This window comes from Rhinatrema bivittatum, chromosome 13, assembly GCF_901001135.1.
Source record: "Rhinatrema bivittatum chromosome 13, aRhiBiv1.1, whole genome shotgun sequence".
NCBI lineage: Eukaryota > Metazoa > Chordata > Amphibia > Gymnophiona > Rhinatrematidae > Rhinatrema > Rhinatrema bivittatum.
This window is the reverse complement of record NC_042627.1, coordinates 23,242,415-23,303,362: the sequence shown is the minus strand read 5'-3', so window position 1 is coordinate 23,303,362 and position 60,948 is coordinate 23,242,415. Positions and strand designations below refer to the sequence as shown.

At 40.6% G+C, this 60,948-nt stretch overlaps 1 protein-coding gene across 2 annotated transcripts; it reads right to left on the bottom strand.

The window, feature by feature from the left end:
• Positions 1-6,774: 6,774 nt before the first annotated feature.
• On the bottom strand, positions 6,775-57,740 carry LOC115075395 (dual oxidase maturation factor 1-like). 2 transcript variants are annotated; one of them, XM_029575741.1, is made up of 8 exons: positions 57,587-57,740; positions 41,667-41,799; positions 19,185-19,357; positions 17,450-17,507; positions 15,801-15,935; positions 14,658-14,871; positions 12,639-12,853; positions 6,775-9,129 (listed from the first exon to the last, which is right to left on the bottom strand). In XM_029575741.1, the coding sequence occupies exons 3-8, from the start codon at positions 19,329-19,331 to the stop codon at positions 8,945-8,947; spliced, it is 954 nt and encodes a 317-aa protein (XP_029431601.1). In that variant the 5' UTR covers positions 19,332-19,357; positions 41,667-41,799; positions 57,587-57,740; the 3' UTR covers positions 6,775-8,944. The 2 variants fall into 2 exon arrangements, with proteins under 2 accessions (XP_029431601.1, XP_029431602.1); XM_029575742.1 differs by lacking the exon at positions 41,667-41,799.
• Positions 57,741-60,948: the final 3,208 nt, after the last annotated feature.

The window sequence follows — 60,948 nt, the reverse complement described above, 5'->3', positions numbered from 1 at the left end:
GTGCTCTCGTTACCTGCAAGGACGGTAATTTTCAAACTGGCACGCGGGCAGACATTGGTGCACGTAAGTCGGCCTGCGCCCAGGGACGTGGCCATTTTATAGCATAAGCATGCATATGTGTGCATGTTATAAAATATCCTGGCCGCACACACATTTGTGCCAAATCTTAAGTGGGCGCACCTGTATGCACAAATGCTACTTGCACCGCGTAAATCGGGGGATTTTAAAAGGGATGTGCACTGACACTATTCCCAGTTTTACCAGTTCATCCAGTTAAGAGGTAGATCCTCCAAACCCCCCTAGTTTAATAGCCTTCACTCCCCTAGTTATCTCCGAACCTTAAAACCTGCAGATCTGTGTATATTTTTTTTAACTTACACATCATCCATAGCAGAAGTAAAGTTACGCGGTAGGGAGCTTTGGCGCGCACCAAACTGGATAAGTATTTATGCGCACGTCTCAAGTTCACGCCCCGACACACCCATGCCTCACCCAGACCACACCCTTGCCCTGCCCCTTTTTGAACATTTTCGAGACGTGCGCACTGTGGGGGACACACATGTATTCGGGCGGCTTTTTAAAATACGTTCAGCCGTACACGAGCCCTACTTATTCGCACATCCCCTAATTAACGTGTGTGCTGGGCTTTTAAAATTCACCTTTAAAAATACAAAAGTAATCTCTAAGCCAGGTATAACATGTAAAACAATCAAACTGAACAATAAAATTTAAAAACAAACTAAAAATCAGACAAATAAAAACCATGGACGCAGCACATGTAAATACATCTTATGCATAGTCAAGTTGGTACCTGAGGACCAGGTTGAGAACCACTTAGCTACAACACTTCTGGATTCCTCTCCCTTAACTGCCAGCAGAATTATGCCTTGTTCAGGTTCATCCCTATAGCTTTTCTCATTGAAATGTCAATGAATGGATGATGCTTGCTACCTATCTCTTTTAATAAAATGTGCCTCCTTTGATTTATCAAAGTATTAAAGTATCTTAAGCTTAATGCAGTTAACATGCATTAAACTCTCCTCTAATCTTCATTGACTAATACATTAGTTCACAGTAATGTTAATGCAGAATTAATGTGGATTAACATGATGAAAATATTAATGAGCTATGTTGCATGGAAATATTTGCAAAGCAGTTCACTAATATTAAAATGGGATTAAGTCAAAGATAAATTGCAGGAAAGTAACAACCCAGGAAGTATTTTTTCAAAATCAGCCTATGAGTTATCCCTGCAATATATGCTTCATTCCCTAAAGCAGGCCAAGCTGACTCTTGTGAGGCACATCATGTGACAGAATTAAGCCAAACAACTTGCAACATAAATTTCACATTTTTCCTAATTAAGCACACCCTAGACCCGGGGTGAGCAAACAAACCTATGGTTCCCCATCCATCCATGCAATTGGTCTGTGGTCCCCCCCAACACAAGTTTAATGGCATCTCTCAGATATATATATAAACACACACACATACAATAAATAGTATGCATGTATATTTTACATGCGAAATTAAGTAGGACTTGCTTGCGTTCAACCCAATTTATGCACAGAAGTTGGTATATTTTAAAACACCCAGTTCACCCAGACCTTCCACCCAGCCAATAGTACACAATAAACAAGTCTGATATCAATTATGCAAGATAATTAGCAGGAGTTAAATTATGCAAGTAAGCTGCCAATTGTACAAACATGTCTTATAATATAACAACTTAAGCATGTAACTGTTGACTCCACCTTGGAACAGCCCTAGACTGCACCTTTTTTCCATGAGTATATGTGTGCATGAAACTGAAAGTACGTGTACTTTCGATGTTTATAAAATAGCAATTATGAGAATACAAGCTACTTACATGCACATATGCTAATTTTATGTATGTAAGGGCTTTGAAAATTCACACCATAGTAAAGAAGCTCAATGTTTGTTAAACTGAAATCTGCCATTGTGACTACAAAGGTTCAGATATTTCTAATGCTATTACTACACACAAAAGAAAAAGAAATAGATATTAAAATATATCAATAAATAAATATTTAAAAATGTGTGATAAGATATTACAAAAAAATGCTCAAAACATAAGAAATAAAAAATAAACCACTAGGACTAAAATTGAAATGAATACATATTTAAAAATAATGCAAATATAAAAATGGCAATACAAAATAAATCAAGAAACCCCCAGCACCACTCCCAACTCCACAATATATCCAGTATAGATGTTATTGAAATTATTTTCTTGTAAATTCTTATTTATTATTGCAATAAGCTTTTACGCTACAATGTCTTAAACTAATTTTTGAAAAGAAAGATTTTTTTTCAGCACAAATTTTTAAAGGAGAAAGTGGAACCTTTCATAAATGTTCTGGTGACATTACTTCCTTGTAATGTATCAAGTGTTTTAATCATGAACAATCCACCTCCATCCTTAATATTTTTTAAATTTTATATGAAATGTGCGCTGTGATTATTAAAAAAAAAACCTCCTGTTTTTTAAGGAATTTTTTAAAGTGTTTCAATTGTTCTCAGAGCGTAAGACAGGCAGTTTACATCCATATAACAGCCGAAACCAACTTATCTTGAAGGTGTCATTGTCCACCCGTTATTATCCACCCGACTAGGCCTTGTTTCTGACCTGAACGGGGTCTTTCCTCAGGGGATGTATATGTTTTACTATATAGTCAGAAATTACATATCTTTCAAGCTGTTTCTTCCAATTGCACCATATGGACTGCTTTACGCCGATCCATCAAGCAGATTCCTCTTTCATTCACCCTCGCTTGAATTCCAGCGTTCTTTTAACCTGCTGCCAGCGTCTTTCAAATGTGGTGTCTCCGCCGTATGTTCTTACCCAACACTCTTTGTAAAGAACATCTTTTCTAAATTTGTTTGAGCAATAATGCTTCTGCTATTCCTCCGTCTCAAAAGAGCAAGAACTTATGCTCACCAAACACTCGCTGATTTCTCTGACACACCTGTGGGAATTAAATGCCTCTCCCCTACATTCAAAACAAACTAATCATTCGTTACCTAGGTATCTCTACCGACGTGCATTAGATCAATGAATTCCAGTCCAACTCTTCGTTTAGACCTAGTGGTGCCTGTGTCTTCAATGTAAAAATCCAAAAGGATTCCCGACAATTTAATATATTCAGACGATTGCCTCCCCGTGGTGCCTCCTTCACATGATCTATAATTTTCCACTGTAAATCACTGAATGCATGATGTACCTGTAAACAATGAGATACTATGGGAGCCTTAATGGACTGTGTATTTATCCGAGATTTATGCTCATTTAACCTCGTTTTCCTACTCTGGGTTGTTCTGCCTATATAGACCAGTGAACACGGGCAGATAATGGCATATACCACATATTGTGAATCACAGTTTGTTTTAAACTTTCGGAATACTTTGTAATTTGTCACAGGATTCACCCAGTTGTCACCCTCAAAATAAATTTATTTATTTATTTGCTTTTATTTATTTGCTTTTATATACCGACATTCATTGGAGTACATCACATCGGTTCACATTACACATATCAACAAATAATTTAAAACAAAAATAAAATATATAAAATTTACGAGAATATATAAGAAGTGAGATATATATTCTTATATATTTTGTTTTAAATTATTTGTTGATATGTGTCACTTTTTATGTATTGCCTTTTTATATTTGTATTATTTTAAAATTTGTATTCATTTCAATTTTTGTCCCTGTGGTTTATTTTTTATTTTTGAAGATTTTGTCGAAACATGGCCATGTCGGATGTATTGGATCCATCACTGTTCTAATTTTACATTTCATTTTTATTGTAATTATACTTTTATTTCTATTAAATGTGTAATATTTTATCACATTTTAAATATTTCTTTATTATCTATTTATTTCTTTTTCTTGTGTGCCACTCTTATTTTCCTATTTATTTGTGTGGTTCATCTACCTCTCTATTTGTCTTTATTACTACAGCCAAAACCAGCTAAAAGAGAAACCTCATTGTTTAAAGGACAAAAGATATTTTATTAATAATAATAACAATAATTGTATTTTTTCACTTATCAACAGTAAATGAGTTTTAAACCATATTACCATTTCATAAAATGAAAATATTACAGATAAGCACAATTTAAAATAACAAAAACAAAAAACAAAGCCATACCCAAAACTTTTATTACTGGATTAATATATTTTAGAAAATGTCACTGTATCATTACAATATTGTTGAAATAACTTCAAGTATTAAAGTTAAAAATTACAGTAAAAATGAAATAAAAAAAAAAAAAAAAAAGAAGACTTCATTCTTTTTGGTTGTTTTTAAAATTATTTTTTTAGGTAATAAATTAAATCCTTCAACATACCAGTTCAGCACATTCAGAGCCTGTGTCAGGGGCTCATGTGGTTGTACCACCAGGCCCTGATGAATCGCAGCAGTATGTCACTGATAAAAGTGCCAAAATTATTGAGAAAATACAGACATTCAGGAGATTGTGTCACTGCTTCTCGTGCAGTTTGCAATATCCTTTTTCCATGCACACTACAAGAAAGTACAGTACATTTTCAAAGCCCAGCAGTGCTATGCCTAAGCGAGGTTCAGGGGACAAAGTTTCTGCCCACAGAAACTGGCACTAGTTTTCAACGAGTATTAAAGTTCTCCAGCTCCATCCAGTTGGATGGCTAAACAGCGCACTAGCTGGAGGATTTTTCATTTCACTATAGTGAAATGATTCACCAGGGGGAAAAAAAGGGGCGGAGCGATAGTGAGCAGGTGGCTGCATCGCAGCATGCATTTTCGTCCACCGCGGTTTTAGGCACGCTGCACACTATTGCCCCCATAGCGCCAATGAAATAACTATAGCTATTTCCCGCGATAATGTAGGCGATAATGTGCGATACATTATCGCCCGCAGTGCTACGGGCCCCTAAATTTCCTTAGCCCCTGCCCAAACCCCTCCCCTTTCCCTAATTTGCATTTTCAACTCACGATGCGGTGGTTATCGCTTGCGTTAGGCACCAAAATACTTGATGCAGAAATGTATGGAAGAATTAGATATTATAGACGCTGCACAGCTAACAAATATCAAAAATGACCATCATACTAGGCTTCCTCGTAAGGGCTTTCGCCTATTCAACTCGGCCTTATAAATAATCATAGGTCATATTGTTGGGCCTTATAAATAATCATAGGTCATATTGTTGGGTCATCAGCACTGCGATTATCGTTATGGCTTAAGACTGACAATTTTCATTCACATATCGAAGTGTTTAAGATAAGTTGAAATTTCACATGATGGATTTGCACAAAGCATAATATGATTTTGGGCTGAACACAGCCTATGACTTTGCGAGTTTTAATTGCATAAGAAAAATATTTAAAAAATTAGTTTCAACAATATGACCTATGATTATTTATAAGGCCGAGTTGAATAGGCAAAAGCCCTTACGAGGAAGCCTAGTATGATGGTCATTTTTGATATTTGTTAGCTGTGCAGCGTCTATAATATCCTGTTTAAGGTGAAGAGCACTGGGTTATTTTTACTACCGGTTTATTCCCAATACTTTTCGTCCATAATTTTAAGTCCTACTCTATTGAATCTGTGGAAGAATTAGATGCCAGACGCAGAAAAAGTATTGATAGTTTTTACAGCTATGTATGCCACCATGCAGCCCCCAATCCTCCATCAATATCTTTCAGCAAAATGATCCTTGTTGAAAGCTGTTGGAGGTTTTGGGGCTGTGTGGTAGTGCCCATAGCAAAAAGAACTATCAACTTCTACCCACTTTTTTTTTTTTAGAGTTTTAGTTAACGTTAAGGTGTGGGTTAACACTCCAATTCTTCAGAATCAATAAAATCTGATGTCTAACATATTAACAATTAGCTAAGAGTGCCCAATGGCAAGGTCATGCCCCTAAACAGCCCACTTTTTTGGACACTTACATTTAGTAAACTAACTCAGAGATGTTTCATTTTTATCTTTGAAAAAGTATTAGACATCACTGTCTTCCCTTTGCAATTTTAGGCCTAGATTTATCAAAATGCACTAAATATCACATGTGATAGGAAAAGGGGTGTGTTTTATGGTAATAGGATGTTTATTGCAAAGTGCGCTATCTTAGCACTTTGCAAAGGTATTACTGCATACTGTGATAACATTTTTGCACTAAGTACCACAATTGTTGTAATTCCTGAGAGAGAGAGAGAGAGAGAGAGAGAGAGACTGAGACTAGCTATAAAGCCCTCATACTAGGTAGGTATTTATACCTCTATAGGAGGCCCACCTAGCTACTCGAGGTGAGGTTTATGTATTAGTGTAGGGGTTTGGGGCCACTTTGACATGCAGAATGCGACATACGAACAGAACAGTGCTCTCTTGTGAAGCTTTCATGACCTTCAGAGTGAGGAAACTCACCCAACGATGAGATTTGTGCAATGTTCTCTCAACCTAGCTTGACGAGGAGGTGGGCCTCCTATAGAGGTATAAACACCTATCTAGTATGAGGGCCTTATAGCTAGTCTCTCTCTGTCTCTCTCTCTTCACCCTAGCAGCTTAAAATTCTGAAAACTTTATTTGCGAAAAGATCACAAAGTGTGTTAAAGCCATATCGCACAGCTTAACACAAATGAAAAAGGTATAGTTAAAATCCACATTAAAGCTGTGCGATATGGCTTCACAAAGCCAGCCCACTTGGCCAGAAATCCTGCCCCAAACTCCTCCCCTTTTCCTAATTTGCATCGCATTATGGTGTTTTTGCATGCATTAAAGGTGTTTTCGCATGCATTAAAGATGCTTTTCGCATGCAAAAACGCCATATAGCACTTTGATAAATGACCCACTTAGGCACCTTACTGCTACACAAACTTTGAAAATTTAAACTGACCATTCCCTGCAAAAGAAAGAGGAATTTGCATTTCTGTAAGACATTTCATTCAAACAAGTTCTCAACGTGCTTACAAAATCATTGAACTTCAAGGGCGCCATCTTCAGAGCAGATCTGTATGCACAATGGCTTTCACAGTGCATGGTGGCCTCCAAGAGGGAGCAGCAGAAATTCTATTAAATTTGTCCACAGCTGTGTGAGGATTATTATTTGCAGGGTTAGGAACAGCACCCAAAAAGTCCCAGAAGCTCTGCTGATTGCCGGAACGATTGCACCACCCCTTTGCCATTTGGAGGATGCAATTGGAAGAAACCTGTATGACTCAAAAAACAATGCAAACAGACTTCATGATTTCTGGTGCATGTTTCTAATGCATTATGTAACAGACTGATGATGTACATGGATGATGTACATGGAATAACGAATGCTTCACCATGTAAACAGTATAACTTGCCACAGGGAGCTCAGTCGACTAACTGACACTGACTTCCACTGTGCCTTTCCCACAGTTTTGTATTCAGTTCCATAATATGCTAGATTCCAATAGAGATTTTGTTTGCCAGTAAATGCATTCAAGTCCAGTATACTGTATTATTGGAAAGTCATAATACTATATTACTGTGGCTAAAAAAAAATATCTTTCTACATTCATGTAAAAATAACTGAAAAGACAGTAAACCTTAGAAAACCATGGCAGTGATTATCAACATTCTTACTCACTGATCTATGGTCATATTTCACTAGAAGATTCACCTATTTGGTATAATATTGCAAGAAAATAAGTTTATCCTACTTCTGAATATATTTTAGAGCTCTATGCTCACTTTCTACATACTGCTAGCAATTAAGAATAAATGCTGGGTGTTGCCTATTGCAGTGTTCCTGTGCTTGGGTTTGCAGATGATGAAAGGAAGCTGTTTATGACGGTTCGTACTGTAAAGCACTACACTTGCCAGAGAACCTAGGAATGGTGGGATAACTGTAACGCTCGTCATGTCATGCACAGGACCCTTCTTCTGAAAATGAAAACCTTCCCATTGATTTTATTCCAATTTTTAAATAACATACTACTGGAAAGCTGATGTCTAATAAAACCATCCATGTGCACATAGTATATGACGCTGGGAACTCACTGCTGCAGAACCAGAACGTTAAAACCTTAAAGATCCACCAAAGCCTCTCCACAGTTAGTACCTACACGAGCAAAGTCCTGCAAGTCTTGACCATTCATGGACTCTTTATTAGTTTCACGTCCATTGAGTAATAGGGCACTGAGCCTTTAAGTAGGCCCAAACGTTGCATTCTGTTCCTGCAGGTGAGCTTGTAAACAAAGAAAAACTCGTATCTTCTGCTGTGGCACCAAGGCGTCCATAAACTGCGGTCAACTAAGAGGGGGGTGGGGGGTGAGCGACACGGCAGTGGGAAAAGCGTGGCCTAGGCATGCTTGGGGAAAAGTAGCAAGGAGTTCTGGTGATTTCAACCAATGCTTTGGTGCACATATTCCTCATTTGTCAATGCCAGGTATTAAGTAGCATTGATGTGAGTAGCATTACAGGCCAAACACTGGACTTCGCCTGTAGGTAATGCCCATTGATGTTCAGCCAGTGCAATACTGTAATTGTATCATTTGCCTGTTGGTCTTGCTATAGCCTGTAATGACTCCCTAGTGGTACAACTAATTGCAGCAGAGAAAAGGAGGTCTCCTTCTGACTGATCAGTAGAGCTTCTCCGCTGCTGTTTCTAGTCCTGGCTAGAATATTTTTCTCCACAAGGCCAGGCATGGTTTGTATTCTTATTGTTAAGAGTCACATCAATGAACACAAGAAATTTAGCAAGTGGAGGCAGCCTGCCCATGTTCAGGCCACTCTGAAGACAGTTAGGACCCAACATACACCAGAGAAACACTGTGCAAAGAGCTAAGACTTGTAAAAATGATAACTTTTCACTGGGAAATAAAATCCAGAAGTTCTTCTGACACAGGTGAATCCTGTGCTAGTTTTATGTTGCACTGTGTTAGTAGGGCACCATCCAAGGGTCCTACTGAGAAAAATCAGGACATTCTGCGTAAAGCCATGCAGGGAGAATCAACATCCTCTGAGCTGCTGTTATCTGTTTTATAATTCTCACAGCTGTCGTACTCATCGTTCTCAGTCAAGTTAAACAACCATTTCATTGTCTTTGGTTTGATGCGATACATTAAAATCAGGAACACTCCGATCAAGACGCAAAGCAAGCCTGCAAAGATAAATAAGCATTTTAAATGACTGCAAACTGATGAAATCATTACACTTATACAGGCTGAGATGTGAAAGTCAATTAAGAACTCTTTTAAAAAAGAAAAAAAAACAGCACCTGCCACCATGCGCCTTACGCTTTTGAAAATTCATAAAGGCACACAGTAATATCCATCCCCGTATCTATTAAAAAGCCTATTCTTATTTCTTTTATTTTTCAGTTTTATACAGCAGATTTACATAGAGTGGATACTAGGAAAGCTTAAGCATGTAAAAAGGTAAGTTTGAATTGATGAGAATAAGTGAAAAAGTATCTTGAACACTAGGAGGTCAATATTCAAAGGCTCTGTCCAGCTAACATTTGGAGTTAGTCGGACAAACGTCCAAGCTTTGAATATCTTCCCCCCACCGAGTAGATAAGAGGCAGTATGGAGGACGTGCCAGGTGCGGGGCTAAACTTTAACCAGTGAGCCTACATATTGAGTGCTAACTAAAGTTAGACACGGAAGTCTGGCCAGAAAAATACTGTAGTTGTCCTGAAGTTTTCCAGATGAAGTTATGCATGTAACTTTAGCCAAATCTATTCAGTAACAGACTTAATCTGCTGAATATCCAGATTAAGTTGCTTGCATAATTTTATACAGATAATTTACCCATCGTGCCAGCTCTCTGAATATTGAACTCCAGGAAGAAAATTATTGCTGCTGTTACTGACATTCTTTAAGGAGCTTTCCTGCCATTTTGTTGAAAACATAGATCAGATCCATTTGGAAAGTGTCAAACAAATATCAGACACAACAGTGTACGGCTGACTCCCTCTTTGTGAGATCATTTAGGACAACAGAGCACATATGGACCCTTAGTGATTCTAGGAGTGTGAAGGTAGGAGGCTCTGTTAGTCTTGCTATTTAAAATTGTCACCACAGAGAGGTTTGATTATGATGAGTGATATTCATGGATGCCCTATCTCAATAGAATAGCAGAAAAGGTACACAGAAAGGCAACAAAACAGGCTAAGGGGATGGAAGAGCTCCGTTATGAAGAAAGGTTAAACAGCTTGGAGAAAAGCCAATTGAGATAGAGGTTTATAAAATCATAGATGGGTTGATACAGGTACATAGGAAACAGTTAGTTACCCTTTCAAATACTAGGACTAGGGGGCATTCTTTGAAACTAACAGGTGGTTGATGTAAAACTAATTGGAGAAAGTATTTCACTCAACACCCAATCAAACTGTGGAATCTGTTGCCGGAGGATGTGGTCAATGCAATAAGCATAGCTGGGTTTAAAAAGGATTTGGACAAGTTCCTGGAAGAAAAGTCCATAAACTGTTTCTAAGCAGTTTATGGACTGAGAAACCCACCACTTGTCACTAGGAGTGGGCAACAAAGAAATTGAATCTACTTTTTGGGATTAGCCACTGTTGGAGACTGGATGTTGGGCATGATGGAGCTTCTTATGTTTTTGATAACTGGCAGTCTAGCAGCAAAACCCTTTATCGTTATACGTCTCTTGAATATTATATTTGTATATGTGCTATATAATGAATGTACATATGTGTTGGGTTGAAAGGGTACCAGAAATACAGACTGGAGGTGTAATTCGGCTGGACTACAAGGTCTTCTTCAGGGTTCCTTTAACATTGGACAGACCCGGGGCCTAACTCCTCTTCCACTAGGAACTCTCGGGGGGAATTCCAGCCATGCTCATCATGGGTTGCCATTTGTTATTCTATATTTTATTTATTTAGGGTCTTGAAGCCTGCCTTTCCAAGAAACTCAAGGTGGTGGACATTAAAATAAATAAAAATGATGCCATCGGATTGAGGAGTTTCAGTTCAGGATCTACAATTCTGGCTTGCAGTCTAATCTTAAACACAGAACTTGCTTTAGCACGACAACATTGCTGTAAAGCCATTTTCAATGTATTTATTTTAGGCAGGAAGGTTAGATTTATATTTTATGCACCCTGGAGTATGTCTAGAAGATCTCCTACAATAAAGAATATTAGCTGTAGGATCATTTCTTTTCTCAGTCACAGCTTGTTTAATGCCACAGGAACATTTTTTGTTTATTCTCAGGTTATGCATCCAAGAAGAATGCGTGGTGTGTCTAGTCGGGGGAAAAAAAGCTTACTGCTCACTCAGCGGCAGAGCACTAGGGCTAGGGATGCTGCACGACAGCATTCACAGCCCCTGGGGGGGGGGAGGTAATCTCGGCCTCTTTTCAAGAGGGGCAGCTCGTGGTCAGATTTAGGACGCACACGACAGCGAGCTGCAGTCTGAAGCCTCTCGTCACTGCAACGGTTGGGCTCGATGAAGTCAGAGGGGCATAAATATGAGGGAAACCCTGGGTAGTTGCAAATGAAGGCTCAGGGCTCAATGCTTCCTTTAGAAGCCTGAAAAGGAGCAGGAGGAAACTGCTGGACCAAGACAAAAAAAGATTAAATGATAAAAAAAAGAAACCTCTGATCCAAGGATTTACATATTTTTATATCTCCCTTCATCCAGGGATGTTGCTCAAGAGATTAATACCAGCAGGATACACCCAATCAGCAAAAGCCAGTTTTCTCTTCATTTCATGACTGGTGTATGGAGCTTGGAAGATTGATTGACATGGAGCTCTTATTTGCCAAAGCTTGGAGCAATCTGAAATCAGCGCATAGATCATGGACCCCCATATTAAGATTTTTGGAAACTTATAAGACAGTGTAGTTTAAATACATTTGCAAGCACTCTCTGGGGTAATGGATCTTTGTTAATTTTACTCATGGAGGGGATGGGCAGGGAGGATATCCTTCTTTTGATATGGTACCAGAGACTTGTTTATTGTACACTGTGGGTACATGGTATACTTGATACTCTATAAAGCATGTGACAGTCCTACCCTAATAGTACTTGATCGGTAATTATGATTATTTATATTATTGATAATAATTGGTATTGCAGAGTTATGTTTATGGATAATGCTGGAAATGAATGCTTCATGCTTTGTGTTGAAAAATCAATAAAACAAAATAGCCAATATTGAAAATGGTGTTTAGCCAGATAATTCCTATGTATCTAGCAAAGTGGTGCCACTGAATATCTGGCTAGGGTCAGCGGAGCCACTTAGCCGGATGTCACTTATTCACCTAAGTATTTAGCCAGTATGTCATGGGCAGGGAATGGGCATAACGGGGAGGAGCTGAGTTAGCCTGATAAGGTATCCAGCTAACTCCAATATTCAGAGTTACCTAGATAATTTGCCTGGCTAACTCTGGTTGGGCCACTCTGCTGAATCTACCCAGCTATCTTAAAGCTAACCAGATACGTTTATCCAGCTAACTTGCCGAGCCGCATAGCGGCTGAATATGAACCTGTTAGTTTCACAAAAAAATAAAGAAACCTACTTGTGCAAATCTCCCTTCAGAATTTAAACTTTCAAATCTAAACATTTCTGGACTCCAGGATAAGGGCAGCCACTGCTGCAAGGAGATTCAAGCCGCAGAAGCCACCCGCCCTGTACTAACTTGTTCCTAGGCTCAGCCAGAATGATCCTCCAAAAACAGTGCTCAGGGTGAGCGATCCAAACTTGATGCTGCACATCGTAGCGTGTCTCACGGTGCCAAAGGATAGGAGTGAGAAGGCCATGAATGCAGCAGTAATCAGGATCATGTAGGCACCGTACTCCACAGTCTGCATGCAGAAGAGGACGTTGGAGATGAGCCAGGTGCAGAACGCGAGCCTGAAAGGCAAAGAAAGTCCAAAGTGAGTCTGAGGAAGAAGGGAAAGGAAGCATCAAATAAATGATTCCAGACTGGTGCAGGCCCAAAGGCTTAGCTTCTATTGGGCCCTAGCATCAAACCTTTAACAATATATTTCATTTTGTAAACATGAAATCTTTGGGTTGTAGATGTGTGACTGTCCTATGGTAACCAGTCCTCCCTTTCTCACTTCCTTCATGTCAGTTAAACTGAATAAGAAACTGTTTTGCCAGCTGATGACATCATCAGTGGGAATAATCCATTTTTTTCCCTAAGACTTCAAGAGTAAAACAGAGACAGGACCCTTGCTCTGACCCAGCATGGCACATGTTATGCTCTTAATGTTCTTAATTTACAAATATGTGCAAGTGTGTTGGGGGTCAATCATTTCTTCCTCTCAGGTGTTTTAAAGGAGGTTTAAGTAGACATTTGGGACCATGGCAATCGCTATGGTTATTACTACTAATTAACTGGGGTTTTTTCTTGTAATCTTTTTGGTTTACCTTTCCAAGCTTTCACAGCAAAGAGAAAGAGAAACCAAACCAGTGCCCATCTGAATATTCAAGTGTATAATTAATTGTCAGAGGACTGGGCTAGCGCTTCCATTAGGCAAACTAGGTGGTTGCCAAAATCTGGGGAGGGGGGGGGGCCAGGAATATCCCGCCAGCATGAGACCTAGAGAGGCTTTGTTCTAGAGCCAACACCGCTGCAGAAGAGAGCGCTGTGCGGGAGCCATTGGTCAGCCCCTGTCACATGGCCATCGGCACCATCTTGTGCTCCTACCATGTGACAGGGGCTGACCAATGGCACCGGTAGCCCCTGTGACATAGTAGGTCAAAGGCTATCAGCGCCATTTTGATCGAGGCAGGCCAGACAGCCCGATGGCACGGAGGGAGAAATCACTTGCGGTACCCCGCTGGACCACCAGGGATGTCAGTAAGTCTTGGGGAGGGATCGGGATGGTGGGGGGGGGGTGTTGTATTTAATGTATTAAAGTGAATTTTAATGCTTGGGGTGGGGTTTTTTTTAGCTTCGTTTCCCGCGTCGTTTTTTGGGCCGATTTCTTTTTTCCCTATTTAGTTTTTGTTCGTTTTTCCAAAAAACTAACTGAGGAAAAACAAACTTTACCCTGAAGCGTACGACTCAAAAAATGACCCGGTAGAAAAAAATGAAGCTCATCTTTACTTACGTGCAATAAGACTCAGTTTTATGCATGTGATGCTCTTCAAAAACAGCCCAAACATACACATAAAAAAGTATGCGTGGAACACAATTTTGTTTATTCTAAAGCAGGCATTCTGAGGGGGCGGGGGAACGTAATTTGGGTTTGGGTTCTGGATTTATGCACACTCTTTCAATTTTCAAAAAGTATGCATATAAATTCAAACATGTATGCTGTGCTCGGTTCAACACACACCCATGAATTGTCGAATTGGATTTATTTGCATAAATCCGTTTTGAAAATTCAAGCTAAGGTCTGCGGTAAAAATGACCTGCAGACTTTAGCCTGTTTGAAAATCCCCTTATTATATACTATGTGTCAGGGTCTGCCATCAGCGGACACTAATGCAAAGAGTAATGCTTACGATGCCCAGCGCTTGGTTGGATCATGATCATTTTAGTTTTGCAGGCATCTACATTTCAGTTTTATATTTAAATCTGATCTGTAAATTTCATTTAGCTTTATAATTGACCAAAATGGCTGCAGTTGAATGGTTCATTATTTATTTTCATATTACATCATCATCTCAGCTCAAGATAAACACAGTGAGTGATGTCTCTTACCACATCAGGGCTGACGTATAATATGCACAGACTCGGTACTGACTTTGTAAAGTGCAAGGACTCTTGCCAGTGAATTTTTCTGCCACATACAAAATTGGATTTGGAAGACCATTCTCCAGACTTTCATAATAATCATGATCTACGAGTTTTGTTAATTCCCAATGAAATTGCTCATTGTAATCGATTGTCTCGTTCTTCTGAACCACAGGGTTTCCTAAAAGGAAAACATGTTTTTCATTAAAAAGGACATTGCTAACCCTGATAGATCTACAGATCACATTAGACCTTTCAACACGCCGTGGCATTCAAATGGAAAGCCCTCATTCTAAGCCTTGTCAATACTTTCTCCCAGTATTTGCCCTCTTAGATTCAAGCTGCAACACTCTCATACAGAAAACAAATCAGAAAACAAGTTGCAGGTAATACAGAACCTTTTTGGCGATGGCTTATCTGTTCACAAAGTACATTATCACATAACAAAATGAATGTTAATGAGATACTCCAGGTCAAAAAAGTATTTTGCTTTTTTTCTACTTTGAGGTTGGAATGTGCCATTAATTGAAGTGGCGATTGCTTGGTTAGATCATCTCCCCTCAGATTTCCAGCACTGAAGAAGAGAACGTAAAGATGCAGTCAGCAGAATAGGTTGTGTCTGTTAGTGACAGCACCAAGGGTGCATGTGCCGGCTCGATGCTACACACTTATTTGGCTTGTTTGAAATGAAGGAATTGTGGACTTGGGGGCCAGATGTACTAAAGGATTCCCCCTCCCCCCCCATTTTGAGTCTGGAGAAGAAAGCTTTACCACTTAGTGTAGCAACTGATGCAAGTGGCTGAGAAAAGTATATAACGCCGCCATTTTAGCAATAACCCTTTTGCAGCCCATCCTTTCCCCGTCATCATTCTTGAAGCTGACAGCCGTAGGACCCTGTAATTATGGGCAGGATTTAAACCTTTTCCGTAGATCTTTCTACAGAGCACACGCATACTTTTGTCTTCCTACTCAGCAGCAAATATCCAACAGTTTGCAGACACAAGGAGGTGAAGAATCCCAATGGTGTAGCTCTTAAAGAGCTGGGTGCCCAAACCGTATGGGATACATACAGTATTCTACCTTTACAAATGCCAGTTTTGAAGGCTTTACCTTTCAATGTGATATTGATCCCTTTTAGCCCAACCCACAATCCAATGTCCACATTCACGATGGCATTGCTGAAGGCTTTGTAAGTGGTGTTGGCTGAGATATAGCCGACCTCCCAATCGCTGGTGAAGTTTACAGCTGACAATATTAAAAGAAAAGAAATATATTACAAACAGGAAGGTGAAGCCCTAACAAAGTGCCATTAACCCTAAAGCAGGAAAAGTAGATCAACTAATGCATCTATAGTCAAAGGAAAATGTTTTTTTTAATTTCTGATATATTCACTGCCTTCAATGCATATATGTTTGCTCAGTAGGTCAATTTATAGTTACCTATATGAAAAGCAGGAATATAATAACTAAAATGCAACAGCTATCTCATGGATATATGAATATAAAACTTAAAAGGACAAAATTAATGGGATTTATTGTCAACATTTTGCAAGACAGATTGTAATACTATTACAGGATCACTAAAACATAAGCAATTGCAGTGCACCCAAAAGGCCAGATGTAGTAAAGGTGCCCGCCCATTGTGTCTATGGGGAAAAGGCCCTTGTATGTTATGTAATCTTTCTTCTTGCCAGACTGGAATCTTAACGTCTTGTGAACATCTTCTCTTCTGGAAGGTAGAGGATACTATGGGATAGCAGATCAACACCAGTTTTAGGAACTTTAGCAAAGAGAGCACTCTGACAAGAAAAGGGATCCTTCTAAATTAGGAAACAAGAAATAAACGTGGTCTAAAATAATCTTTAAAAAAATATATGATAAACTGAAACTAAGAAAGCATTTTTCTAGTTTTACTTTCTTTCTTGTTTCTGGCAGATGGCATAACAGCGAGGAATTGGAAGAGACATTGCTCTTTGGGGAAAGAGATGGTGTGTGATTTTAAGATAAAGAACAATCTGAATAGCTGACCATTGTTTATCAACTTATATTGAATGCAATTCCACAGTTGCATAAATAAATATTCTGACCCTTCTAAACCTCTCAGGTTGTGAATGTTGTTCTGTCTACTTTCAACAACCAACGGCTCCTCTAAGCATCTGTCTGAGCATTTGCAAATGAAGATATTGTAATTCATGCTTACAAAGCAGGGGAAGGCTATAAATGTTTCCAGTTAGCAATTTAAACTGTCAGAAACACTTACAAAACAGAAACATATAATTTAACCAGGGTGTCTAAACGTTTGCATACAACTGTATGTAGAAATACAGCCTGCTCTGTATATGACAATACATGATACAGTGTGATGGTGGATAACTGAGGGACAGCAAACAGAAAATCGGCAGATAGGTGAAGTGAAATGACTTTACATTAATTATCCAGACTGGATTACTCAAATGTCCTGCATTTGTCAGGGCAATGCCACATATTCGGATAAATAAATTGCAACTTTTTGCTCTGTCCTGCATCAAAAGCTGATCCCGGTCCAATGGATTTCAGTGAGAATTTCCACGTCCCTCACTCTCAATACACACTTGCCAAAAGTTTGAGATATGGCTGCCACAAATGTCCACATGGCCCCTGAAAAATGGTAGCTATTGGGAAGCTTTATTCTCTATACAAATTATGACAGGGCCAAAATACAATGGGCATTTCAGGAAAACCAGTTAAGATGATCGAACTTAGGAAATGATACACACTCACCAAGAATCACTGCACCAATGAAGAGGCTTGTGAAAACCCTCAAAAGCCAAAATGGCCTCTGTAGGAAGAAAATGATACCATGTCAATTCATTGTTCAGTTTTTTTTTTAGTTGTTCTTTTTTTATACAACAAAGTTGAACATAACAGAAAGGCACACTGGAGTATTCCTAAACCTGTTCATGGAAGAGAGTCAGTCCTAATAGGATTTAGAGTCAGAATAGGGACTAGGACAGTTCACATAAAATAAAAATCAGCATACACTCCATTTTAGCTGGCTTTTTCACAGATACAAGTACACATGCTGTCATACACAGCACATACTTTTAGCCACACCGTTTGAAAAGAAGTTTTTATTTGGATGAACACACATCTATCCAGGTGAAAACTTTTGGAAATTGTCTCTGAATGATGATTTACAGACAGTCAAAGAAATATGAGGAAGTTTAGCCAGAGGGAGACAAGCATGAGGACCAATATCTGGGAGCAACCTGGACCCTTAAACAAATACTGTGGGATTCTCCTTCCACTTCTAACTCACCCCACTTCTTTTTCTCCCATTTCCTTCCCATCTCCTGCTCGCTCTGTCTCGCTCCTCACTTCTTTTCCTTTATGAATGGTTTATTATGTGCTATGCTGTATTTTACTTTTAATACTCTGATTGTTGAATGTTTGGTGAGCTTTCAATAAAAGAGCATTAAGCAAAAACACAAATTTCTGAAACCCTGAAGTTTAAAAAAAAAAAAAAAATGCCAAGAGTTCTCACTTTGATTGATTCAAAATAGCAACCTAGTAAATGACAGCAGATAAAGACCAAACTGGCCCATCCAGTCTACCCAGCAAGGTGTTTAGGGTCACAACTGCCGCTCTGTGCAGGTTACCCCAGTGCTTCATTTCCACCCTCTTGCCACTCTCTGTGTTTTAACCCATGTCCCTTTGAATTTTGTCACCATTTTTGTCTTCACTGCCTCCTTTGGGAGAGCATTCCAGACATCCACCATCCTTTCAATGAAAAATTATTTCCCATTATTGCTCCTGAGTCTAAGATCTCACAGCTAAATTTGAGCCAGACATGAGGAAAAAAAAAAAACCTGAGAAAAATATCTGAGGTGGAAACTTTTGTGGGTGTTTTCTATCCTTGTCTCAAAAGCTCTTGAACTGATTTTTTTTTTTCAGAAATTTAAGGGATGATTGCAAAATGTTCTTTGATACAATGTGCAAAAAAATATACATGTTAGGGAAATGTGTGAGACTCATGAAAGTTCTGTTATGATCAAACAGCTCCATATCCAGGAGGATCAGCTGCGACGGTCTGGGTTCTGACCCATTCCATGCAGGAAGATGTAGTTCGGGGTTTGAGCGCTTGCAACAGGGTAAAACTTGGATTGGACCAGCTGGTCCTCCCTGGACATTGAGCCATACAGTCATCCTCATTAATATCAATAGTCTAATTACAGTATCGCTGCCATACTACATTAATGATAAGGATTTCCACTGGGCTTCATGGGACAAAAAAACCAAACAAACCGGAAACCTTTTCACTTCATTTCGTTTCGGCATTTCATCACAGGCTAGGTTATTTTAGCCCGTGCAATAACAAGTTTAGCAAGTGCCAAAACTCAGCAACAACAACAACAACAACAACTGATTCAGATGGGAAACGGCACAAAATGAGACAAATGCTGTTGAAAAGCACATCCTTTCCCGGCCATGCCATACAGGAAAGAAGCACACCCACCGCCTTGCCTCGAATCCCAGGCAGGATGATGATGAAGGTGCAGGCAAGAGCCAGAAATATGATGATGACTTCAATGCTTTGCGTGTCAAAAATGAAGGGTGTCCTTTTCTGAGGGAAAAAGGGGAAAACGCCATCTTGCACAGTCATTTTGCAATGTGGAAGTGAGAAGTAACCTAAAAAAAAAACAAAACATAACAAAACAAAAAAAATAAAAATCACACACACACTTCAGAAACAGAAACCATGACATCAACCTTCTTACATCGTTAAGATGTTGTCCTTTTCAAGGGTGTAACAGTATCCCTTACGCTTCAGAAAAGAACTCACTGTCTAATTTAGATCGCATGAAATTTGGAGGGCATATTGACAGTATAATTTGTTAATTACTCCCTTACGGCATAGTTAGTATGAGGCAAGGACTACATGGCCAAAAGTTACTGCTGGTTAATATGCCTACAAATGTATACTGGAACAAGATTCAAGTGGGCACTGATTTGATTTGATTTTTTACTGAGGTACCTATGTGCTAGCCCAAATCTTTCAAAAGAGAGGCCCTTTCTGTCATTATAGAGGGAGAAAAGGAGATTTATTCTTATTGGGGGTCGATTCATCACTGCTATTTTCAGCCCGCACTTGGCAAACAGCACCAGGTATTCTGGTTTTCTTGATCAGCAAGTGTTGCAAAAGGATTCAATTAGAGGATGTTAGGGGCTGGAGCAGTGACAAAGTTAGTTTTTTTGCCACCCTAGACATTGTTGGTGCTGCCCCCTCCCCCCCCCCCCCCCCCCCCCCGAAGGTCAGGAAATAGGGAGTCAAAGCTCTAAGGTACAACCCCACAGTTTCCTGTGGCAGAAATCAGAACGTTCTGAAGCATAATGCAAATACTTCCATTTTTTGTGTTACAGTATAAAAATATCTTTTTAACCTTGCTTGCATCCCTGGAATTTATTTTGTTTTTATTGCATGAGGAAAAGGGATCTCAAGTAGCACAAGAAAGACATCTCGGAACTGGAAAACATAGAAACATGGAAATGATGGCAGAAAAGAACCAAATGGTCCATCCAGCCTGCCCAACAAGCTTATGGTAGCACCAGTGGCGCCGTACAAGTCTCCCCCATAATGGTAGCATCTGCCGCCCCGTACAAGTCACCTCCATATTTAGTTTCCCACACTGTCAAAGTCAGGGCCCCTGTTGGTTGCTGTGTGAGTCCAATTCCCCATTACCTTTTGCCATTGAAGCAGAGAGCAATGCTGGAGATGCATCACAAGTCTAAGGCTTATTGGTTAAGGGTAGTAACAGCCACATCAGCAAGTTAACCCCATGCTTATTTGTTTTCCCAGACCATAAAATTCCTTGTTGGTTGTTGTCCGAAACAAAATTCTCCTTTTCCTCTTTTCCCCCTGCTTTTAAAGCAGAGAGCAATGTTGGAGTTGCATGAACAGTGTGAAGGATTATTGATTAAGGGTAGTAACCGCCCCACCAGCAAGTTACCCCCATGCACTCTTTTTCTCATTTGCATCCACTAGCCTTTAGGGATCCACAGTGTTTATCCCATACCCCTTTGAATTCTTTGACTGTTTTTGTCTTCACCACCTCCTCCAGAAGGGCATCCATCCCCATCTCCTTCTCATTGAAGAAATATTTCCTGACGTTGGTTCTGAGTCAGAGGGTGAGAGGACAAGGGATGAGGAAAGGAGAGAGAGAGAGGCCTAGCGATTGGAGAGAGGAGAGTGAGAAGAAGAGAGGATGGGGGATGGGGAGAACTAGGAATCTGGGATACAGGGAGAAAGAGGATCAGAGGATGGAGGATCTGGGATTAAGGGATTCCAGAATCTGGGAGCAAAGAGAGGGGTATCTGGGAAGGAAGGGAGGTTCAAGGAGGGAGAGAGGACTTTAATTCCAGGGAGGGAGCAGAAGGAGGGAGGTGTCCCTGCTGTACTCCAGTTCTGTCTCCCCTTGCATCCCCTAACTTCTCATCCAATCAGGTACATACACACATATACCCAGAACTAATCCCTTCTTTCACACACACACACACACACACACCTCCCCTTCCCCTATTCCCCTCTCTCTCTCTCTCACACACACACACACACACACCTCCCCTTCCCCCCATTCCCCTCTCTCTCTCACACACACACACACCTCCCATTCCCCTCTCTCTCTCTCACACACACCTCCCATTCCCCCATTCCCCTCTCTCTCTCTCTCACACACACACACACACACACACACAACTCCCCTTCCCCCATTCCCCTCTCTCTCTCTCTCTCACACACACACACAACTCCCCTTCCCCCATTCCCCTCTCTCTCTCTCTCACACACACAACTCCCCTTCCCCCTTCCCCTCTCTCTCTCACACACACACAACTCCCCTTCCCCATTCCCCTCTCTCTCTCTCTCACACACACACCTCCCCTTCCCCCATTCCCCTCGCTCTCTCTCTCACACACACACACACCTCCCCTTCCCCCATTCCCCTCTCTCTCTCACACACACACACACACACACAACTCCCCTTCCCCCTTCTTTCTCTCTCTCACACACACACACACACACACCCCCTAGCCAATCCCCTCTCATCTCCCAGACCTTCTTCTCACTGCCCAGTAAACTCCCACTCAGCCTCTCCTAACCTCCCCAGATTAATCCCCCCTTTGCTATCTGCTCCCGGCCCCTCCTGACCCCTGCAGCTGGATAAGGAAGTAGAGAGCTGTTCTTTGCTGAGTGAGACTCAACACAGTAGGAAGGCAGCAATTCTTCAGCCAACCTGCTGCCCCCAGATTATTTTTTATCCTAGGCACACACCTAGTTTGCCTATTGAGAAATCCAGGCCTGGGCTGGGTAATTTGGAACACCAGGTGAAAAGAAAAGCGGGGCACTCAGGAGGCAACAGTGACACAATAGATGCTCCACTAATGCCCTCCACTCTCCGGCCCACCAGGGAGAGGTAAGTTATTCACACACTAACTTGGCATTTATTCACCTCTCAGAGGTCTCCACCCCAAATATATTTGTTCCAGCTCAGAGCAGGAGGAGCCTTTTGGGCCTCCCTTTTTTTGCCTCTTTTCCCATGCCAAATCTGTCTCATGCATATTTATGTGGCTATTCTGAAAACCCAATTGATTAGGTGTGCCTCCTGGACTGCATTATGAAATATATAGGAGCAGCAAAGTCATTCTTTATGGGTTTTTTAAAATCTAAATTCATACATAATTCAGTAATTTAATTCTGAAAAATTGAGGTCTACCCTTTTCTAGAGAACCTTTTCTGAAAAGAAGATGAATTTCACACTAAAATATGTTGATTGCTCTGCAATTAGCCTTCTATGCTCCACAGCCTCTTTCTGTTGGCCGGACACCCCCATTTGCAGTTATGAATAAATTCATGGGGTGCCTTGACAATTTTGGGTTAGCAGATGACTTTATGTAAAGTTGATATACCTTTGCCTTGTGCATCCGAAAATTATAAATATGCACTAGTTCAATAAATCAACCACAATTTTAATTCCAGAAATGGACTTAAACCCATCAAGCAATCTTATGATTTAATTCTAGACAAAGGCAATTTATAATCCCCTATGCACTACATGTACTTAGTTTTAGCTCTTAATTCCACCTTGAACAAAGAATTGTGGTAGCCATGTTAGTCCACTTGGAGATCTAGAGCTAAATGTTAAACAAGTTGCAGGCAATACCTTTTTATTAGAACAACTTAATATATCTGTGATGAACTTTTGAGAATTATCTTCTCTTCATCAGATTAGTAAAGAAGCAGCTCAGTCACAGTGGGTTTAAATAGTACAGAGTCTTCTAGGTTTTAGGCTGCCTGAATATCCTAGTATAGCTCAAATAAAGGGAAAGGAAGAGGCAGAGAGAGAAGGGTTGACAGAAGAGGTGAGACAGTAACATTTTACAGGCAAAAGGGCCTATATCCTTCCAAGAGAGGGCTATCACCCAAACATTATCTCCAAGAAAATTGCATGCTCCCTAAAAACATCCAGGGAAAAGCTACTGCAATACAAGGAACCGTGGAACAGGTACTACTTGTAGTGGGGATGTGCATTTATTTGGAAATGACATGAAAATAATGCAAGACCTGTTTCACCGTGTGTCATTTCAAAATTAAACCCCAACAAAATTTGTCAGATTTTTCTTTTTGAAATGCAGCCTCTACTCAGTCTCCCACCACCAACAGCCCTCCACCTTCCAGCTGCTGCTGAAATAAAAAAAAGATTAAAATTGCCATCTCAGGGCCTTCCCCTATCCCTCGATTCATCCATGGCTCCACCTGTGAGTCACAAGAGGTCAAAATGGAACCCAGTTGCTCCTACCCCGTTGGGTCACATTTTCAAAATGGCACCAATCAGCCCCAATACCAGTGCTATTCTGTTGTACAGCCATATGTTATACAACAAAATGGGGTTAAGCTCAGGTCCCTGTGGATGAATTACTGAAAAAAAAAAATTCTCTGCTCCCCCAGTTGTAGTCTTCTGTCAACCACCTAACCTAAACCAAAGGTTTATAAGGAATAAGCACCAAATAGAAGAAGATAGTACAAAATCCTGCAACCAGAATTGAAAAATCCTTGATCCAGAGAGAAAGCTGCAACCTAAGGAATAATCCGCTCTTGAAATAGCTATGTAAACCTCAAAGCCACTTGCTGAAATTACAGAAAAATGAACCAACCTCACTCAATCAATAATGACTCATGGTTATAATCATAGACCCTACTATATCTGTCTCATAATTCAGATCTATTCTGTTTTTTACATTTTTTTTTATTTGAGGATGTGAGGGGACCCCTGAACTGGGGCCACGTCTGGAGGTTTGGTACTTGGAGAGGATTTGGGTAGGGGAGCTCTGTGATGTCTCTGTGGGAAGATCAAGAAGAGGGAAATGGTATTGAGCTGCAGGAGCAATGAACTGCCACTAGATGGCACAAGAAACAGTGTTGATCTATGTTCTAGGTCATTAATTGGAATGTTTCCAGATACAATTGTTAAGGGGTTCTAGTGTGGGTTTCCCTTTAAGAGAGCTAGAAAAATCATCCTCTAGAAGAGTGGTTTAGGAGAGTATATAATCCGTGTCAAGGCTGGCAGGAGTGATAAGTCGGTTGGAGACAAAGGAACCTCTAGCATGGCATAGAATGCTAAAGGGAGCCAGCCTTCGGGCCAGTGGGCCCAGGAATCCTTCCATAGTGGAACAGACCATGCAGAAGTTCTTTCTCTTAAGGGAAGAAGCCCAAGGCTTGAAGTGGATGGTGTTTCTCCATTAGAGAAAATGGCCAGCGAAGGGAGAGTGGAGAAGAAGGGAGTTTTCCAAAAGGAGGAATGCGCCCAAAGAGGACCAGAGGAGACTGGGGACATCCTAAGCACTGCAGGTGAGATGAAGGCTGTACCGAATCGAGCGTAAAATTCCAAAATTGTTCACAGTGATTGAGGTGAGTTCAGGTATTAACACCACGCCAACGGGGTGTAACCCTTTCAGTCATAGGAGGAATGCGCCCAAAGAGGACCAGAGGAGACTGGGGACATCCTAAGCACTGCAGGTGAGATGAAGGCTGTACCGAATCAAGCGTAAAATTCCAAAATTGTTCACAGTGATTGAGGTGAGTTCAGGTATTAACACCACGCCAACGGGGTGTAACCCTTTCAGTCATAGGAGGAATGCGCCCAAAGAGGACCAGAGGAGACTGGGGACATCCTAAGCACTGCTGGTGAGATGAAGGTTGTACCGAATCGAGCGTAAAATTCCAAAATTGTTCACAGTGATTGAGGTGAGTTCCGGTATTAACACCACGCCAAGAAGGTGTGACCCTTTCAGTCATAGGAGGAATGCGCCCAAAGAGGACGAGACTGGGGACATCCTAAGCACTGCTGGTTGAGATGAAGGTTTGTACCGAATCGAGCATAAAATTCAAAATTGTTCACAGTGATTGAGGTGATTTACAGTATTAACACCACGCCAAGAAGGTGTGACCCTTTCGATCATAGTTTATCACTTGTTTCTGTAGCCCAACTCGGGACACATAAAGTGATGAGAGTTGGAATACTAAGTGTCAGGCTCTCAGGACTTCAGGGTTCAGTAACATGAGTCATGCAGAGATGGTGAAGTGGCCCTGGGCTAGAAGCAGTGGGGTAGGTTTCTCGGTCTTGCCTTAACAAAATATTGATCATACACCCGGCTACAGGGCAACCTCCTTGGCCTGCCTTTGCTATGTCTGTGTTTTCCTTTGTCTCTCCATTCATCCGTAGGGAGGCAAGTGTATGTAATTCATGCTTATAAATGAATAGACAGATGGACAGACAAGCACAGTGACTGTAAGAGACACAGTGGATGATAAATCTGCCTTCAGACGGGGGACAATGGATGGCAGGCAGCTATAGTGCATGCTAGAGAAAAGGCGCCATGAAACAGCACAAGTCTGCAGCCCTCTGTATTAAAGAACCTGCAAAGTGGTTTCAAATTGCTTCAAAATATTCACTGGTAGAGTTTGGATTTGATTTGAAACTATGGAGATATCAGTTTAAAATGAATTGTGCAATAAAGCATTAGCAGAATGCTTTTTTTTTTAAATGAGGTCACCACATAACAATATGAAACATTTAGAATAATTTATATATGTAACTCACAAGTATCCATTCATCTTGCTTCTTTTGGGCAGTTCTAGATGGCATGAACTACTGAAATTCGGCACATAGGGAATAGAAAAAATCTAAAATGTAGGAAAAGTGGCCTGGCTTGGGTCCAGCAGTTACCTCCCCCCCCCGTGATCCCTGCTCTAAAGTGACATCTTTCGAATTGGCTGCAAACTGTTTTTCATGGAGAGAAAAAAGGTGCTATAAAAAGTTTGCTGAATTATTTTCATAGCAAAATGATGGCGCGACACAGGATAAGAAGCAGGCAGACTCTCTCGCATGCTCTCCTTCTTGAAGGAAAACACCACTATTAGAAGTCAAGGTAATAGATTGCCCTAGAAGGCAAATGAGTTTTAGCCTCACTCAGAATTCAGATTTGCTTATCTTTATTTATTATTACAGCTTTTTGGCTGTATTTTTCCAGAAAGCTCAAAACGACTTACTTTTTATTGTAACAGGATAAACAAATAAAAAAACCAAAATACATAAAACTATGTATAAACTGACCACTAAACTCCAAACATAAAATGATAAATAGTACAAACCAATGTAACTCAAATAGAAACAGTAAAAACACTGTCAGTGTTTAACCTAATAATAAATAAGCTATTAGCATTTCAGCGGTACACATATACGACCCAAATTAACGGACTCGACTATGAATATACTCTTTCAGGGAATGATTACCTAATTGCCAGTTCTTCAAATTGTCTAAAACATTGAAACTCTTTCAGACATATCTGCACAGCAGTAAATGCCTGAGGAAGACTCTGCTGCTGCTGCTGGAAGGAGAGCAGTACTGTCACAGAAAGACACCCCCACACACACACACACACACCTCGTTGTGTCAGATATGGGATTTTGTGACATCGTGATGATGAAAAATCGGCCTGGCTAAACACAGCATTGTGAGTGCTCGTCCCACACAGAAACCTTCGATCAGCAAATAAAGCTCTCCTAACCATTCCCTCAGTAAAAACTGCGAGACTAACTCAAGTGAGAGAAAGGGCCTTATCTTTAGCAGGCCCCACCCTCTGGAACACAATGCCCCTAGAGATCAGGTTGCAAAGAGATCTCCAAACCTTTAAGAAAAGTTTAAAGACATGGCTTTTTAAACAAGCATTTTACAAAGAGACTGGAGAATGAGAATGAAAATATACAGGAATAGGCAGAAGGCAACACCAGCACACAGCACTATTCTAAGAATGCGCATCTCAATAATCTATGAACTCTACCTCACAAACGTAATTGTAAACACTATATTTATGATTTTTTACCCGTGAACAATACCTTACAGGTATACCTGGCCATGACTTACTTCACTAAACAAGTGATTGTCTAACAATTTATTGTAACTGAACCTTTTGTGGCACCTGTTAGAATGTACTATAGTATGCACCCACTTACATTAATTTATGTGCCTACATGTAAACCGTTGCGATGGTATATTACTTAGCGACAGTATAGAAAAGATTTTAAATAAATAAATAAACAAACAATCATTGAGGCTGCTGGCCCACATTGGACGTTTCCAGAAGCTTAGAATGCCCTAGGAACCAAAGCCTATATAGAACTGGAGGCAAGTTATTTTCAAATGGGAAAGGTGCAACACATTTTGAGCATAGAGTATCTTGTTACTGATACTTGCCTGCATGTTGACTACTGCGGGAAGGATTTGATTGATACAAAACCAGATTTATGGTTTTTGAAGTATATTCTGCATGTGTTGTGCCCTAACTAGTAATGGCTGTATTTGGTAGGCTGAAATGCTGTACCATATCAAACAACATCAGTCAAATCAACTACGAAAACAGAACTTGAGAGCATAATTTTATGTACATTTATTCTTGTACTTTACCAATTTCCACACTGTGGAGAACAGACTGTCTCTGTTAACTGCATACTCTGCTTTTATGACGCAATAAAATTTGAATTGAAAACAAAAAAAAAACAGTGCCGTCAAGAACTACACTATATATTCTGTTTTTATAAAGGGCATAACCTATGGGCTGGGCCTGATTCATCAAAGCTTTTTCCCATTCTGTGCCTAGGGGGAAAATTCCTCATGAAACCAGTCAATCTAAGAAGGCAAGATGGAGCATGCTGAGTGTAACGCTCTCACTACGCGCCATCTGTGCTTTGACTCACTTTTCCCCAGCCACCCCCCCTCCCTCTGATCACAAGCAGAGAAGGAAAGCATTGGCAAAATGCAAGAGTCATGTGTACCTCTCTGAAGATCCAGCTCTGACAGCAACAATGGGTCCAATGCAGCACTTCCTAGTGCGCACGTCAGAGACGCTCCAAGGAGCTCTTTGCCATCGGAGGAGACCCTCAAGCTAATTTAATTGTCACCAGCAAAAGCAGGAAAAGAGGTGACGGCTCCTGCTGGTGATCTTTCAGAACCAATTTTACTGGGTGGGAGATCCACCGAGGGGCTGGAGCGCATAGCTGCCGGTGAAAAAACAATTGTCTCCTGGCTTCTCCTGGGGACAAGAATCATTTTATTTCTTCGCTAGATACTGCTACACCAGCTTCTGTTGAGTCTTCTCCAAAAATTTACTGCAAAAACTTGTTTGGCAAGCCGTAATGGAGATAAAAATAAAACATCATCATCCCATTCTAATTGTCATGCAAAATACTATCATTGGATCTGGAAAACAAAGTTACATCACAGGATTCTTCTTTTACTAATTTTGAAAAGCAAGTGGAGAAATTATCTCCATCCTGTGCCCTTGGAGAGCTAGTGCGAACCTTGCACGACTTGAAAGGGTGCTGTGGCTAAGGGCTGTAAGATTTCATTTGAAATTCTCTTGCGGAGTTGCCGAGCTCGTATGCCATACATTATACTTTTTTTTCTGGTTTAAATTCGGATGGTGTTTCAGTGGCCTGCAGAAAAATTATCTTCTCCCCCTGCCCCCCGTTTTTGTTCTATTTATTTGTCATGGCTGGACAGAATCTGTCACTGGGGATTTAAACCTTAAAAGGTGAATTTTAAAAGACCGAGGCGCGCATTCATTAGGGGATGCGCGAATATATCAGGCTCACACGCATCGAGCAGATTTTAAGAGTCGTTCGGAGACGCGCACATCTCCCGAGGCGCACTCATCTCGGACGTTTTCAAATAGAGGTGAAATGTCGGCATGGTGGGGGCAGGGCGTAGGCATTTTGGGGTGTGAAGCTGAGATGTGCTCATAAAAACTTGCGCGCACCGAGGCTTCCCTGTCATGGAAGTTATAAAATAAAGAAACATAGGCAGATCCGCAGCAGCATAGTTGTCGGACCCACCTCCATGCCTACAGTACAAGTAGATATAATTGGCTACCCCTTACCCCCATAGGAATGTCCACAATTGCACCATGAAGATGTAAGACAGTGCCAATGGTAATACCAAACTTTTAGCTATGTTGAGATCTGTCACTTAACCGCCCACTTAACCAATCCCTAGCCACCCGAACTACACATATAGCATTTTAAATCCTTAAGTAAGGCAATTGTAGTCCCCCATTTCTGATACTATACTGTAACCTTGAAAATTTCATATGGGGTTTCTTCCCATTCTAAATAAAACGGAATATTAATTGAATCCAGGTAGGACATCTTTCTTCAGAAGCCATAAAGACATTGTCTGTAGAAGATATAGCCATTTAGGTAGTATAACCATTTTCACCAGTTGAATCTGGCCCATTTTGTTTTTAAATATCTACCCCAAGGCAACCTCCAGTCACTAAAAACAAAGCCCCTTACTCAAAAATTACCTAAAATTATTCTGAGACCCTGTTCCGCAAGGGAGCACAATCCTAGAGGCTTTTATCCAAGACTTGGACAGCTTCTTTCCTCTCTCCTGGAAACTTCCTATCAAAACAAAATGACAAAAGAGAGAAACAGCTCACTAGCCACTGGGTGTGAGCTAGAGGTAAATCTCTCACCCAACACCTAGGCTCCCTGCCAAAGCTTTGGGCCTGTAAATCAAAAGACACAGGAGGAGGAGGAGGCAAAAGATCCTACTATCTCAAAATCCAACTCAAAAATCCACAGAACCCCACTGGCTATTTGGCAAAGCTTATCAAGACCATGATTGATATAAGATCCAGCAAATCATTTATTTTATTGTTGTTCTTTTTTTTATTTCCTATTTGTAATAGAATTTTTTATTTGATATCAATTTGATTTTTACTTTAATTGTATATTTATTATTTAATCCTTTGTTTAATTTTGTACTGTCTGATTGAACCCTATTTCATATTTTTATTATTGTCATCTTATTGTATTTCTATTAATTATGTAAACCATTGTGATGCTACCCCAAATGACAGTATATAAAAATTTATAAATAAATAAATAGTGGCCATTCTCTGATATAGAAACAGAACTGGAACATTACAGCAACCTTCCATTGGGGGGGGGGGGGGGGGCTGGGGGCAGATGGTACATTTCTCTGTCCTATATTGAATTGCATAACCCTGCTACAGGGTCATAGTTTTTAGCAAAGTTCCCACTGGGGTCTTACAAAGATAATACAGCAGCACTGAGATGGAACAAGAAGAATATGGAAGATGCCTTGAAATAAATAAATAGTGGTCATTCTCTGATATAGAAATAGAACTGTAACATTACAGCAACCTTCCATGGGGGGGGGGGGGGCGCTGTAATGTTCCGATAATTGAAAGACTAGGGAGCACTCCTTGAAGTTAGCATGTGGCACATTTAAAAATAATTGGAGAAAGTTCTTTTTCACTCAACGCACAATTAAACTCTGGAATTTGTTGCCAGAGGATGTGGTTAATGCAGTTGGTGTAGCTGGGTTTAAAAAAGGTTTGGATAAGTTCTTGGAGGAGAAGTCCATTAACTGCTATTAAGTTCACTTAGAGAATAGCCACTGCCATTAGCAATGGTTACATGGAATAGACTTAGTTTTTGGGTACTTGCCAGGTTCTCATGGCCTGGATTGACCACTGTTGGAAACAGGATGCTGGGCTTGATGGACTCTTGGTCTGACCCAGTATGGCATGTTCTTATGAAAGAATTTAGGGGGTCATTTTCTAAAGGGATCGCACGCGAAAAGTCGCTTTTCGCGTGCAATAGCTAAATCAGGGCTGAGTCGGGGCAGAGTCGCTAACGGCAAAAAGGTAGGACACCTTATCGCTGCCAGTAGCACGCCCAATAGCGCCACCTTTCATGGTGGTGTTATTGGGTGCGAAAGCCGGCAGCGATGGCACCGCGGAGGTGCGATCGCTGCCGGCTTTCGCAGGTCCGGCCCCCCCTACCCCGCCCCCCTGAATTCACAGAGCCGCGATAGTTTAGAAAATCCGGCCCTTAAAGAGCTAATTTCCCAGTTGCTAAGAACATTTCACACTTTGAATTATTTAAATAATGTTTAATGGAATGCTTGCAGATATACAAAGGAAATCCTCCACTTATTTTAAAGATTTATTTTTTTAAGTCTAATATGTCTACACAAAAGAGGGAAAGAACAAAGCTGCAGATGTATCGTAAACCTAACTTTGGAACTTGAAATCATCTGTTGATTTGTCTTTGCCATGTTATCAATTCATTTGTGGTGGAGTTGGATATAGATTGAAGCATGGAAATGTTTTTTTCTGAAGTTAAATTAATATTTTTTGGACTTTAAAGGTCTGACTCTGATGTTTCTCAGCTGCAACAGAAAAAATATCTAGCTGTGAAATAAGATGCATTGAATGGGGGTGACAAGATTTTTTTCCTAAATTATCCATGCATTTGTAAATACTGTTATGGATTCTAGTTACAAATTTTAGGAACCTGAGCAGTTATCCAGTTTTAGGCCTGGATTTTCTAAGTTCGCAGAACTTAGAAAATCCGGTGGTAATGGGGGGCGGGCCTGCGAAAGCCGGCAGCGATTGAACCACCACTGTGCTACCACTGCCGGCTTTCGCAAACCAATAGCACCACTGTGAAAGGTGGTGCTATTGGCCGCGTTACTGACAGCGATAAGGCTCCTTACCTTTTCGCCGTCAGCGGTGTCTTCACAGCGTCCGCCCCGACTCCTCCCCTTCCGGTGCGGGTGCCTCCCAGAACCTGCCCCGATCTAGGTATCGCACGCGAAAAGGGACTTTTTACGTGCGAAAAGTCCCTTTTCGCGTGCGATACCTTTGGAAAATGATCCCCTTATTGTCCTAAAGTTTTATTATGTTTTATGATTGTCTTTTTATTTTATGATTTTATATAATTTTATTATGTTGTTAATCACTCTGGCCAGTATTTCTGATTGTGCGGTATATGAAAATAAACAGCAAATACCTTATTTGAGATTTAATATAATAAAGACATTTGTTACTGAATTAAGATTAGCATCTTCATTTTTAGCTGTTTGTGGTCTTTGTGACATATTCCTATTGACCTTGCCTTGAAGCAATGTGAATTAGGGGCCTGATTTACTAAGTTTCCCCCTCCATAGATACAGAGTTGGGGAAAAAATAAAATCAGGCACTATATCTGTTATTATATTGTTAATTTGTTTATATTGCCTCAATATCCAGGAATACATTGCTGTGAAAAACATTAGTTTATAATTAAAAAATTTTTTTTAAAAATTCACTCCGAGTAGAGCAAAGTATTTTTGCAGACAAGGCCCTTTATTTACACACAACTACCAGTGACCCAAAACCAAAGATTTGTACATTAATATTCATTTCTTCATTACCTCCCAGCTGACTCATATAAACGTGTCTGCATTTCCGAGCAGCTGTTCACTACCACTGTTACTGGTTCCAGCAGTTCATCTGACCCATTCTTCCTCAGTAATCACACTTTGAGTCCAGTGGAGTGTGCTGAAAGGACCCTCCTTTCACTCTCTATAATAGCTAAGGCCAAGGGTAGGAGCACCAAGGGAACTGAACCATCCTACACTAGGCAGAAACACTCAGTCTTCGCGGCAAAAAAAACCCAAACAAACAGAAAAAACACTAGGCAGGAAATGCCTACTTTACTAAAATTACTTTTGAAGCTCATTCCTACAATACTCTACCCACCAACAGATTTCTAATTCATATTAGGTCATTTCTTATTTTATGATACAAAAAAATATAAATACTAATTAATCAATGGACCCACAATTTCAGTCCTAATACCCTTTCTTCACAGCAAAAAAAGCCACGTGGACATCTGAGTTATGTGGCTTGAGGCAGCAAGATATCAACACCATTCTACTCTTTTTTTTCTGTTTTTTTTTCTTATTAAAGGTTTCTACCAAACTTATGCAGGATCTCACACATACAAGATTCCCAAGACAGAAGAAAATGTACTGACATCCTAACAAACATTTCCCATCTATAATGATCTGTCCTAGAGGACACATGTAGTAAAATATGTTACATTTATTGCAATAAATTATGCTTATAAGTTTATTGCTCTGGCCATCAGAGTTAAAGCAGTAGTGCCAAGCACTGTACTTGCTGGAAATATATTTTTGCTGTGAACAGGTAAGTAAGGGGAAGCATGTGCAATAAAAATGTTTCTGTTCAAATAAACTTGAATAAAGCTTACATTTTCTGGACAATGCCAGCCAGTTGGTATACCCTTCCTCATGCTTTTGCCACCAAGTGAATGAGATAGTGCTATGAAACACATCGGAGGTGGTATGATGCATCCTTCACGATGGCATGACACATGCATGGGAGCGCTGCATTGATTTTATTGACAGAAGTGGTTATATTGGGTCTAGTGGCAAGAAGGGGATACTGGATTGGACACCTGATTCCTTCTTGTAATGAAGCATACCGAACAGGGTGTGTTGTCATGACATACACCCAGTCAGAGCCTAAAATTGGGGATTGAGGGAGCAAGTCAATAGCTGAATGATTGTAAATGTGGTTAGTTATTTAAACTCGTTATCAATTGCAATAATTTGAAAATGTGTCACTTTGCATAAACTTCACTGCACCAAAATGTGCAGTGCAATGATCAACAAATGTGCTTTCCATAGTGGCTGCCTCAGACTTAGGGAAATTCCGCTGCAGCCGATGCACAATTTAGGAATGCTGAAAAACAGTGAATTAAAACCGTTCTTTGGAACATTTCTGTCTGGAACATTCCTGGACCTGTCTGTTTCCTGCAAGCACAGACTTTGACCCCCTCAACAAAAATAATACTGCCATAAACTTTTCCCAACATCTTCTGCTATATGGAATTTTGTTTCTTATCTAGTTGGAACTAGTGAAAACAGTGTCATAACTAATTGCAGGATTTAGGGATGCAACTCAAAGGCTGGGTGTGTTGCAGGCTCATTTGTATGTTAACACCCCAGATATTTTTAAGCTCGTCTTCCTACACTGAAGCTCAGCTATTCAAAATTTTGGGAACAAATAGAAATCTGCATCTGCCAAGTAGATGTACCTATTTTTAATATGATTCTGATACATTATAGTAGCTGTGATCTATGGGTTGGGCTTTCACTAGCTACATAAGTATAGGTCGCTGTAGTACTCTGGGATACTCATGAATAACAGAAGTGTTTCACACCCAAGTTAATGATACCAGTTAAGTTTTGTTTTTCACTGTAATATAACAATTGTATTAAGAAGTCATGAAATCAGGAGAATATATATATATTTTTTTCTTTTCCACCCAGTTTTCTCCCCTCAGCAGTCTCTGCTGCCCCCTTCCCTACCGATGACATGCCTGGGTATCTCAGAAGACTTTCCTCCCGGGTGCACCTTCAGTACCATTAGTTAGCCAGCAGGGGACGTTGTCTTCCCTCCCTCCCCAGGCCTAGGTGTGCCGTACCTGTGGTACACCCAGGCCTGATGGGCCACGGTGAATGGGTGGTGCAAACCCAGATATCCCGCGATGCCACACAGAACACCATGGCCAGAGCTGACAAGTCAGCCTGGGCATTCTCACTAAGAACACACGAAAAGTTAAAATTCTATTTCCCAAAGAAATTTGTGAGTGTGCACAAAATTCGCAAATCTTTTGAGTATAGATTTTTAATGGGATGATGAACACTGTGCAAACTGCAAAACAATGCTGAAATCCATCAGATCCATAGCGCTCCTCAAGCACCGCACACTATTTTACAAACATGCCACAGGGACTTTTACCCTTTTCATCAAAAATGTGTTCATTAAGGGGGCAATCGTCAATAACCCACATTGTTTCCCTTGAAAATGAGCAGGTGCGATGTACACATGTTAAAATTGTTCATGCACTTTGAGCCTATTTATTTATATATTTCTATCCCACCGAAACAACAGTCGTGCGTTTGGTAGATTACACAGTTAAAAACATAAAATACATTAAACTGAAAGATAAACATGAAGAAATGACATTGTTTAATTTGTTTCAGGAAACAGCATATGCTATTTAAAAATAATGCATGCTATTTCCCCAAAATGAGACTCCTCCCCCCCAACCCTTACATGCTAATAAAAATCTCTGGGCGTCTAGTGGGACCCCTCTCCCAAACTCCCGCCCACATTGCAACCTGCTAAAATATAAAACCTTCTGCAACTATTTTGAAATCCTCCCAAAACATATAAACAGGTTTTCTTCCGCAGTCTCCGACTGGGACAATTACTGATCTACTGTTCTGATCACCCAGGACATTTGCAGGCCACAAATCTAACTATAAGTTCGGAGTCTATTCTCTCTGAACCAAAGACTGAAGAAGAGCAAGGATTTGGGATTTTCTGCTACGCTTTAAGACCAAAAAATGCAGACATTTTCAAATTTGCTTTAACTTTAATTTTATAAGTTTCAAGCACATTAATTCAAGAAAAATTGAATTAGAGCCAGACAGAAACAACTCAGCCCATAATACGCAATATAAGAAACCAAAATATACACAAAAATTAAGGCTAACTGCCCTATGTATAGACCACTATAGGGGACAGAAAAAAAAGGAAAAGGATGCATTTTAATAATCAAAAATCTTTTTTGCAATGTTGCCAGATTGTGTATCTTTGCTCTTGATGGAAGCAAAGAGTTTGGACAGTGATTGGGCACTAATTATCTTTAAGCATATCCGAGACATGCAGACATCTCTATTCAATACTTCACTTCTGCAAAAAAAAAAAAAAAAAAGAAGTTTTCTAATCAAAGGGTGCCAGAACCTCATCCTTGTGCCCTGAGTATGCCAATTTGAATACTAAGTAAGCCAAGCAGACAAAGCTGCTGAGACCCAACATCACCAAGAAGCCAGTCATCCTGAGGTCCAGTACTGATCCAGAGACTGCATTTCTGTCCTATAGCCTGAGAGCAGCCTACAGATGCTGAAATCCATGCATCTGAACCATGAAATTCCTGTTTCCCATCTTCAACAACAGAGAAAAAAGCTGCACAGTGCTCCTGCAGTCACTGTTTGTTTACCAGAGAGGTGAGACAAACAGAGCAAAACTCCTAATTATGTTGAGAAGGTCAGAAACAACTAGGAAGATTTGTGAATTGACACATTTGTGCAGACTTTTAATTGATTGATCTGTTGTGTTAATTTAGATGCCATGAAATAACAAATAACTGTTGAAATATTATTCACTTGATAAAAATGTAAAATGGATCAATTGCGTTTAACTGATAAAACCCCTTAAAAAATTACTGAATCCAGGCAAAAATAAAAAAGGATCTTTATTCAGAGCACAATCCAGTAAATAATTTACAATCTAATAAACACTCTTAGAGGTTTAAGAACACACATACATAAGAATGCCATACTGGGTCAGACCAAGAGTCCATCAAGCCCAGCATCCTGTGTCCAACAGTGGCCAATCCAAGTCACAAGTACCCAAACATTAAACAGATCTCAAGCTTGTATTCCTTATTGATTAATAGCAGTTTGTGGACTTCTCCTCCAGGAACTTATCCAAACCTTTTTTTAAAGCTAGTTACACTAACTGCTGTAAGCACATCCCTACTATACCAAATTAAAACTGTGTTCAGGGTGACTGGATAATATCAAATAAAAGTAATCAGAATTACAACTGCTTAATACATCCCAAACTGAATTTCTTGTCTTCCCTAACAGCATTGCTCTCTGCTTCTAAAGCAGGGGGGAATGTGGAAAAGAGGATTTACATTCAGACAACAACCAACAAGGACTGAACTTCACAATCTGGGTAAACAAATAAATGCGGAGGTAGCTTGCTTATTATTTATTTATTAAAGGCTTTTATATACCGATTTTCTTGATACAGATCAAATCAACTCAGTTTACATCGAACTAGGCAGTAACTATAACCAACCAATCAACAAGAGACAATTTGAAGGAGTATAAAGTTACATTATAACAAGGATGCCTTAACTGGGAGTAGGAAACAAGAAAGGGGGAATGAAGATAAAGTACAATATACAAGAGAGTATGAGAGGGAGGTTTTTATTATGGTGAGGGAGGTTTTTATTATGGTGGTTACTACCCTAAACCAATTAAGCCTGAAACATCAATTTGAATGCATATCCGGCATTGCTCTCTGCTTCAACGGCAGGGGGAAATGTGGAAAAAAGGATTTACATTCAGACAACATCCAACAAGTCATTGATCTGTGCAGTCTGGGTAAACATGCATCAGGGTAACTTGCTTGATGCGGTGATTACTACCCTTAACCATTAAGCCTTATGCTTTCCTTTGATGCAACTCCAACATTACTCTCTGCATCAACCGCAGGTGGTGGCAGGAAATTTGAATCAAACAGTTACCAACAAGGGCCCTGAACTTGGTGGCTGATGAAACAGATAAGTATGGGAAAACAAGTGTGGGAGCTTGCTGGGCAGACTAGATGGGCAGATTGGTCTTTTTCTGCCGTCATTTCTATGCTTCTATGTTATCCAATCTGCCAAGCAAGCTTCTTATGGTAGTAAATGTTGCTCCGTGCAGTTACCTCCATGTTTCTATTAAAGGTAGCAATTGGCGCTCCATGCTTGTTACCCCAAGCTTATGATAAGGGCAGTAATATTTACAATCAAAACCAAGCAACTGTCAAACCTATATTAAAATTACTGCTAGCAACAATTTTCCTGGGTGAGCAGCCTTCCTGATAATTCAGACAATGCTGCTGCTTGATGTGCTTTGCTTTTGGATTTGGCTGTAGAAGCAGTACTGTGCTTTTTCCCTAATGTCTGTGTAATCACTACACCCGGACCGTAAAAGTCAGGGCCCAGCGTTGACTGAATCCAATTCCCCTTTTTTCCTTTTAATGTACACATAACTTGATCCCCTAGCCCTGTTTTGTGCTGATCTCCCATCACCCTGCCGTTTGCTTGCTTCATTCACTGTCACGTATCTCCTCACCATCCTGCTCCCAAACCAAACTACATCCTGTTTCTGAGCCTCTTCCACACTTGCACCTTCACTGTAGAATATGCCAGTCCTTCAGTTTTTACTCTTTAAGCTCGCTTTTCAGTAACAAATTCCTCGTGTCCTTGGTCCATATCCCTGTAAGTAGGTGCCCTTTAATATGCTGCATCCTTGTTGATTTCTTTCTCCTTTTTTTTTTTTTTTTGGAAGGCGCCTGTGATGATCAGTAGATGTTTGCTTAGTCCCTGTGCAGAAAGATGAAATGCAAAGCAGGACCTGGTTTAGAAGCAGTCACGCTTGAATGAAGATGGCTGCTCATTGAAGAACTACATTTCCCAGCTTCCCCAGCAATAGCTCTTAGAACAAAAGAGAGTTAGGTCAGAATGACTCAGCACAATCACAGCTATAGGTTGCCAGGTGTTATGAAAAGGCAGCAATGGCACAGTAGAGGGGAGGAAGAGGAGAAAGTTAGACCAGTCTACCATAGAAGATGATGCAGAGCCTGAAGAACTTCCCAATTATATGCTAAGCCAAGTTTATGTTCTTAGCTGCTGAGAAGGGAAACTTTGCCTGTACTTAAGTGAGACTGTGTGGAGATTTTGAGCAAAGCTGTGAGAGGATGTGAACTTATGAAGGAAGTGTTTGATTATGGATTAGGGAAAAGTTTAGAGCCCAACCACTGTTGAAAGTAGGTTCTGTGATAGCAAGTCTGTGAAAAAAAAAAAGCCCCAAAAACTAAACCTTTGTACAGAGAGGGTGGTTTAATTTGCATAAGTGGCTCAGGTTATCTAGAAGGAATTGCAGACATTGCTAGAAGATGTTATAGGAATGAGCGGGAAGATCTCAGCACTGCTAAGTTACTGGTTTATGTTGAAACAATTATCAATTAAGTTTAAGGATTGGGGAGAATGGAAACAGTTTAACCAAGGAAATTTTATATTTAACCCAGAATGAAATACCAGTTAAACCTAATATAAACTTGCTGGATGAAGTAATGCAGTTGTGAAAACAGCATCTTTAAACCCAGTGCCTGATTACTGATTAAGGTGCTTGACTGTTTTACTGGGAGAAACCCTGCATTACTGGGTTTTGAAAAAGAAGAAAACTAACTACATGTCTAATTTTTTAAAACAAGAGCTCTGCAGTCCAGTAATTAAGATATTGTGGGGAAGCTGAATGCTCCTAAATGGTTTAAATAAGCAGTGCTTTTCAAAATACTGAAAGCTGTATGTTTTGAAGGCATAAACTTGCAGTTTTATCAGCTTGGTTTAGGGGGTACCTCTCAAGTTGTGGGTCTGTATGTTTGAAGACATACTGTATACTTGCAGGGACACTCATTGGGTTTAAACAGTGGTGGGGTATTTCTACACTTAAGGGCCTAGATTGCTGGCTCTTGTGATTCAGCTTATATCTGAGGAATTATAAGTGTTATAACTGCTGGAATTTATATAAAGAATTATGTAGTAAGATATCTGGGGATTTTTTTTTTTTTTGGCTATGTTGCGTTATACTTTCACAAACTACAATACCGCCATTGCTAGAGATGGACTTTGGACATAGGGTATAGATGTTTAATGGTGTATGGATGAAGTTTATTATTAAAGGCCAGTCGCAGCAGGCAAACACATTCCCAGAGGCCACACAGGAGGGGGATTGCCTCAGGCACTCCATTAGCTCGTACATTCCCTCACATCAAAGTGGTCGAATTTATGGGGGATGGCTAGAGGATAAGTTGGCTAGAAAGGCTCTGATCTGAGAGAGGGCTCCCATCCCTTCGACGTTGCAGGACCCCTCAGAGTCCAATCTGCAGCCCGGACACCAAGGACTTGCTCTTCAGGCCTGCGCCAAACACACATTCAGGCCAGGCATCATGAAGTGCCCTGAGCTGGATGCCAACTAAACAACAAAATTATCATAAGAATACTTGCTGTTGGCTAAAGAAAAATGTATTGACAAATTATGAACATGGGATCAGGAGCAATAGGTCTTCTCATATCTACTTCATCAGTTTGTCTAACCATGTGAGCAGTTCTTTATATGTAGGAGAAAAAGTGGATAGGCCACAAGAATGGGACTGCAGATTACAGACTGCATGAACCAATATTTTCTGCTATCCCACAGGAAATAGTAAACAACAAGACAATCATGACTACTCAATGTCAGCCACTTTTAAGGCTAGGTGAATGCTGACATGTAATAAATATGAAGAAAGGTCTCTTGGGCTTTTGCATTGAGGGCATGGGCTACAGTTCAGCATGGATTAATGGTGAGGTGAAAGAGGTAGTTAGAGCTGAAAGGACATCATTTAAAAAAAAAAAAAGGAAAAAACAGACCCAAATTAAATAGGCAAGAACATAGGCACTGGCAAGTTAGATGTAAGACAAGCCAAGAAACAATTTGAGAAGAGGATTGCCCGAGACAAACATGAATAGCAAAAAACCTGTGAGAGTCAAGCTGCTAGATGACCAATTAGATAAAATGGGTGCTCAGGGAGGACAAAGAAATAGCAGAAAATCTGAATTATTTGCCCCAGTCTCTAATAAGGATGTTGGGAACCTACCTACACTAGAAACAATCTCTAATAGTGATGATTTTGAGCAACTAAAATAAATTTCTGTGATAATAGAGGAGGTAATAGATCAAAATGAGAAACTAAAGAGTAACAAATCACCAGGATGAATGGCATCTACCCCAGAGTCCTAAAATAACTCAAACATGAAACTGCAAACCTGTTGCTAGTAATATGTAACCTATCATTTTAAAATAGTCACAATACCTGAGGACAGGAGCGTGGCCAATGCATTTCCAATTTTTTTTATAAAGGGCTCCAAGGGTGATTTGGGAAACTATAGACTGAGTTTGTTAGTGCCAGGCAAAACAGTAGAAACTATTCTTAAAAACAAGGGCACTCACTGGCCATGTAGCTAGACATAGCTTAAGGGGGAAGAGTCAACATGGTTTTAGCAAAGGTAAGTCTTCAATAACCAATCTTTTAGATTTTTCTGAAGGTGTAAATAAACAAAGGACAAAGGTGAGCCAGTAGATGTAGTGTATTAGGATTTTCAGAAGGCATTTGACAAAGTCCCCCATGCGAGACTTCTTAGGAAATCACAAAGTCATGAGATAGGAGGCAGTGGACTGGTAACTGGTCAAAAGACAGGAAACAGGGGGTAGGAATACATGGTCAGTTTTTCAAATGGAGAAAGGTCATTTCTATGCTGTTTAACATATTATTAATAAATAATCTGAAAAAGGGAATAAGTAAGGGAGGTGATAAAATTTGCATGACAAAATTATTCAAGAATGTTAAAACAGTAGCGGACCTCAAGGAACTGAAGATAGGAGACTGGGCGACTGAATGGCAGATGAAATTAATGTGGAAGGATGCAAACAGGGAAAAATAATCTCAACTACAGATATACAGGTACACAATACTGTATTGGGAATCACCACCCAGGAAGGACTCTGGAGTCCTTCTGGACAGTACATCGAAATCCTTGCGCTCAGTGCACAGCGGCAGCCAAAAAAGCCAATAGAATGTTAGGAATGGAGGATAAAATGGAAAATATCCTATTACCTTTGTTTGGATCTGTGGCCAGTGATGGATTTAGGTTTTTCTGCCCTAGGCGCTGTTGGTGATGTCACTCGCCTCTATGCCTCCCAGCCAAACAATAGGAAGTAGAAGATCTGAGAGTCAGTCTTACAGTTTCCTGCGGCAGAAATTAGAAAGTTCTGACACACGTTGGCAAATACTTCCACCTTTTTATATTATAACATAAATGTTTCCAACCTTGCAGGAATCTATAGAATTTTTCTTACGTGAAAAAAAAGGGATGTAGGGTATTAGCGCAGGTAGGAAGTCTTGGAGATAATAAGAGGGTGAAAGGACAATGATCCGGATTGGAGAGAGGAGTGAGAAGGACTGGGGTTGGGGAGAACTGGAAATCTGGGATGGAGGGAGAAAGAGAGTGTAAGAGAATGGAGGATCTAGGATTAGGGCTTGGGAGGCGGGGGGAAGGTTATCCAGAATCTGGGAGACGGGAGAGGTAGGTTGGAAGAGAAGTTCCAAAATCATGGGAGGGAAGACTTGAATTCTGGGGAGGGAGTGGAGGCAGGGGGGTGTCCCTACTTTGCTCCAGTCCTGTTCCCTCTTGCATCCACTCTCACACCCAATCTGGTACATGTACACATTCACCCAATCCCTTTTCTCTCCCACCCAAACCAATGTTGCGCAGCCTCTCTCCTCACTCCCCAGTAAGCTCCCACTCGACCCCCCTCCTATCCTCCCCAAAATGATACCCCTTTCCTGTCTGCTCCAGGCTTACCCCATCCCCTCCTGTTCACTACAGCTGGATAAGGAAGCAGAGATTTGTTCCCTACTGAGTGAAATTCAGCACAGCAAGAAAGCAGCAATTTTTCATCTTAATCTGCTGCCCCTAAAATTTTTCCGCCCTTGGCAAATCCCTAAAGTAGCTGTTGACAAATCCAAGTCTGTCCATGGTGCAACTGCACCTTGAGAATTGTGTGCGATCCTTGTCGCCTTGCTCAAGAAAAGACTTAGCAGACCTAGAAAAGGTGCAGAGGGCAACAAAAAAAATGATAAAGGGGATGGAATGGTTCCCCTTTGAGAGGCTCCACAGCTTGGAAAAGAGAAGGCCTAGAGGGGACATAAGAGAAGTTTAGAAAATCATGAGTGGGGTGGAACAGTTAATAAATAAAAAGGGTGGATATTTACACTTTCAAATAATACTAAAACACGGGAATACTCCATAAAATTAATAATCAGATTTTAAACAAATTGTAGAAGGTTTTGTGTTTGGGGGTTTTTTTTTTCAGTGGGTGAACAATCAAGCTGTAGAAACTGTTGCTAGAGGACATGGTCATGATAACTAGCATAGCAGGGTTTAAAAGAGGTTTCGAATAAGTTCCTTGAGGAAAAGTCCTTAAACCCAATCACTTTGTCTATGCTATCTCATTTTAAATGACCCACTTTATTTCACAAACCATACATGATTACCGTCAAATCAACACCATTGAAACGGTGCCCCGATATAACTGGCTTCCACTTTCGAATGTCTAGATTGGTGTTTCCCAAACCTCTCCTGGAAGCACACCTAACCAGTCGGGTTTTCAGGATATCTTATGTTCTTATGTTCTTATCTATAATGAATATGCATGAAATAGATCTCCATACATTGGAGTCCCAGGTATGCAAAACTGTCTCAAAAGTATCCATTGTGTGCTTCCAGGAGAGGGTTGGGAAACACTGGTCTAGTCGCGTGTATATTAATATTTTCAAATTAATTTTTCTTCTGACAAAACTTGTCTGGATAGTCGCAGATGTGATTCAAGCTATTCAAATGCTAACGCCCAAAGCAGATCAAAGGCCTTTCATCAAGAGTTATCCACTATAACGTCTTCATTATTACACAACAGAAACTCAAAGTTCATGTAAACATTTGGACGCACGAAGTCATCCATTTGGGTGCAGGTGATACAGCATCGTAGTTGTATGAGAACTAGAAAGATCAATGCACCTATAGTTCAATATTATTTGGATCATCAACATAGTTATACACAGTTAAAATGGACTATTATTGAACAAGTACTAAGTCTAGCGAGAGGAGGTGATATAGAAGCATGATTGAACTATAGCGAATAGTACTGAATATTTACAGTACGATTTATTACCTCTTTGGGGCTAAATGAAGAATTTGAATTGGTATATACTACATAGTATACATATACTTATTTATTATTTAAGCCTGTTACATTCGTTTCTATATGAAACCTCGTTATGTTAAAACCTAGTTATCTATTTCTTATCTTGTTAATCGTATGCTTTTGCTCTCTACCCTCCCACTCTGTAAACTCCATGTTCATTGTAACTTTATCTTCATAGCTTATTGGTTACTCCTCGTTTCAATGTAAACCGGTACGATAAGACACTAGTCTTGAGTATCGGTATATTAAAAGTATTTAAATAAATAAATAAATAGTAACATAGTAATGATGGCAGAAAAGGATCAGATGGCACATCCAGTCTGCCCTGCAAGCTTCTTATGGTAGTATTTGCCGTTCCATGCAGGAAACCCCCCAAGCCTTATGATAAGGGAAATATTTACCCATAAATTGCTGCTAGCAACATTTTTACTGGATGAGGAGCCTTCTTGATAATTCAGACAATGCTGCTTGATGTTCTTTCCTTTGAGACATGGCCGTAGAAGCCTTCCTGTGCTTTTTCTCTTATGTCTGCATGTCAGGATCTCTGACTGTAAAATTCAACTGCAACCGCTTTCATTGGGGGCAGGGGGGGGGGAGGAATGGATACAGACAACAACCAAAATGGACCCTGACTTTTATTTTCTGCTGTACCAATAAATTAGTTTTATCTTCTCCACTGAGAGTATACAATATAAATGATGAGCATATTACATGCTATGATTGGTTGCTTCAAATACTGGTCTGGAATGAATGTTTTGTAGGTCACATCATTGATTTAAATGAGCTTTGAGTTTCCGGTGCTGTTCTGTAATAATGAAGACCTATTTTTTTTTTTTTTTAATGGCAGATAATCCCTGATGAAGTGCCTTTCGAAATGTGGCCTGCGTTGGGTATTGGCATTTGAATAGCTTGCATCACATCTGCGACTATCCAGACAAGTTTTATTTGCATAAGAAAATTAAACATTTTTAAGGTGGAGCCCAATGATTATATTGGGGCACTGTTTGAATGACAATAATTTGACAATATCCATGTAGGAAGACCTTTTCCCACATTATTACAACTATGGGGTGAATTAATTTTCAAAGACTTGCACACATTAAATTAGTATATCTGTGCATAAGTAGCATCTACTCATGTACGTATTTTATAAACCTAACGTGTGTATTTTTGCTTTTGCGCGCGAACATATATGCGTAAGAAGGGGGTAGTCTAGGAGCATTCCAGGGCAGGGCCAACATTTATGCAGGTAAGTTGCTATTTTAAGACACTTATGCACATAGATTTGCCATCTTATTGGCAGAAATTTGCATCTGCTAATTATCTTGTTTCTTGAGTATTAATTGCTGGGTGTATGGGGGGGGGGGGGGGGGGGGTTTCAGGCTGAAGAACGAGAAGGGTTTTGATGACCTGGAGAATGACTGGGCGAACTGGTGGAGTAACTAATAAAGCTTATACATGCATGCTTTCAAATATATTTTTGGGTGGAAAATATATATGAATATATTTTAAAAATAAGTAGGAAAAGTATACTTGTTCAATGCACATAAGCATACATAGAAGCGTATGTTTCAGGGTAAAGATACGCTTATTTTATCATATGCATGTATGGCTTTGCTTTCCCCATTTAGGTTATTTTTGTGCTTCCTTCCCAGATGGTTTTATGCTTCTGTTTTGCTTTGTTTTGTGATTTTTTTTTTCTTGTTTTGGTTAAGGTTGTTTTTACTTTGTATGTGAATTGTTGTTTGTTTTATTTGTTTTCTTGTATACTGACATTCGATCAAGATATCACATCTGTTCACAAATAAATTGAACAGTAAATAAGGCATGGGCTGCTTATTTTTACAGTATAACTTAGAACGGTTAACATTTTACAGTAAGATTTGGAACATTTAACTATTTACAGAGTAATTTAGAACATATATAACATTTAACAGGGAACTAAATATTACACATGTGCAAAGGAAAATTGTTGGCTTGCAACATCCTCTGAGATTGGTGGATCAGCAGGCTACAACTGATGTGATTAAATAAATGATATATACTATAGTAAAACTATTTGCAACCATATACACATGTAGATGGTGCTGCGTGCAGTTGTTTAAAAGTTATTCTCATGGCTTGTGAGCTAATGGATCATTTGAGATAACAGACAAACTGCTTGTTTGAATTTAAGAACATGCCATACTGGGTCAGACCAAGGGTCCATCAAGCCCAGCATCCTGTTTCCAACAGTGGCCAATCCAGGCCATAAGAACCTGGCAAGTACCCAAAAACTAAGTCTGTTCCATGTTACCGTTGCTAGTAATAGCAGTGGCTAATTTCTAAGCCAACTTAATTAATAGTAGGTAATGGACTTCTCCTCCAAGAACTTATCCAATCCTTTTTTAAACACAGCTATACTAACTGCACTAACCACATCCTCTGGCAACAAATTCCAGAGTTTAATTGTGCGTTGAGTGAAAAAGAACTTTCTTCAATTCGTTTTAAATGTGCCACATGCCAACTTCATGGCGTGCCCCCTAGTCTTTCTATTATCTGAAAGAGTAACTAACTGATTCACATCTACCCGTTCTAGACCTCTCATGATTTTAAACACCTCTATCATCTCAGCCGTCTCTTCTCCAAGCTAAAAAGTCCTAACCTCTTTAGTCTTTCCTCATAGGGGAGAAATTCACCTTGCAAAGGAAAAGTCCGTAAAATATTATTAGCCAGATAGACTAAAGAAAGCTATTGCTATCCCTGGCCGTGAGTAACAAGAAATCTACTTTTTGAGATCTGCCTGGTACTTGTGACCCAAACTGGCATGGGCTCCATGGACCTTGGTGTGAAGCCAGCTTTGCACCTCTTATTCCACACTTTGGAAGGATGTTTAGGGGATAAGAAAAGGTGCAGGGGACAGCTAATTGAATTAAAGGGATAGTCGTCATGATCAGACTTAGACTCCTTCAAAAACAAGATGAGGGAACATGGCTACTCTGCTCAAATACCTTACAGGAAATATTTAGCATTTCCAGCGTAACAGAAGAGGCCACTCTATTTGATTAAAGAAATTACATTTTCAAATCTACAGAGGCAGACAATTTTATCCTAGCAGTGATAATACTTGGAATGTGCCTCCAGAGAAGTTGACATGGCTAACGTGAAGCTACAGGCATGTTTGAGAGCAGATTTGATCAGCTCCTAGGATGGGGTAGGATGACCTACTTAGATTTTTGGTGCCTGTCTATTCAGATGCCATTTTAAGGTCATGAAGGCTTCCACAGCAAAACTAAATTAGCTGTGACAGGTTTTTTTTTTTTTGCCTTCTTCTGGATAACCATTTAGTGAGCTGTCAAATACATTTAAGCCTTGGTAAATCGGGTCCTTTTCTTCTATTTTGTGTCTGTTAAATCAAGCCCTAAATCTTCAGGATTTCCCTTCAATCCAACCTGCTGTTACTTGGATACTTCTAAAATACTTCTCAGTTTAGTTTTTCCTCAGTTGCTAATTCGTTTGACAAATTTCCTTTCACAAAAATCAGTTAAAAAACAAAACATAAATTTCACTAAAAATATGCTTTGTTATCATGAAACAAAAAAATATTTTCTATGTTGTCAGTATCTAATTTCATCTGCTCTAGTACTGTGTGATACTGAACCATAGTTATTTGGTTATTCTAATTGATCTTCACTGAAAAGACTGAAGACTGCATTAATCACATGCAGCAGCAGACATTTACCTGCAGCTGCCCTTAAAGCATATAGACAACTGGCTGCCCTCCGCTCCCCCCCTCCCAAGTCACTGCTGATGCAGGGGCAGTCCCATTCCAATGACATGTGCAGGCTTCTCCGATGACACCACAGCAGCTGGAGCTTAACTTCCACTGATAACAGCAGCTCAGATCTGGCACTCCCCCCCCCCCCCCCCCCTGTTAATGACCCTGCACATGGGTAGAATGGCCACTCCATTGGCAATTGCCTATTGATATCGTTGAGGTGCTTATAGGCCCTATCATAGGCATAACTTGTAATGAAGAGCAGTGAAAAGACAATGAAACACTTTTTTTTTTTTGGACAGTATTCTTGTTCTAAGTTTTTTTATGACTTCTTGATCATAAGAACTTTGATTACTAAAGTATGAGAGTGTTCTAATTTTAATATTCTATACCTCTTATTTTGATCATTTTATTATCTTAGTTCTTTTATACTATTTTACAGTAATTGATTTCTTTTCTTTTTATGATAGTTTGTTTTAATGGTTTCTTATATTTTGTTGTATGCTTTTATCTTATGTATATCTTTTCTTAAAAATTGTAAACCATTGTGATGGCTTGTCTGAACGACGGTATGGAAAATCTGACAAATAAGTATTGTATAATATTTCTGCTTCAATGTTTTGCTTTTGCTAGATAAACTGATGATGCAGCTAAATAGAAAATGCTGTATTATCAAAAAGAACTGGGCTCCAGGAATTATGTTTTAGAATCAATAAGGTCATACTGACAAACATACAAGGCGTAGATTAACTTACATACAGAGCAAGAACAAATCTTCATATGGCCATTCAGATTGTTTGTTTATAGTAGAAAGCCAATCATAGAAATTTTGACAATTATATAACCTAGTTTAGGGGTTGGAAATGTACAAGAGAAAAATCCTATATAAAATCTTATCAGTGAAATCATTCGAGAGAGGGAGAATTATGCCAGTGTTTTGTGTTGCGCTCTGCCAGTCTTTGTCTCCATAAGGTCTTATATTATTTTATAGCATTTAAATAAAAAGCTTTTCTCTACAGCTGTTGGCTCTAAGCTTTTATGTCTGAGAACCACAACAAAATGATGACAGGCAGGTGGCACCTTATAGTCTAACCAGTTTATTGAGGCATGCGTTGCTGAGGACAGAGGCATGAAGTGATGTACAGGAAGTGGGCAAAATATATAGAGATGGGGGTGGGGAGCGGGGGAGGAGGATACAGAACACAGAGAAGGCACTGGATTAAGCAGGGCGGAGTGTGAAACGCGTGAGTAGCATTATAGTCCAGATTGCTGCCAACTGAGGTCAGTTAAGTTCGTAGATATTTGTAGTGTGCCATGAAGTCCTTGTCTATATTCAGACCTAGGGTGATCAGTTCCAATTCAGCAGTTTCATGCCGGAGTGTTCCTCTGAAGTTCCTTTTTAGGACTATGGCAACTTTAAGGTCAGATAGAGAATGTTCTCTTACTGATTTCTGAATGTTGCCTTTTCTAATGTCAGATTTATGTCCATTTAGTCTTTTCCTTGGGGACTGACCTGTGTTGTCCTATGCAGACAGAAGAGGGCAGGTGATGGCATATATTACACTTCATGTATCTCACAAAGTGGACTCGGTCCTCAAAAGCTCATGCCTCAAACTGGTTAGCCTATAAGGTACCACCTGCCTCTTCTGATTTTTGCTACATCAGACTAACACGGCTATCTCTCTGAAGGTTTTTCTGTGTATTAATAAATCCTCCTCTGATCACATGTACATCGATAGCTTGACATCAGAAAATGACCCATAATTAGTCAACAGAAAGGACTGGTAAATAAGCTCTGCTCTTTAATCTTGCTTCACCCCCCTCACACATACCTAGAAAACAGACTTAAAAGAAACAGGAAACCCTAGCAGGTACAGTCAAGTAGCTACATACTGAACGATGGAAACATATCTACTTCAGTTGACTTTAACCATAGGCAGTCAATTTTAGCATAATTTCTTTTTACAACTTTTCTCTGCTCACGGCTATGGGATCATCCATTTGACAAGCCTGAATTTGTTCAGGGGGAGGTCTATAACATTGCCAGAGCTCATAATGTTCTGTACTGCACACAGTTGCAAAGGATTAGTTCAGCTGCCGCATACTATACAAAAAAAAAAATCCTTATTTTAAAGATTTGTGTTTTGCAAAACCAAACCTGCCATTTCCAAAGGGCAATTTTTAGAGTACTTTTCTTGGATCTCTAATGGTAGGGCTCGCAGGTGCTTTACAACTCTTGAATTGAAAAATGATTATTGTCCTGCGGAATAACCATATTCCAGAAGAGTTATATGTTATAGAGAGTCCCCAAACGTGGGGCGTCTTCTTTCTTTGATCGGGCACTCCTTGGGCTTCCTTCCAGCCCATTCAGACTCTGCCCAAGCCTGCTGATATTTAGGCTGGGTGAATTGGGAAGGGCCTTCCTTCACATCTACCCAGGGTTTTCATCCACATTTTAATCCCCATACCTGGGAACTTCTTGAGTTGTGATTGTTCATGCTGCTATTGATTAGCAGGGGCTCACTCCCCCTTGGGGCCTGTGAACACTACTTCCAAGGCATTCCCAGTCTCTGCTGTAACAATGAAGCAGCAACTGGATCTGGGCCTCAAACCCGTCTCCCTGGACCAGTCCAAATGTGTGTATTTTCAGTCCAGTAGCCTGGTGAACTCTGTTACTTGAGCTAACTATTGTAGGCCTTAGTTTCAGAAAAAAAAAAAAGTTTAGTCATAACCACAGAATGAATAAAAATTGTCACAGAACACTTGTTTCTGTGGTAATTGTGTTTTGCAAGGGATAAGGTTTCAGGTCCAGTTCTACAAACTGAAGACAAGACTTATGCTAACTTTTGTGAACTAAAATTGAACAGTACAAAATATTGATGCAAACAAAAACAAAAAAGCCAAGCTCAACATATTTATTGAAATTGCTGAGAAATGTAGAGCAGGCATACAGCATAATGGTGCTGGCCACAGGTTGACCCATGGCCATTTTGCAAAACTGGAGATGGATACTGCCCCAGAACTTAGGACCTGTGGACCCATGATGGGGTAAGGGCTGCAGTATGGGGGGAAGTGGGTATTTTCATATCCTTGGATTTTTCAGAGGGTGGGGTCAGCGTGCTGGGGGCAGCCTGGGGAGGAATTTGAGTGTGTTGTGTCCGAGCTGGGGAGGGGTAATTAGAAACCAATGAACGGATCAGGGCTTAACTTCTCATTAAAATGCACTGGCTTGAAGGAATATTTCCGAATCATGAAGCATAAAATATTTTACTAGAGAGGAGTGCCTTTTTTTTTTTGGGCAGCTAGATGCGCAACGAAGCTTCTCGGTCGAATACAAGTAGCCACCAGCAGGTGGCAGCAGCGCTACAGCTGAGCGGAAGGAGAGAGCACCGCGACGCCTCACAGCTAAAAGTGGCACTTGTTGAACCTAATTTTCTGGATTTGTGTCACTGACGTTCGAAGATCACGCTGGATTCTTTATTTTGTTAGCTTTCTTTCTTTCCCTTTTTTAACTTGCCGCATGCAGTGCCTCAGTACCCAACTCTACTGCGCACAGTGCGACTCGTTTCCTTGATCAGTCCTCGCCTCCTGCAGAAACCCGAGTTTCTCGCAAACCTCGACCTGCCTGCAGCTCCTCTTCGGCGCAGACGTAGCCGCTCTTTACCGTTCTCTAGTTTATAACAGATAGCAAGAGGGTGGGACTTACACTTTTTTTTTTTTTTTTACTGAAAACCTAAAACACTCTAGAAAAACATTTTTTTTTTTAAATTCACTAGCTCGCCTAATGCAAATTATAAGATTGTGTGATAGATTTCATTTTTATTTGCTTTAATAATCTCCCAGTTCCCATTGTCTCCCCTTTCTTTGGCTGCTCTTACAGCTGATTAGTAAAAAAAAATCACTCTCAGTTTTGTTGCTAAATCCATATTTTTCACAGCTAGCCAGAAAGTTATTTGCAAATAGCATGACTTCCTATTGATTCCGAATTAAAAAGAAAACGAGAGAGAGATGGTATGGGGGAGGGGTATGGCATTACTCATCCATGCACCAAACTCAAATGTATGTTCATTGGGATTTTGGTGTAATAAAACCAAACACCTTGTGTGGTTTTCATTTCCAGAAGAAGCGAGGAGGTCAGCACAGGGAGCTATTTGCTTCACTGCTTCTGAATGTTTGCCTGATCCACGGATGCTGGTCGAGGAGAAACACAAGTAAGTACCACTGGCACTGAACTCCCTTAACACCTTCAGTCTACTGAGCTGAAATAAAGGTTTCACACACTTTATAAGTCAATCATATTAAGGGCACAATATTGTGCTAATTTGGGAGCACATTCCAGCTTTTTAATGCCACCTCTGGCTACCCCTTCCCCATGCGCTCAGGTCTGCCTATTCAAGTGAAAAAAAATCTCTAATGCAGTCCTGAGTCTAACTCCTAGCCCATTCCTCCAAGCTGTCCAGCCCTGTGTTTATTTCAAAATGAATTGCATAATTATAGAAAAACCTTTAGTTTAAGTGAGGTTTGATTTACAGCACAATGTAATCTGTCAGCCTACTTGTATTGTTTGCTGCAAGGCAGGGGCACAGCTGCTCAGTTTTTTGGCCTTCCTGCCTGTCTGCTCCACAATTCACCCATCAGACAATAACAAGAAACATGTCCGCATACAGCGGAGAGGAGAGCCAGGTGTCTGTCTACACCAAGAAGGCAAATTGGAACATGTTAAGTGAAAGGATTGGCATTCTGTATAAGTAAAAGGCAAGGTATGATTCTGGCCAGAGTACAATAAAAAAAAAAAAAAGGCCCTCCCTAGCAACCACTGAAACTAACAGGACGAAAATTACATCACTGTGTTCTCTTTTATCTGCCGATCGGGAATGGAACTCGGTTTAAGATTTTAGCACTGATCCTGATACCCAAAGTACTCCCAGCCTGGCAAGGTTGGTAGAGAGGTTATGTTCCTCCGGGGGCAACGTGCTCTTCTGGACAGATTTAACCTGCCTTACTTTCGGGTGCATGAATATGGGCGAGGGCCTCTTCCTTTGCAGGCCTGAAGTTATGAAATGAGCTTCCTATTCAGTTGCATGAAGAATATGACTGGTGTAAGGACAGAAAGGAACCAGAGATCGATCTATTGATGCCACGAATAAACGAATTTGGTTCTGGAAGTTGCAAAATATAAAAACGTATGTATAAATAAAGATTTAAATGAATCTGATGTGCTTTTTCTTTTCAAGGGCAAAACCAGAAACTCAAGACTTGAAACAGCAGCAAATCACATGTAGGTAGAGCCCAAGCCTGCTCTCCTTTCCTACTGCTTCAAGAACCTAACAACTTTTATTTTCCTCCGGATGTTGCCAGGATATAAACTAGTCCAAGACACTTTAACTGCAGCTCCAGCCCCTTGTTCCAGGGGATGTAGTCGTAAATCTCAAATCACTAGTGATCTTGTGAGCAGAGGAAGGGAGTGCACTACAACCCACACCAGCACCCAAGGTTATCCAAGTAACAGACGGCAGCTCCAGATTGCTGCTGGGGTTCCAGTCCTTCCCCCGCAAAGGCAGTGCTCTCTCAGGGTTTGACCGAAATGGCACGACAGTGGTTGCCATTAAATGTGGCGTGACGCCTTGTATCTACAAGAGAGAGTGATGACCCTACCTGGTATCTTCTCAGCTCCCAGGTAGGGCATCGGCTTCTCTCTCCCCCCCCCCCCCCCCCATGTTATACAGCCACTCAGACTACAAGGTCTCATTGTAAAGAAGAAATCTATGTTAATGGATTCCTTAGTAACTGTAAACTGGTGTGATAACACTAGTTGAACATCGGTATAGAAAAATGATACATAAATAAATAAAATGTTTCTGGCTATCACCTGGGTGCTTCTGCTATGGCTCCATGCTTTCTTCTGCATGGGGGCTGTTTCAGAAATGCACAGTCCCCGGTTTCTCATCATTAAATTTTAGCAACTCGTTGTAAATACAAGGTGTCATGACCCTTTTAATGGGAGCTGAGGTTTATATAAAAATGCAATTTTTCAATCTTAGCAAGAAGGGAGAGCTCACCACTGCAACAGCTGATCTGGGTCGTCCTATTCTTCTTTCCTCCCAACCACTGCAAATGTAATTTTTTTTTTTTAAGCAAAACAGGAGTATCTGCTTCTTTAACATTTGTGGCTGAAATTGAAAAGAAAAGTAGGGTCCGAGTTCCTGACAGGTAGAAACAAAAGGCCAGCAAACAAGATATTCCCAAACTTTCCAAGAGAAGGGCCACCGAGGGTGGAGTGGGGCTGATTTGATTTCAAATGCTGGGAAAGGGAGGGGGAAGCCTCCTGAGGATGGGGGCAGATGCATTGCCAGTAAGAATATTTCTAGATTTCTTGGAAGTTAGCAACCCTGCCTTCTCCTTCATCTTCCTCCAAGGTAGGCGTGTGTGAGGTGCACTCCCTCCTCCCCAATCACTTCCATCCCCTCCCTCCCTCCCACTGGCAGGGTCTGGGCTCACCACCAATGGTACTCGTCACTAGCACGGGTGCAAATCAGCTCTCCCCCCCCCCCCCCCCCCCCCTTGCTGGCAAGGTCAGGGAAACCTCGCCAGCCTTTCAGCCATTCCCCCCCCCCATAAAAAAAAAATCCTCAAATCCAACTGCACAAAGGAACATAAGACATTCCAGACTGGGTCAGACCAAGGGTCCATCAAGCCCAGCTTCCTGTGTCCAATCCAGTTACAAGTGCCTGGCAAGAACCCAAACATTAAATATATCCCACGCTACTATTCCTTATTGATTGATAGCAGTTTATGGACTTCTCTAGGAATGTATCCAACCTTACACTAACTGCAGTAACCACATTCTCTGGCAATGAATCCAGAGCTTAATTGTGCATTGAGGGAAAAAGAATTTTCTCTGATTTGTTTTAAATAAAGCTGCTTGCTAACTTCATGGAGTGCCCCCTTTGTCTTTCTATTGTCTGAGAGAGTAAATAACTAATTTACATTAACCTGTTCAAGTCCTTTTGTGATTTTGTAGACCTCTATCATATCTCCCTCAGCCATTTCTTCTCCAAGCTAAACCGCCCTAACCTCTTTAGCTTTTCATCATAGGGGAGCCGTTTCATGCCCTTTATCATATTGGTCGCCCACCTCTGTACTTTCTGTAGTGCAACTCTATCTTTTTTGAGATGTGGCAACTGGAATTGCAGAGTATTCAATGTGCGGTTTCACCGTGGAAGCATTATGATATCCACCATTTTATTCATCATTCCCTTCCTAATAATTCCTTATGTTCTTACATTCTGTTTACTTTTTTGACTGCTGCAGCACACTGAGCTGACAATTTCAATGTATTATCCACTATGACGCCTAGATCTCTTTTCTGGGTGGTAGCTCCTAATATGGAACCTACATCATGTAACTATAGTAAGGGTTATTTTTTCCTATATGCATCACCTTGCACTTGTCCACATTAAATTTCATCTGCCATTTGGATGCCCAATCTTCCAGTCTCACAAGGTCCGCTTGAGATTTAACTGTGCTGCATAATTTTGTGTCATCTGCCAATTTGATCACCTCACTCATCATATCCCTTTCCAGATCATTCATAAATGTAGTAAAAAGGACAGGTCCGAGTACAGATCGCTGAGACACTCCACTATTTACCTTTTTTCACTGAGAAAACTGACCATGTAATCCTACTCTCTGTTTCCTGTCTTTTAACCAGTTCGCAGTCCACAAAAGGACATCACCTCCTATCCCCTGAATTTTTAGTTTTCTTAGAAGCCTCTCATGAGGGACTTTGGATTTACAGAAGTTTTACACCACATCTATTGGCTCACCTTTCTCCACATGTTTATTCTCCCGTTCAAAACAAAAAAAAGTATAAGATTTGTGAGGCAAGACTTCCCTTGGGTAAATCCATGCTGGCTGTGTCCTATTAAGAGCATGGCAGACTAGAAAAACAAGTTCTGTGGGCCAGGTCAGGTCCACAGACAGTGGTTTGGGGACACCTGCACTAGAAGAAGGAGCTGGGGATGTTGTCAAATTCCTTAGACTTATATACTGGCAACATCTGATGAGAAACTGTAAGTTATCTAGGATGTAAGATGCACCTAGTATGCTAGTAATATTAAATTACGCTCTGGAAGCAGCAAAAAAAACCAGCAGTGCAGAGATCTGATGAAGGGGCATAGATGTGTAACTTCCTTTTTCAAGAAAGCACCTCACAAGTGTATTAATTTTTGTCCAGTAAAACTGCATCATCTACAAATTGATTGTTGACATTTTTTATTTGTAGGTGCCCATGTCAATTAACAGGGCAGCCAGACTCTATTCTCTTGTAACTTCATGCTGGGAGGCCAGTGCTCCAACTAGTTACATCTTACAATAAAGTATTTTATCAATGCTTAGAAATGTACAAGGGTTAATCTTATAGCTTCTATGCAGTCTTTTGAAAGATTACATTTATTTGCAGAAGATTGCTTAATCTACTGAGAGTGTATGTATCCTTTACTACCATAGCCTCAGCTTATAATGTGTGTGTGTGTGTGTGTGGGTATTAATTCTTAATTCATAGGATCTCTAATAAATATATTACATGAGATATCCTTTAGTTTTTGAAAGTATTTAGTCTATTAGAAAATAAAAACAGTAACTGTGGCACTTCTATTCAACAAGTAGGGAGATAATTAATTACTATATTATCATGCTCATAAACTTTAAAAACATGTTTGTAGCGGTAGCTATGGATCCAGGCCTGAGGCCAAATGTAGTTGGTACAATTCCGGATCTTCCTTTAATTCCGGAAGGAGTGTTTAATGTTTTAGGCTTTCTGCTCATTCCTCCTACTTACCACTCCCGTTCTGCATCATCTAGACCTGCTGCTATCATGATCATGGCCTTGTGGTGTTTATTCATTCATTCAGATTTCTTAATCGCCACTCCCCGAGGGCCCAAGGCAGAAATTATAGAACATCCAACACCGAATAAAATCACATTCATTAGTGCCATTCTGCTGCTGTACATTTACATCACCGTTAGAAACCCTGGTCGGTTTAGATGGTTTTTGCCAATTGTACTTAGTCCATCGTGGACTAAGTACAATTGGCAAAAACCATCTAAACAGACCATATAAACCCCAAAAATACTTTTAAGAAATGAAATAAAATGGGCCAATAGATAGGTCTGCCCTCATGATAAAAATGTCTTCCTTCTCTGTTCCTTCCAAACACCCCCGAGGAGCAGAAGAAACAGTGACTCTTTCAAAGAAGCAGGAGCACAAATGTTCCCTCCCCCCCCCCCAACAAATTGGTATTGATGATATGTAAGTGGACCTGCCTTTTTTTACTTAGAAGGAATTTTTTTTTTAATTCTTTAAAGTGAGATCTGAATAAGATGTTGATACATAGGAAAAGAGAGTCCACACCCCCCCCCCCCCCCCCCCCCCCCCGATTCGTCTGAAGAAGGTTTATGGCCATTGAAGCTCCCCTAGAAAAGAGAGTGAGGGGAGAGGAGGAGGAGGAGAGTGAGTGCTTTCTCCATTACAAGAAGGCACCAGATGGAGACCCCCACAACGAAAGAAATGCATTACACAGGGCAAAACCCGGGCCCCCGATGGGCTGAACCGCGCGGGGTGCCGGCCGCTTTGAGACTTGTTTGGCGCTGTCCTTTCCATCAGGTCGATACAGTAAAGTGCGCTCCGTCGGAGCGCACTGTCAGCCTGCTCTGGACGCGTGTTTTCAGGAAACAAGTACAAGGCTTGACGAGTAAATCCTAATCCTTTCCGTGACAGCCGGACAGTAACGCACTGGGGCAGATGAACAAAACTCGACCCTTTTCACCCCCCCGGCACCGTCCATCTGCCCGGACGAAATCGTATCACGTTTGGCAAGTAGAGAGGCTAAAAAAGGGGGTTAAGGTACAGCAGGGTGTGCACCCACCGATCCGGGGACTTTCCTTCCCCCGGACACCAGAGCAGAAGCAACGAAGGCTACAAAGAGAAAAAGAGAAGGCGAGATCGGTCGGCTTACCTCTTAACGACAGCAATAAAATAATAAGAAAAAAAAAAGAAGTCCGAGGCGAAGCGAGCGCGGAAAGTTTCTCGTCAGGCTGGGGCGAGCTCTTCTGGAGCCCTGCTCGCCATCCCTGCGCTCTGGCTCTGCCGACGCTGGTCCATGCCCAGGCGCCTCCCGCTGGCTCTTTGCTTCCCCCCCCCACCACGTGGCCGCGGGCTTGGCTGCTGCCTGCTGCCTGCTGCCTGCTGCGATCTGCCCGCTGTCATTACGCATGCAAATGAGGCCCCCCCCGGTCCCGCCCAGCCTCCCCCAGCCCCACCCCTCCCTGTTCCCGGCGCCGCCTCCCCGGGAGATCAGGAATGCGGAGCGCGCGCGGCTCCCAGAGCGAAAGGGCTGCAGGTCCAGGTCTGTCGGCTTCGCTTTTTTCCCCCTCCACTCAAAAGCTTTTACTGGGGGTATCCGGAGGATTCCTGTTACGTAGGCTCCATTCTGCTCTGAAAGAGACTTGCTTGCTGCACCGTAAGTTTGAGTTATGCCTCTGATCGTGGTTCTTTATAGTGTGCAGTCTTTTTTTTTATTAATCAACTAGATCCGGAGGAAAATGCTGAGGGTATTTTTTTTGGTTATAAATTCCAGTCATTTGAAGTGAATGCTCAGGTGGAGGTTGGAATAATTTCATTTTTAAAAAAATAAGCTTATTATATTTCTATGGATTGAGGCCAGGGTCGACGATTTGTGAGACGCTGAACATAATGCTACTTGCAGCGTTAGGCACAGGATTTTTTTTATTCACAACCACATTTTGTTAAAAAGGCTCAACTACAAGGAGTAAGTAACACGGTAATTGATGTCACACTATTTCGTCCCATCACCGAAATCTGTTTATTGAACAGGATTTGTTATACTTTACCATTTAAGTACATTTTTTGTTCTGGGAGTTGACTGCTGCTCTGATGAGTTTGGGAGCTACATGTAAAGAAGTCCAATAGTTTAAAAGACTATTGAAAAACACACAGCCAAACAGTGGTCAGACATTAGGGCTATTCACCCCTGGTATAGAACAAGGGTCCTCAAGAGCTACAAACGGACCAGGTTTTCAGGATATCCACAATGAATGTGCATGAGATAGATTTATGCAAATCTCTCATGCATATTCATTGTGAATATTCAGAAAACCAGACTTGTCTGTGGCTCTTCTTGAGGCCTGGAATGGGCCACCCCTGGTGTGGAACCAGCAGGGATTCTAGCTGAAGATCAGGTGTACACTGGCTCAGTGTGCCAGCACAAGGCTACCTGATTAACTAGGTATGGGATCCACAGGCAGAAAATGACTCATTATACAGAGACTTTGTAGTACTAGCCATGGAGAAAACAAGCCTTTTCGCTTTCCTGGGGAAAAAAAAAAATCACCCAAAATGTCATTCTTTCTTTTATGTTTTTCTTTTGGTGAGGGTTTGTTGAAGAAAAGGGTTTTTTTGTTTGTTTTTTTTAATTAAAAACTGCTATATTTATTCTTTTTTTGCTACGGGAAAAGGTAAAAGTGCTGTCTACTGCCACCAGTGTTTCTCTTCCAGGATGGAAAGTTCCATACAGGGAGAGAGAGGGGCAGAGTAGGAGAGTACAAGGAGGGAGGGGTCAGAGCTCAATTTGCATACCAGTGATGCAGGTGTGGGGCAACCTTCCTTTATTATAGTTAGACGTTGAATGAATAGTTATATATAAAAATGTTGCGAGAGATATGGAATAATGTTCTTTTAATACATCTTTCCATAGGGCAGAGGGCCTTTATCTTAGAGATTCCTGCTACAAAGGCATACATTTGTGGGCTGCCATTATTGAACCATCAGTTGCTCTGTCTTTTGTGTCTATGCCCTTGGTTAATGTCTGTGGTCATCAGATGATTCCATTTCTTGTCTAGTTTCCTAAAGGAAAAAACATTTCTACTGTTTAATTATTATGTTGTGAACCATTACAAGCTCTCTTTTGAAGAATGGTGATGTTTACATTTAAGGGAGATAAGCCACTTTGCTTCAGCCTTTCCTGCATAGGTTGCTGGAGAAGGTACTTAACCTGGAATAGTTCTGTATAGTAGGAGATTCAAAGGAACTGGAGCAAATCAGTGTGAATCTGGAACAACTGCTATAGCAAATTGGCAAACAAAATAATGGCAAATCACTGGGACCTGATGGTATTCACCCCAGGGTTCTAAAGGAACTCAAATTAAAAAAAAAACTGCACATGTCCTCTGTACCTGAGATCTGGAGGGTAGGCAATGTAATGCCAATTTTCAAAAAGTCCTTCAGGGCTGATCTAAGTAGCTACAGACCAGTGAACCTTACATTGGTGCTAGGTAAAATGGTGAAAGCTATTGTCAAGAGCAAAAATTATTGGTCACATGGATAGAAATAGCTTAATGGGGAACAGCCAGCATGAACATAACATAATATATGCCATATTGGGTGAGACCAAGGGTCCATCAAGCCCAGCATCCTGTTTTCAACAGTGGGCAGTCCAAGTCACAAGTACCTGGCAAGTGCCTAAATATTAATAAAGAAAATGTGTGCTTTACTAATTTGTTAGAATTCTTTGATGGTTTGAATAACCATGTGGATAAAGATGAGTCAGCAGATGTGAGTTTGAACTTTCAAAATTATATTAAAAAATCCCTCATAGACTCCTCAGAAAATTAAAAAGTCATGGGATAGGATGCAGTATCTTACTGTGGATTGGTAACCCATTTAAAAGATAGGAAACACACAGTAGGACTAAATGGTCATTTGGCCCAATAGAAAGAGGTAAACCGTGGAGTGCCTCAGGGATCTGTGCTTATTCGTTGACAATCTGGAAAAGGGAACAATGAGTGAAGTGATCAGATTTTCAGATGAGATAAAAAATATTCAAAATATTTTAAACACAAAACCCATGTAGATTGTGAAGAACTGCAAAAGGATCTTGCCAGACTTGGGAATTAGGCATCTATATGGCAAATGAAATTTAATGTGGACAAATGCAAAGGGATGCATATAGAGGAAAATAATCTTAACTATAGATACATAATGCTTGGTTTCATATTAGGCATTATCTCTCAGGAAAAGGATCTTGGAGTCATTGTGGACAATGTATTGAAATCCTCAGCTCAGCGTGTGGCAGCAGTAAAAAAAAATCAAACAGAATGTTAGGAATTATTTGGCATGAAATGGAGAATAAAACTGTGAATATCATAATGCCTCTGTATGGATCTATGGTGCGAACCCACCTTGAGTAATGTTGTACTGCTCTTGTCGAACCATCTCAAGAAAGATATAACTAGAAAAGATAAGAGAAGGGCAACGAAAATGATAGAGGATGGCTAAACAGATTAGGGCTCTTCAGCTTGG

What these genes read in the sequence shown, in the direction of transcription:
- LOC115075395 (XM_029575741.1), bottom strand. Translation starts at nt 19,331, where the DNA reads ATGACTGTGCAAGATGGCGTTTTCCCCTTTTTCCCTCAGAAAAGGACA. An exon ending in CTGGGATTCGAGGCAAGGCG is followed by an intron (nt 17,508 to 19,184) that starts GTGGGTGTGCTT and finishes TTCTTCCTACAG; the next exon opens with AGGCCATTTTGGCTTTTGAG. An exon ending in CATTGGTGCAGTGATTCTTG is followed by an intron (nt 15,936 to 17,449) that starts GTGAGTGTGTAT and finishes TAATATTGTCAG; the next exon opens with CTGTAAACTTCACCAGCGAT.